The 72,089-nt window shown below is 45.0% G+C and overlaps 1 protein-coding gene across 1 annotated transcript; it reads left to right on the forward strand.

Annotated features, from left to right (window-relative positions):
* The first annotated feature begins 4,304 nt into the window (after window positions 1-4,304).
* Window positions 4,305-38,371, forward strand: ETNPPL (ethanolamine-phosphate phospho-lyase). Its single transcript, XM_078676586.1, has 13 exons — window positions 4,305-4,616; window positions 16,358-16,476; window positions 17,220-17,379; window positions 21,757-21,831; window positions 24,494-24,587; window positions 25,964-26,080; window positions 28,453-28,535; window positions 29,327-29,552; window positions 32,827-32,981; window positions 34,312-34,401; window positions 35,259-35,389; window positions 36,192-36,244; window positions 37,117-38,371. Exons 1-13 carry the CDS (start codon window positions 4,561-4,563, stop codon window positions 37,237-37,239), a joined length of 1,482 nt encoding a protein of 493 aa, XP_078532712.1. The 5' UTR covers window positions 4,305-4,560; the 3' UTR covers window positions 37,240-38,371.
* Window positions 38,372-72,089: the final 33,718 nt, after the last annotated feature.

A 72,089-nucleotide genomic window follows, 5' to 3' on the forward strand; every position in this document is an offset into this window, starting at 1 on the left:
GCAAAATGGTACCTCACGTGTGCACCACCAGTCGACCTTGCTGATTGGTACTCACGAGCTATGCTCACTTATGTCATCATCGGCAACCATTTTGCTAAAACTTATGTGCCCCAAAAAAATGTGATCAAAAGATTTAAAAAAAAAAAAACACACCCCTATGTGTTTTGCGACTACCAAACACAAAACAAGACCCAATACAATAAAAAACTGAAATAAGATGCACAGATTACCAATTTTATTCTTCTCTTGTGCGCTTATTCAGATATTTAAAACCGGTTGCATACATGCAACCCACTTTCTTTTTCAGCAGATATGTTTCATCGCCATTAAATCTTTCTGGCAATTTCGTCAGGGCAGGGTCATTCGTCGCTACTGTTAGACACTCGTGCAATTTTCTTAAAATAACTGTCAAATGACAAAACGAAACAATGGACTGGTTACTTACAAACACGTATTGTCACACCACCCCCTTTAAAGAAGGGTGGAACAAGGGTACATACACATCACTTATTGGATTGGATTGGATTGGATTGGAGTAGGTTTTTATAAAGCGCGATAGTTACCCGCAGGCGTCCTAGCGCTAGTGGATGACAGGAGTGTATAAGGGAAGGGAACTGCATTTATCTACTAAACAGAAACGTCTTCAGCTTTTTCCGGAAGGATAGGAGGTTGAGCTCAGAGCGAAGGGGTAGGGGGAGAGAGTTCCAGAGTCTGGCCGAATTTACAGAGAAAGTTCGACCTCCACACCTCGCTCTTTGAAACCTGGGATTGCTTACTCGGAAGGCATGCATCGATCTAAGCTGTCTGGTGGGATTATATGGGTTGATCAGGTTGTGATTTAAAGCTGCTCCTTTCCTCCAATAGGCACGGTGGGCGATGCACAAGCTTTTGAAATCAATTCTTGCCCTGATAGGTAGCCAGTGGAGATTTTTTAGTTCTACTTCCACCGACTGGCGACGGGAAATTCCTAGGAGGGTACGAGCAGCGCAGTTCTGAATTACCTGGAGTTTTTTTAGGGTAGATTGGGGTGCTCCCAGGTAAAGGGCATTCCCGAAGTCCAGACGGGACAGAATTAGCCCTTGAATCATGATTTGTTTTGCCTTTGGAGGGAGGAGCGGAAGAATCTTGCGGATAAGCCTGAGAATGCCCAGGCAGGTAGCAGAAAGTTTTACTGCTTGTTGGTTGAAAGTAAGTGTTTTGTCCATCCAGATTCCCAGGCTTTTAATGGTGTCCTTGGGTTCAGGAACCGGGCCTAATGAGGATGGCCATATAGAGTCGATGGATTTTGACAGAGAGTTGCCCAATATCATCAGCTCAGTCTTATCTCCGTTTAATTTTAAGTATGACTGGGTCATCCGCGCCTCGGCCGTGACGGATGCAGGATGGGCTGCCTTTCAGCCTCGGTCGGTGGCTAGTACCACGTTTGTGTACACAAGTGAGCAGTTGCTGTCTTTGCGCTCTGTGGGGTGCCCGATTGGCGAGGGTGAAGTGGGGAATTGTTTACGGCTTAACCCCTGTTCGATCTGTGGTTTCTGCTGTGTGGCACGTGAAGCAGGAGCCCCGCACAGCACAGTCCACATGGCAGCGCTTTAACATCCGCACTCCTCCCCCCCCGGAGCCCCGTGTGCCCAGCCCTTATGCCTCCCGTGTGGAGGGAGTGGCCCTTTGCCCTGGGCCAGGCCTGAGAAGGAGCCAGTCCTGAGCCACCCTAGCTGCTTGTACCTGCCCACCGTGAGTGCGCGGCGGTTCGGCGCTCGCTGCAGACATCTGCGATCAGCAGGTCACCGCAGGTCACACTTCAGGATCCATGCAGGACCAATTACCAGCCGTCATCCTTCCGGGGTTGGTCTCTTAAGCACCATCGCTCTGGGCCATAGTAACGCCTGTGGATTCTGGGAGTTATGGTCCTGCTGACTTCGGGTTGACCAATGGATCCACTGAAAGAAAAGCCCGGATCTGGAGCATCCCGCCCTTGCTGACCTGGAGTTACTTTATTGCTTTGCCCCTTAGGGGAGGAGGGCAGTGTGTGTGCGTGTGTGTGGGGAGGGGAGTATCTAACCCAGCTGCAATCCATCTCTCACCCCTGAGTGTGTGAAACTAGCAAAGAAATAACAGACTGCCCGCCGAGACATGATGGACCCTTGGAGCCCGCGGATGCCCAGCATAGGGCAAAACAACCCCGGGCACATGAAGCAGGAGCCCCGCACAGCACACGGCGAGAGTTCACGTGGCAGCGCTTAGACACCCGCATTCTTCCCCTCGGATCCCCGTATGCCCGGCCCTTATGCCTCCCGTATGGAGGGAGTGGCCCTGCGCCCTGGCCCAGGAAGGAGCCACCCTAGCTGCTTGTACCTGCCCACCGTGTGGGCGCAGCGGTTCGGCGCTCGCTGCTGACATCTGCGGTCACCGCAGGTCACACTTCAGGATCCTGGCGGGGCCAACTGCCAGGCTTCATCCTTCCGGGGTTGGTATCTTGAGCACCATCGCTCTGGGCCATAGTAACGCCTGTTGTTCGTAGCACCTAGCAAAAGTGTAATACGAGACGCTTTCCGTGTTAAACACAGTTCACTACCAGAAATACATGGCCACAAAAGGCGACCTATGCTTTTCCCAAAAGGTGGTACTGACAGCCCGGGGGGGTTGAAACATTACCGCCACCTGCTGCTGCTAAGTATCACAGTACTGTGCATTCTGGGAGTTATGGTCCTGCTGACTTCGGGTTGACCAATGGATCCACTGAAAGAAAAGCCTGGATCTGGAGCATCCCGCCCTTGCTGACTTGGAGTTACTTTATTGCTTTGCCCCTCAGGGGAGGAGGGTAGTGTGTGTGTGTGTGTGTGGGGGGGGGGGGTTCTAACCCAGCTGCAATGCATCTCTCACCCCTGAGTGTGTGAAACTAGCTATAAACAATAGACTGCCCGCCGAGACGTGATGGACCCTTGGAGCCGGCGGATGCCCAGCATAGGGCAAAACAACCCCGTTCGCATGAAGCAGGAGCCCCGCACAGCACACGGCGAGAGTCCACATGGCAGCGCTTAGACACCCGCACTCTTCCTCCCGGAGCCCTGAGTGGCCCTGCGGGAGGGGTAGAGTGCTGGTTGGAAAGGTGATTCACTCCGCGAATTACTTCCTACATGTTCATTTTTTTCGAACCTCGGCCCTCCTCCTTCCAGGTGACTCTAATCAGCCGAGGCCGCTGGAGCCCGGCAAACCGTCTCTATGGAAGTTCTGTGCCATATTTGTTCTCTCACCGCGCAAAAACTCCACCTTCCCGAATAGCTTTCACGGGATTAACCGTCCTAACGAGTGTGGTCTGTCCTTAATTGTCCCAGGAAATGGAGGAATGACCACTTCCATGGAGATCGACCCGCCCGCCCCAGCTCCACGAAAAAATGGCAGCAGCATTGCCGAGAAAAAAATAAAAATAAACAACCGCCCACCGCCGCATGACGATCACAAAGGGGCGGGATGAGTAAAAATCGCCAGAACGCCCACGAATCTGCTCCGGCAATGACGGACAGATCTCTCTTCCAATGGCTAGCCTCCATTGGCTGGCTGTTCGAGCAGTAGCGGACCCCCCTCCCCCAGCGCCTTGAGACCCTCTGGGTGAGTAGTGCGCTATATAAATGCTTGATTGATTGATTGATTGATTTATGGAGCTAGCCAATGGAAGAGCAGGCGGGGCAAAGCCCCCGTACTGTTCTAACATAAGATTTCGCCTGTGCGAATACTGCTGCGCAGTGGACGCCAGGCGAAACCTAAAAAAAGAGTGACAAAACCCACAGTCCCTTAACACAGACATTTGTCTGAAACCCTGTTACAAAAAAACAAACCATCACAAACACCGGAACATATTAAAGGTAATTGGATATGTTATTCCATCCACAAATAATAACAGCCCCATATACACAGATGCCTAATTATGAACCTACATATATATATAGACACATATATACACCCAATCGGAGAAGTATCTGTACCCATAGAGAGAAAACAATTGATTGAGGTGCTACACGTACAGTCAGCTGCAGTATAGATACATTTTGGTTAGAGATGATGCTTTGCAAACATTCGAGCAGAAGTTAACTTCTGCAAGAACTAACTAACTAACTAAAGGTGACAGCACAGCGCTGTCTCCGGGCGAGTAACTGTTTGGGGTTTGGCCAAGGAGTGGCAGAGGGGCGGAGCAGCAGACAGGAGCGGGCCTTGTGTAAGAAGAGAGTCATGGCGGGGCGCCAGGGGACACTACCTACCGCGAGAGGAGGGGCTCCGAGCAGAGGACAGTGACACCAGCGGCCGGTGTCGGGTGTCTCCGCCCCCTGTCTGCTGGCAGAGCGCGGCCAGGGAGGGGGCTCGGCTCTGGGTGGGGGCGGTGCCAAGCAGCCTATGGAAAACAGGGCAATGGAAGGATAGCAGGGGGTGTATAAAGAGAGAGCGAGAGCGGTGAAAAGGCACTCCAGCAGAGACAGACAGACCACGGACAGAGCCGAGACCATCTTCCACCCCGGTTCTCCCCATCAGCAAACTTCACCAGCGGCTTCCAGCGTCACAGGTGGCACCATGTGTGAGCCCATGAGCAAGAATGAGAACCTGGCGCTCAGGAAGAAGCACATCGGGTGAGTACCATGCGGCCGCCCCGGCACCACGGCCGGCGTCCACTGAGCGCTATTTATTTATTTTTTTATATATAAATAAATAAACAAACCACGGCAGGCGTCCACTGAGCGAAAATGCGCAGTCAGATGAAATGCGGAGCGAGTTAGGGGTATGCGCTATTTTTTTTTTATATATATATATATAAATAAATAAATAAATAAACCACGGTAGGCGTCCACTGAGCGAAAATGCGCAGTCAGACGAAATGCGGAGCGAGTTAGGGTTATGCGCTATGCGTCTCATTAACAGATTCTAAACTCGAGTCCATTTATTAAGTTCATGTTTCTGACAATTCTGTGACACTTTTCTCCTAATTAATTAAGTTTCACGATAAAAGTTGAGGTAGCACACAGTACTTTACGAAAACAAAAGGGACTAGACGGCTTGGCAGGGCGTTTAATTTCGTTGTCGGGAAATTCAGCTACCAGGTGTCTGTCCTGTGCAAGAAAACAGACAATTTTAGGGCACTTTTTTTTATAACTTTTTGGAAAATAACATAGTACCCAGTGTGTCGTGTGCCCCAGCAAGGAAGGAATGGACTCCCCTGGCAGCTGTTTGAACGGTAAAAGATGGCGATGATTAGGGTTTATTGCCCCTCTCCCCCCAGTCCAGGTGCCCCTGCACCCGGTACACCAGTGGAAATTATGTCACTGGTTTTGGATAAAAGCCATCTTTTTTTTCCCAGCATGTTTCCGTGGCCACAGGATCTGGCTCCGTCCCACGCAGCGCGAAATATTTGCACTTAAAAGCACAATGCGTGCTGCTCTCTATCGACTGGAGAGTCACACAAACAAGGCCCCAGGGGTTCATCTTTTATTTCCATGCACCCTAAACTCACAAAAGAGAGCAAAGTTAAAAAAAAATACAGCCGTGGGGGGCAGACTCGTCTTATTGCTTTTGTGACATAAGTCAGAGCATGTTATGGTCGCTCTGACACTGATATAATATTTCTATATTTGGCTCTTTGCGGAGGGGGAATTCTTTGCTCTGGAACAGGAGGCATTGGCACAGCGCCCAGCGCCACATTTCCACCATTTAATGCTGACAAACACCCGCGCTCGGATTGACCCTGCACTGCCCTCTGTAGAGTTGGAGGTGGAGGGCCCTAGGCCCTCATGTTAGGCGCAGCAATGACCTGACACAGACACCAGATGAGGGTAGTGGGAATCGCCACGAGCACGTGCGCTCGGCCCCTTTTATTGCCAGCGTCATGTGACACCATGACGTCTGTGGTGGGTGGGTGTAAAGTGTAATACAGACACTTGAACACTAGAACGTGTCCATGCTAGGACACTACATCCCTCCCATTTTTTAATTGCAAAGACCCACATTCAGAAATCAACCTGTGGGGAAAATAACACGTATCAGGATGCAGTAAAGCGTTCAGCTGCCGCAGTGTCTTTCAATCCGCCGCTGCTTGTAATCACAGATGGTGTTCAACCTGTTGCGGGTAACATCAGTTCACAGTGGCACCGGTTTGTGGTGCTCGATGGAAACAGTCTGTTGATGACTCTGCGACCAAATTGTCCTCACAGTCCTTCTTTTGTCACTTCCATGGCGACGGGTGCAGTTAGAGTTCTTGTGGTTCGCCGGGGAATGATGCACGATTTCCGGCCTTGGCCTTAGCTTTATTTGTAGTCTGTGTCCTACTTGGCAAAAGGCAGATCCGTTGCAAGGCATCCCTCTCACTAGGATGACCCCTCTCGTCGGTGTTCCCCTGCCACGGGATATCCTTGAGGTCCTCTTCTCGGATTCGCGCTGGGCTGGATGTGTCCACATCAGTTGTTCCTGCGCCGCCGTCAGTGGGGGTATGGAAGAGACGATGTGTCTCACCTCAGATTCCGCAGCCTCGTCCCAAGGTAGCTGTTGGTTTCTGTCTTTGCTTGCGATGTCTTCGCCCTCCCCGGACCTTTCGGATGGGCGTCGGAGGACCGTCTCTCGTCGCGGGGACGGCGTCCCGGAGGCCTCTGCCCCTGGGTCACCACGGCTGGCATGTGTCCAGTGTCCGTGTGACCCCAAAGGTGGATGTCACTAACGGCCTCGCTTGCTCCTCTCCGCAGACCCAGGGTGTGCGGAAACATCGTCTGTCAGCTGGTCTTCTTTGCCACTGGTGTTCTTCCGGCCTCGTGTTCCTCTCACCGTTGTCCTGGCACTGGTCACCTTACTTCTCTTCGGGAGTGAGCGGTCTTCGTCTTCCTGCACTCCTCTCTGTCTTTCCTTAGTTGTTTCTCTGTGAGGACGTTGCTTCGCACTGACTTCTCCTTCTACTCTTAACTGTGGCAACAGGCCACATGGATATGCTTCCTTCTTTTCCACGGTGGCAAACGTGCCACTCAGATCTCTCCTTTTCTTCCTTCCTTTTCACGGTGGCAAACGTGCCACTCAGATCTCTCCTTTTCTTCCTTCCTTTTCACGGTGGCAAACGTGCCACTCAGATCTCACCTTTCTTCCTTCTGCATCGCGACATCACTTGGACCAAACTTGTGTATTCTCTTCTGACCTGGGTCCTCCATGCAGTGCGCGCACCCTGCATGTGTACCCCTGGTCTTGTCCTCGTCGGGGACACTTTCTCCTTCTTCCTCATCAGCCAGAGTTGGTGTCGCGAACCTTCTTTTCTTGATGCTTTCTTTTCTTGATGGTTGTGGGTGACGTTCGGGGGTCCATGTTTGGAGACCTGTTCATGGTTGAACGTCCTGGACCGGTTGGTGGTCCACTTCTGCCGATGCCTGGCAGGTTGCTTTCGGTCGTCCTGTCGGACTTTGCGCCACAACAGTTCCTGGGGGACCCGTTGTGGGTCAGCACTTGATGGGCGATCATTCTGGGGATCGGCCCCTGGGAGGCGCCATGGATCTGTCGCGGGTCGGCACTTGATGGGCGACCGCTCGCGAAGATTGTTCTGGGCGATGGCGCTGCATGCATTCTTCTTTCTGCTTGCGGTGGCTGTGCGTCGCCACGTGGCGCGTTGTTTGCGCACTTACTGTTCAGGGTTCTGGGACGCCTGTGGCGTGACGTTGGGTACTTGCTGCTTTGGCTGTCGTCGGGTACTTGATGCTTTGGACCGTTGGCGGGAGTAGTTGATGATGCGGTGAGCGCCTGTGGCCACAAGGCGTCGCTGCTCTCTCCGTCCTTTGGTCGCGGCAGTCGTTTCCCTGGACGTTCTTTTAGTGCTTGGCAGTCGTTTCCTCCAGACGTCAGTGCTTGGATGCTTTGTGAGGCATTGGTGCCTTTTCCCACGTCGCGTTGGAAGTGGCAGTCGCCGACTCCTTGCTGGTGTGTGTGGGTGTCGCTGGCGCTGTTGCGCAGTTAAATGCTGAGTGAGAGGTTGGATGCTTTCTTGCTGCGGGAGTTTAGACGCTTTCGCTGTCACTTGCGCTGTGGAGAACTTACTTGCTGCGTGAGTTTTCTTGCGTTGTGCAATGCTTGTTTTAGTCTTTGTGGAGGCAGGTGCACTTTTAGCTTTTGGCCACTGGGTGGCGGTGAAGCTGGATTCTTGGTAGCAGCCTGTCTTGTGGGCTTGTCTTCCCTAAGGTGCACTCTACTGTTTCAGTCTCTCAGTGCACAGGGGAAGCTGGAGCTGTTGCTGGGACCCTGGCCTCATGCTGTCTTCCAGGTGAGTCCCTTCCTTGTTTTAGTTTGTTTGTGCAGGGAGTGGGTGGCAGGCTTTCAGTGTCCAACTGGGCAAGTGGTGTGCAGGGAAGACGGCTCAGTGCTTTGCCCAGTTTGGGGTGTGAGCTTCACTTTGGCAGCGCTGGCAGTTTATAGGCATTTTGGCAGCGCTGGCCATTTATAGGCATTTTATTGTCCCGCCGGGGAAACGAGGAGGTGGGGGCACACTCCTGTTGCCGGCGCCTGTCCTGCCTTCACTTTCCTCAGCCCTCCCGGCCCGCGGCAGCTTTCTGCAGTCCTCGCTCGGGCGGGGGGGGGGGGGGGGGGGTGTGCATTGATGCTTCTCGCTCTGGTGGGAGAGCGCGATGCTCCGGTCACTCTTCCCTGAGCGGGGGGCGCCTGAGGCAGACCGCGGGTAGGCTCCGTCGGCTCTGCCCGTGTTGGAAATGCTGATGAGGCTCCGGTCACTGGAGGCAGGCCGCGGGTAGGCTCCGCCGGCTCTGCTTATTTACCGGCTGCTGCAGGCTCCACTTTCCGGTCTCCCGCCGCAGCAGCTTTTCCTCCCACACGCTGCGCGGCGGAGACTTGCAATTTCCCTCGCAGGCCGCGGGTAGGCTCCGCTGGCTCCGCAGTGTTCTTCGTCATTGGGGGTGCAGCCGGCAGGCCGCGGGTGGGCTCCGCTGGCGCTGCAGAGTCTCTCCTTTGTTGTGGGTGCCGCGGGTGGGCTCCGCCGGCGCTGCAGAGTCTCTCCTTTGTTGTGGGTGCCGCGGGTGGGCTCCGCCGGCGCCGCAGAGTCTCCCTTCGGGGTGGGCACTACCGGCGGGCCACGGGTGGGCTCCGCTGGCCCGGATGACGTTGCGAGGGGGGTTGGGAGGCGGTTAGCTACTCCGCTCCCTCCCCCTCGTAGTCTTCGGTGATTGCGGGTCCGGCCGCCCTTGTTTTCACGCGGTCATTAGTCTGTGAGCCCCTGCCGCTTCCAAGCACACACGCGGCGGGGGGCGGGGGACGACTCGGGCAGGCCGCGGGTAGGCTCCGCTGGTCCTGCTTATTCAGTGGCACAGTTTATTGCGGGCACTTCGCCCGTGGGGGCTCACCTTCGGCCGGCAGGCCAGATGCTCCGTCGCGGTCGCGGCGGGTGGGCTCCGCTCGGCCCGTGCACCTCTCCGGTGGGGGTCGGAAGCCTCGCGGCCGTCGCAGGTGGGCTCTGGGCGGTCCGCAGCTGCTGGGTGGCACTCGGTGGTGGCGGTCGACGCGGGTGGGCTCCGGTCGGCTTGCTGTATGGCGCCGACGTGCCTACCAGCCTCACGGCGCGTTGCGCCTCGCCACTGGGGATGCCCTCTAGGCGGGCAGCTCTCTTCCCCTTTTCCTTTTCGATTAGCCGAGGGTAGTGGCACGCATGGGACGCACTACCGGCCTCGTCGCCATTGTAGAGTTGGAGGTGGAGGGCCCTAGGCCCTCATGTTAGGCGCAGCAATGACCTGACACAGACACCAGATGAGGGTAGTGGGAATCGCCACGAGCACGTGCGCTCGGCCCCTTTTATTGCCAGCGTCATGTGACACCATGACGTCTGTGGTGGGTGGGTGTAAAGTGTAATACAGACACTTGAACACTAGAACGTGTCCATGCTAGGACACTACATCCTCTACCGCTACTGTCAGGAAACTGCAGGGCCTGGCATCTCAAAAACATTTGAAGCGCGGCCAAGAAAAACACCGGAGCTTCTTTGTTTCTTCATATTGTTTCCTTGATTTAGTGACGCGTTTAGCGAGGTTGCTGCGGTTTTAAAATTACAGGAAGCGATGATGCCACGTAGCATTTTTTTAAATCGGGCGCAGCCGCACGACAAATACCATCTACTTAATGCACTGAAGGTAACACTTGCTTTTCACGAATATCCCAGAGACATTTAGAATGCGTGTCATATTTCACCAGGACAACAGTACGCGTGTTTGTTTAGCTCTAAATCTAGCATCTTAAAATTGTCTTCCCTATGCCATGCGAGCTCTAGCGCAGCAAAGATGCCATGGGTAAGGTTGCCACCTAGTTGGTATTCTACCGGCACCACCGTATTTTCGACGGAGTACAAAAATAAGAAAAATTACGTCAAACAGCAGCTGTAAATAGAAAGCACTTTTAAATATGTCCCAGAGATGCGCAAACGACCCCTAGCTAATAAAGCAAATAAAGTTGTTACAAATCAATATAAAAGATTGTGTTCCAAGTCCTATTTAGTATCATGCCCTGGCCTTTGCAGACACTTAAAACAACAAGAGGGCGGTATTTTTCTCTCGGGAAGGTGGCCATGGGCATTGGTGCAAAAAAAGGAATTTGTACCCTTTGAAAGTTGTTGGCAGTAAAATACGGCAATTATCAGGTTATAATGGGCCAATCAGGGCCCCGGTGCCACTGCCCCTGCTGCTCATGTGGTAGCTACTGCACCCAAGCAAAGTTGTCCTCTCAGTCCACCTCGTTCAGATGTCACCTTCACCAGAGATCATCCCAATATTTCGTTTCAACAGGTGCGCCCATGACGACGTTTCTTTTTTTTTGCAGTGCCGCCGCAGTTTGCTCGCCTTTTCTTTCATTATTCTTAAATACTGTATTTAATTGATTGTTTTTAAATCATCGAATGTGATGAATTTTAAAATGTAACTTTTATGGTGTTTTAAAAAAAATGCCGAATAAAGTATTTGAACTACTTAAAGAATTTCTCACCAGCATGCGTTTGTGGTTTCTCCTATACATTAACTGTTCTTGCCCTGGCAAGCCAGCCCTGGCAGAGGCGCAACTAGAGCCACATTACGGGGGGGCGTCTGTTTCTCCCATAAAGAGGCAGAGTGGAAATGCAGGGGCTCAAAGAAGATGTGAAAAACAACAAAGACTCATTAACAAGTGAATGGTCTTTTAAAGATCTGTGAAGCACTCGGGTGCGGATGTGTCTGTGCCCGGGAAGCTGTCTCAGCCCGGGCTGCCACACAGGGGGGCGGGGGTTACTGTAGCCCTTTGAGCCCAATGGGCGTTGCGCTCCTGAGCCCTGGCCCTAGAATAGGAGCCAAAAGCAGCCTTGGCAAATGATGTAATAGCGATCCAATATTGTACCGAGTGGGCGTTGAATGTACAGTTTCAGGGCGCCCAAGGATTAGGGGACTCTTTCGCCATCAAGAATTTATCTTTGTTTAATCTGACTCGAACCTCTACTTTTAGAGAACCAGTTTCCAAATACATTGGCTAAGTAGCACCGTTTTACACGCAGTTATGCGAGTAACTTATCAGCATTCCAATATTGTAGGGTCTGCCACTGTACTTTAGTCTTATTTTTCTGAAGTACCAAATAATGGATGTTCCTATAAGAGAATGGTATGTCCCTCTCAATGGGGCTGCTTCCACGACTCTGTTCTGATAATCCCTTAAGCCACCCAGTGCAATAATGTTGTCCTTGTGCCAGATAGGGGCACTGGTGCCCTTGTTCATACCTGCACTTTTAAAGCGCTCTGGTAACTGGCCCTTGTTGATAAAATATAATGACATGAGTAAAAGGTAAAGCGAAAACAAGAGTACAGCTTCAAAAGATCACACTGTTTGATAGTATTTTTTTAAACATTTACATTTGTATTTATCCACATTTATTTTTGGCCATCTTATTGACATTTATCCATAATTATTTAGTGTCCTGAAAATAAGTGGAGTTGTAAATGGTATATTTCTACATTTGTTTAATTGAGGGGCATGCATTCATACTTTTTATAGCATTCATATGTTTTAGCAAACTAAGCAGCCAAATATAACAAAACACTACGCCCGCTGTTGGTCTGAACTTCACGAAAGACAGCATGGAGAGTCACTCACACAAAGCACACCTTTTCTGTATTTTTCCTCTTTTAAAGATAAATACAGAGAGAAAACACATTGTTTTCTGTCTGTATGTATCTGTAAAAATCAGTAGAAATTGAGAACTGGCAGCCTTGATCATAACCAACGCAATCGCTGGAGGGCCAACCCAGCTGTGGCGAGTACTACCCTGAAGCTTGAGTCCAGCTCTGTCTTGCATAGGCACCCATATGCATATTTACTGTACAATTCCATAATCCAAACACTCATCCCAATCAGAAACCTCCCTCCTCGAAGGTACATCTACCTGACCTCACGCTGATGACAGCTCAGCTCTCCAGCAGCGCCTTGTGTGGTTGTAAGGGTGCAGCAGGCAGTGTTTTTACTGCTCTTGATTGAGCTGAGTGGCAAAGCTCTCCCCAAAACCTGAGGCCTTGGCTGAATTTTCCACAGACATGGCGGCCATGAAAGTGGCTGTGGTTAAAAATTGGAAAATTAAGTTGTTAAAAGTAAAGTGTATATACATTTGCTTAACCTGTATCACCTATGAAAGAACACAACAAAGTGCAGATTTCCATGACCCGCTCACGACTTTGTTAGACTATGTCAGAAGGTGGCTATCCCGAGAGATGACATACAGCAAGAGCCTTCCAAACTCAAAAGCCATTGCATGTCTGGGTTTTGACAGTGCCACAGACCTACTGCTAACAACATAAATTCAGTAGATCAGATTCCCTGCTTTCAACTATTTATTTTCTTTGACCAGCCTGTTCAAGCCATTGGCTTGAGACTTTGTCAATCATGTCTTGGTTCCGCACTGTGAGAGTTGGTATCTTTCACCTCATTCTAGTGGCTGTCTGGAAGTATCCTTCCATCTGCACTCCATTGCTTGTATTGAACTACATGAGGAACTATTTTACAAAGCTGGCCAGGACCAAACTGGTGAGTTGGGCATTTTGTAGGCTAGTTTTGGAAGTACCATGGCCGCTGCTGGCGCCTCTCAGTTTATTGCTTGCTAGCACCGTGACAGCATAAGCAAAGAGTGTCTGAAAAGAAAGATAGTGGTGGAAGGAAAGAGAGAGGAAGGGGGACGCTCTGATGGAGTGGGAAAGAGGGGAGGAAAGAGACAGAGAATGGACTTCGGCTACGAACTGCGGGGTGAACTGAGTTCTCGTGACCCCCTGCGGCAGGATTTAGCTGTTTGTCCTCCCTGAACTCGGCGCTATTTCCAGAACGGGCCTGGTTCCGCACCCACCACGGTTCAGGGAAAGAGCGCGCCTCGCAGCCCAGGGCTCGGCTTGTTTACCACAATAATGACAGAGCAGATTCCAGAGAAGGGCCAGGGGCTTTCCGGGCCAACTGTCCCCTTCTGGAACCGGCCTGAGCTGGTTGGAGGCTTCAGAGAACAAACAAACCAGCCAGTTTGTCACGAAGTGTAGAAAGATAATCTTAGTGCCTGTTTAATATTTCTCGTGTAACTGTATACGGTGGTTTCTGAGCGAAGAACTTTCCTGTCTCTTGATGGCTGGGCCCTTTATGAGGCCTACGGGTCACCGGTTGTGACCGGGGCAGTTTATTCTTTCGTCCTCCAGAGGTCGCTGTGACGAGTGCCATTACATTGGGCTGTAACAGCTCTTGTTATTTATAGTGGTTAATGACAGAAGTTTTACGCGCCATATCAAACGAGTTTTTACTATTCTATTGTAAGTGCGCAGTTTTTTGTTGCAAAAGTAACGCGGTATTTGGTTCCTCAAAATGATCTGCCCATACTTTCCTTTAGTTTCCAAAACTAGTTCGAATTTGACTTCTGTTCAGATGATGCTGCATAATTTGCACTGAATTTGTTGCTCTCTATCGGTTGTACTACATTACATGCCATTACCATACATGTCTTTTCCATTGTACGTAAGCGTTGACCTTTACAACGGGTATCATTAAATCTTGGATCTTTAACACACATTTGTGTGTGTGTATATGTTCACTCACACACACACACATATATAAATTTATATACCCATTCGTGAGGAGTTTGTGTATACACACGCACAAATATATTTTATTTACTTTTTTGTGAAAGAACCCCCCCAAAACCACCCTTTTTATAATCCTAACCTCCATTATTTTTCTCTTACCTTCACTTAACCCTAAATTTGCCATTACCCCAACCGCCCCAAAACCCCGAAATTCCCCTTACTTCTTCCCGCCCTAAAACCCTAAAATCACCCTTATCGCCCATTATCTCTACCCACCTCTTAATCCCCAAATCACTCTTACCTCCCTTTCACCCCTATCACAACCCCTAAACAACCTTCCCTCCCTTTACCTCTATGCGCACCTAAACAGCTTTTTTAAATAACATAATATTTGTTATTAAAATAAATACTTGCCTGTGTGACAAAGATACAAATACATGTGTTGCACTTACCTGTGTGGTAAAGAATATGCATGATAAGGTGTGTGGTAAAGGCTGTTTACCTTCTAACGAGCATCCACGACAAAGTGTTAAACTTCCTTGGCAACTTTTACATTTTGTTATAGGGACAATTTAGTAGAATATCGATTCCTGGTACTGATATAAAACATTTTCTTTTATGTGCGAAACTACCAGAATGAAACAACGGCCAAACAACCCAAATACTACAGGATCTGTAATTGTAGGCCCAGGTTTGCACACTGTGACACCTTTACCCCCTTTCTGCAGTCTCCCCATGCTGATAAAACTAAGGCCCAATTCTCAGCCAAAGCTAAATAAGGCAGCTTGGGGTGCCAGATTTCAATTACAAAAGTAGTGAGCAGTGCACTTCATTGCTTACATTTGCCAATAGATTTGAAAGATACTCAAAGCAATTGCTTTGTTTTGTGTTATTTTTTACCCTCGACTTCTCCCCATTGCATTTTTTTGCTCCTCTGTTTGCCTGAAGAGTTAGAGCTACCAGAGGAATCCATATCATGAAGACATCATGTTTAAAGTCTTAGACATCATGTTTACAGTCTTAGGTTGCCCTGTTTAGATCTTACCTACAACAGCTCAATGCGCTGCTTGCGCTCTCACCTTCGAGGGATATTGTATACAACAAGGGGATTGCAGCTCACCCATTGCTTAACATTATTTGACTTCATTGTCACTCTTATTTGCTGCCTTCTAATTGGTCCACATGTGCTGGCTTCTCTTCTTCTTCTTTCGGTTGGAGCATGGACCTGAGTGCTTCAGCTTGATTGCTGTTCTTTCGCTGATTCAGATATGATTGAGGTACTACTTTTATTTTTCTTCCCTGCCACCCTTGATGAGCCTCCTGCCATTTGCAGCTGTGTTTTACTATGTTACACACACTTCAAAGAAGCCCTTTTCTCCTTTGAAATTGAAGTTTATTGTGACAACAGATGTTATTTGCTTTTACTGTGACAACATATGTTATCTGCTTGCAAATGTATTTTAACTAGGACATGGGCGCAATTGCTTTCTGTGTGTGATAAGATTTTTTGCCAAATGTCATGTGTTTTTTTTCTTTTTCACTCATGGGGAGATTAACTGATTTGCTCAGAATCACAGGGGTGTTGTGTTGAGACCTATCAAGCATTGTCAAACCATTAGGTCTCACCTTTGGGACTATTGGCTCTGCCATTGTTTTTTGTTCATGCTGTACGGCATGGGCATTGCTGACTTTGGCAATGGTTTTTAACCATGCTATATAGCGGCGTGGCTGCTGTGAATCATGGCTACAAATAATAATAAAGACTGGGAAGCATCCAGGGTTAATGCACTTTACAAATACATTTAAAAAAGAGCATTAGCCTGGCTGTGTCACAGCACTTTTAAAATTTGTTTTAGCCCCACTGTAAACCATCTGCTGCTGTATTTCATGGCTACAAAACATTGCCAAAGCCAGTAGCTCTCGAAGGTGAGACCTATTTGCTCTGCCAGTGCTTGTTAGACATGGTTGTTGTCTGACCTGTAAATTCAATGTAATCAAATAATGCTAAAGAAGGCTAAAAACTGAACTTGTTTGTCAAAGGAAAGGTCTGCACTGGAAAGTGTTGTTCTGGTGTTATAGAACAATCAGGCATGGATGTACTTAGAGTCGCGGGCCCACACCAGGACGATGTCTTTAGCTAGATTATTTTGCAGGTATGAATGTATATTGGGTAGAGAATTGGCAAGGTTATAGCCCCCTGTTGCATCCATAAACACTGGGCCGTGCTACAAGGAGGGCTGTGAACGTGCATTTGTTTTTTCCTAACCCGCTCCATACCAAATTCTTTCTAGGCCATCCTGCAAAGTGTTCTTTGCAAAGGACCCCATCAAGATCACACGTGCCCAGGGGCAGTACATGTTTGATGAGAACGGGCGACGCTTCCTGGACTGTATTAACAATGTGGCCCATGGTGAGTAGCTTTGTGAGTGACCCTCGGAGAGCCCTAATTGCTATTTAGCCCCATTTGCTGAAAACATGCATGCAATATTTTCACAGAGCCTTTCAGATGAGATTTTAATTGTGAGATCATCTCACTTTTTAAGGTATTTTTAAGTATGTAAATATCATATTTAGAGTTCAAAGTAAATGAAGGGTTTGTGTTATGTTTACTCCCTTTTCTTGTATCTAAGTAGATAAATTAAACAGTTTAATAGGGCAATATTTCTTTAATTCTCATCTCAGGTCTGCTGGCACCATAGCGCTCCTATTGGCAGGACACTGGTATTATTGCAATAATAATAATCAATATTTGTAAGGTGTGAACAAATCACCCCTTAAGGTGTCAAGGCGCTGGGGGCCGTCAGGGAGATTAAGTGAGCTAATGCCCAGAGTCATATGATGCCGAGCCGCCTCCGATGTTAGAACCGTGATCCCCGCGCTCCGGAGTCAGCCGCTGTGGCCGCTGCGCCGCACCTTTCCCCATTGGAACCAACAATGGGGAACTGTGTGCATCCTGTTTGTTCTCCAGAATGATCACCTATTTCTAGAGTGTGGCTACTGATCTTCTACGGAATCTCTTTCATTGTTGCTACCTTCTTTACTACCTCTTTTCCAGGTTTAAATCCACAAGTAAAGAGTACTCCTTACTGAACAGATTTTTTAGTAGTAGCATGTTGTGTCATCTCTAAGTCATGCCTTGTCTTTCTACCTCAGTGGGACACAGCCATCCAGATGTGACCAAGGCCGCCATGAAACAGATGGAACTTCTTAATACAAACTCTCGGTTCCTGCACGACAACCTGGTCCGCTACGCAGAACGACTGACAGCCACTCTCCCAGAGAAACTCTCCGTCTGCTATTTTGTAAACTCTGGGTACGTATCAGAACTTCCTTCTGTGTTCATTAAGGCTGCCACACCCCACATCCCACAAGTCGCCCTCAGCAGCTGGCCAATCTTTTATTAATACCATGTCTTGGATGCTCGCCTTTTGTGTAGAGTTTGCATGCATTCTGGAAGAGCGAGTGAAATTAAGTGATTTTAACATCTTCTTGGACATACAACTGCATTTAAATCTTCACTACATTGGCATCTGCTCCAACAGTCAGTAAAATCCCGCATGTACCTCATTCAGCAATCTTGGGTTATGATCCTTGTAAACAATTTCATAGTTACAAAGCAGTTGAAACGTGTTGCTCCATTTAGCATATGCTACATTTGCCTTCTGTACTTCGATTTTCAACCCAAGAAGTCGCATCATTTAGAATTTTGTTTCCAAAAGAAACTTTCGTCTTGAAGACTGGTAGACGCTGTTATTAAATACATTGTGTAAATATTGTAAAAACAATAACAAGAGTTGACATTAGCCCTTCCGCTGCTTCGAACGTTCCGCGCTGGTGCGGAACGTTCTATTAAGCGGGCGGGGTCGGAACGTTCAACGGACATGCGCAGCACTGCCGAGGTAGTGCACGCGACGTCCGCTGAAGGTTCGCAGCACGGAAGGAGTTAACAGTGCATCAGATTTATTTAGAATTAAGCCAGAACTGGTTGGGGAGCTCCCACATGCTTAAATTTGAGTGGCTGTTAACTTTTCTTCAAAGTACGAGCATTTGGCTACTTTGGCTATATATTCTCATCCAACAAATGCAGCGATTTTAACTTCAGATTGTATTTCATTTGGATGAATAGGTTTAGCTCAGATTTTCCCCCATTTTTGATGTTACATGTTTTTGTTGTAGGTAGGGTCCCTAAGTTCTTACTTTTTTTAATGTACAAATGAAGTACAGCCGCTCCTAACTCTTTAATTCTATCCCAACATTAACAATCTTGCGACAACCTTGCTCTAAATTAGTTTATCCATATTTTTATTGGGCGGTGTGGACTCCCTATACCCCCTTTTTTAAATATTAAGCACACCCTTGAAACCATTCAAAAATATTTTACCCACTTCTATAACAAACACCTAAACCATAAAAACTATCTGTACTATTTCCAGGTCACCCCAAAAACCTAAGAAACACCTGAGGTGTCTCTATGAGGACAGAGTAACGTCGCCCCTTGGCAGAGGGTACAGGAAACTTGAAAAATAAAATGTTAAAAAACAAATGTATTTCCATTTTTTTTTTCATGCTGTCAGCAACCGAGTCGAAGGGTGGGGTTAGCAGTAGGGAAGGAAAAGTGTGCACTTCAGATTAAAATGCACAGGTCACTTTGGCCAGCTGTCGTGCAATAGTCAGTCTGACAAGCACACTTTTAACACTCAAATCCGAGCTGTTATAGACAGTGGGTGGAGAGCAAACACAGGCCCCCATTGCCTGAAGGAGCATTGAACCAGCGCGCTCCAGCCAATCCTGGTCCTTCTCTCATGTTGCCTCAGCATGAGAGCAGTGTCCGGATTGGTTGAGTGGAGTTGGCTGAGGTCTGGGAGCCTGCTGCCTGTGCTGGAGGAGCCACCAACTGCAGACACCAAGAGGCGCAGTGGGTAACAATCTTTATCTTATTATTTTAATTTGATTTTACTCACTGACAGGCACTGTGAGAAACTCACAGTGCCTTCAGCCTCAACTCCAGCGCTCTCAATCGTGGCCCATTATTAACACTGTTTTAAACGGATCACGATTGAGAGCTTTGGCGTTGAGCCTAAGGGCACCGCTGTGTTGTTGTGTTTTTTACCAGTGCCTGTCAGTGAGTTAAATTATCGCCTCACCAGTTTTGTTTACTGCTGGCCACCACTGTATAAATTGTATACAAGATTTTTCGAGGAGAAGATTTAAAGTTTCAGCAAAAGTTTTAAATTGAACGAGAAAATATGGGATTTCTTAAATGTTTTCTCAGTGGAAAAATTGCCTCCTTAAACGGGTAATAGTTCCAAGTAAAATTGCATTTTAGGTCACTGGGGAAGAGTGTGGACACAATGGTTGTGCTCTTTGTATAATTTATTCTTCTGGAAAGCCTAGGGCGTAGGAGGCATACAACAATAATATTTCCCAGCTTAGATCGGTTGCAAGGCTGTCTTGTGCAAACATAGCCAGTTTTCTTTGTGTTTACCATTAAACCACTGCATTGTTATTGTGTTAAGAGAGCAGCTAGTAACCACTGACAGATTTTGACTTTATGTATTTTTTATTTTGCGTAAGACAAACAATTAAATTCTCATGTCGAATCAGATATTTACAAGATGGCAAATGACAGTATATATAATCAAGCAATAACCGCAAACCCAGAAGTAGGCACATATCTGCCATTAAGAAGTCCCACATTTTACTGCAGTTTGTATGCTGGGGCAGGGTAAGCAAAAATCTGATTATTAACCCCATCTGTCCTGGTTCCGGTACATAGCTTGGTTAGATGACGCCAAGAAATGGCTTTAAATTCAGCCAATTCAATTGGTCCCTGTAGGAAAGTGCCCCTTTTTGACATGGCTGCTCCCACATTTTGCCTGGTACATGATGTGATTACGACTGAAAATGCACTCGATTCCTGCTAACCAGGTCCCCAGTGCCAGAGCTCTTTCCCAAAACTGTACAATTGTTCACCCAATTGGCAAAATCTTTAGCACCCTCCGTAAGTCCCTAATAAATGGTACCTAGGTCCTGAGGTCCTAAAGAGGGTCCCTTAGGGTTTCAGCACGAATTGTGCCACCCGGAGAGAACCCTCAATGAGCACATGCAAGGCTGCCATTGCAGGCTGCGTGTCTTGGTGCAGACAAAAGTGAAAACACAACATGTCACACATCCCTTTCATTCCATGTCCCTTACCTCTGCATATTTGTAAGTTTGAGCACTTTTGGACTGCATATCAAGCCACTAGTAAGGTAACCATGGACTCTTTACATGGTATGTCAGATTATTGACATATTACATAACGAGCCAACTTTCTACAGTCCTCATACTCCTTTGCTCACACACTTTTCAAAATGATAAAGAAATGTCTTTGTTATTTGACATAGATGCGTCTAAGAACAGGGACGTTTTAGTATAAGACATGCAACATAAACAGTTGAAAATATGATAGCAAAATGGAATGAATTTTCCAAATGCAATTAGTATTTAATTACAGAAGATTCTTGCTAACTCTTTACTTCCTGTGCCTCTTTCGTTTTAATTCATGCAAGCAATTGTTAAGATGGCTGCCCTTGTACCTAGAGCTGTCACCTCTCTACTCCCTTACTGGGCCCCAAGGTCCACTGCGCTCACATAAGTCTACTTCCAGCATTCTCTTTAATAGCTCCTTTACATCACCAGCTTCGTGGGACACATTTTCTTTCCTCTTCGTCATCATATGTACTTTGTCTGTAGGGGAGGAGCATGTAATTTACTAAACATTTGCAGTGGATAGATGAGAATCGGGGAATGATAGAAACCAGTTTTAGACACCCAGCAAGGCCATTACACCTCCTTCACATACCTTTGCAGAGGAAGGTGTGCAAACTCTGAAGCCTTTTAAGTTTAGAGATGAACTCGGATAGGGAACGGACAGAAAGGGGGAAGGCCTCATCACAAGGATGAGCCGTTTAACTCAAAACACTTGCCGGAGAGTATGTGCACCACTCAAGGGAGGTTGCATTACTATGCCAGCCTCTGATGGTTATAGTCAAGGACACTTGGCGCTGACCTTTAGGGATACCACTGGTATTAAACATTAGTGGAAAGGAAATTATCACATAGTCTGGATATGAAACAGCTCAGCAACTAATCCTTTACTGAAACATTAAACAGTCTCAAGTTACCAATTGTATTGTAAGATATTTCAAAGAGACAGTCATTGCTAGCCAACTTAGCCAACTAATTGGTAAATTATAAAGAGTGCCTCTGTTCTGTCTGTCTAGGTTTGTCTTTATCTTTCCCTTGTACAAAATGCAATATGTAGTTTCAGTTTGGAGCTAAGATCTGCGTATTTTATTAGCCTAGCTTCCTGGGCATGTGACTAGTTAAACTTTAAAGATTAAAACCAAATCCCTTAAACTAACTGGAGAAATTATCAATATAGATGAATCCATGGAATAAAGCCTTGAATTTAGCTTTGGGGAGAAAGCAATGAACTCTGATTAGATGGATTAATCCTCACAACTGGGGAATAAGGGCCTGATTTAATTTTGCAGACTGGTACGCCGTCCCAAATGTGAATATATCCCATTGCATTTGTGACAAAGTACCCATCCACCAATCTCTAAATCAGGCCCTGCAATTGATTTGCCATAGAACTAGCAATGTAATGCACATTTTCTCACTAAATTATATTTTGTATTTTCAGCTCTGAAGCGAATGATCTTGCCTTACGCCTGGCTAGGCAATACACTGGCCATGAGGATGTGATAACCCTTGACCAGTAAGTTGTATGTGGGTAAGGGTGGGCTCCCCAAATGATGAATCCAAAAAAAGCACTGTTTTAAACAGTCCATCTCAAGTTTAATGTTTGCAAAATTGCCAGATAACTAAAAAATGGTGCTACAACCCACATCAGTGAACTTTGGAAATGGAAATAAACCCATCACAAAACCTTAGACCCATTTTCTTCGAACTGCTTCCAGACATCATTTTGCCTTTTTGTTATCGGCTTGGTCCTTCATCCTTGGCTATGAGACTATTCTTTGATATTCAATAAATGTAGGGTAGGGAATAACTTGTGTAATTCCATGTTGCACATTCACATGAAATTACTTAAATATTATGTGAGAAGAGTAATTCTGCTGTTAGCCCTATTTCTTAGTGCAAAAATTCCCTGTTGCTTCAAAAATTGACTTAGGTTCATAATGTAATAAGATAGACCTAAATGTAACAGAATACGAATAGCGAGAGCGAGTAGCCTCTCATGCTTGCTAAATGTGCTATTGGAAGGATTTTCCTCCAACAGGCTTCCGCTTCTAGCGCTAATTTATTAGCGCCAAATGCACCCTTGTGTCCAAAATAGCGCTAAAAGCAGCAGAACACAAATAGCCAGCAGCCGCTTGCACTTCTTAAATGTGCTCTCCCCCGAAAATTACTCTTAATTATGCACGCAGGAGTTACTGCGTAATTATCTGTAATTTCGTGTCAAAGAGTAACGCAAATTACTGAAATTACTGATTACTCTGGCGTAATCAAAATTCTACCAGTTAAATGATGTCTGGAGCACAGTGTGCTGTTAGCTGATACCAATGCATGTAAGGTCACAAAAATCTGACAAAAAAATCAGCTGCTCGGGTTCATTGCGGGCAAACAAATCCTACACACTGCAAACAGTCTTGCTTCTGTCTCTCAATTGTGACTGAACCACCCCTATTCTTAATCTGCATTTGTTAAAAAACCACCAAAACAAAAATAATTATTATAACAATTTATCAGCAGTGCTGGGCACATTTCTTTCAAGGCAAGAAAATGACAGCATGCTTTGAAATAGGGGGCATGCTGTCAGTCCCCCTGCCTGGTCAGTTGAAATCTGATTTAGATGAGACCCAACAAGAAAAATCCCAAACGTTTTTGATGTTCCTCCTACGAGGCAGGGTCATCTTTGTACAGCTCTGCCCCATGTCATCATGAGCTGCAAAAGGGCCTATGATGGGCCACTGTTTGGTTACAAGGTGACTGTGAGGGAGATTCTTCAGCACCAGAGGCAATGTTAGCAACATATCTTTGAAGAGGAATATTAAAACCTACAGTGAAGCGGCACTAAGCCAGCCGGGATGGTGTCTTTAAACCAGTGGCGTAGCAGGGGGGGGGGGGGATCCGCCCCAGGCGGCACGAGTTTTGGGGCGCTCTTACCTGCGGCCGTCACAGGGCTGCAAATGCAAGGACCGCCAAGGGCGGCAATAGGTCTAGCTACGCCACTGCTTTAAACCAGTATGAGGCTGGCCCTACAGATTGTGTTGCAACTGAAGAGCATGGAGAAGGAAACACAAGTGGACACCACATCCATCACAGAAAAATTGACCTATTAAAGTGAACCTAACTTTGTAGCAATGCAGATGAACTCTTGTGGCTTTTCCACCACGTCACCTGCGACCTTTCAGTGGTCATCGTTTTTCAAATGAATGTCCTCGCTGACGTAACCAACTCCTAAACGTAGTCTGGCCATTATTTGGCCTGGGTTCAAAACCTGTTACTCCCTGCCAAAGTCATCCTGTCTGACTGCCGTGCGGCACATGCAAGCCGCACAGTCCATAAATGAAAATAAGTGTTGGAACACCCAATCACAAAAAACTTTGTTTCTTTGTAATTGCCAATTTTACTGTAAAACCACGAGGTGCGCACGACACAAAGAAATTACATTTAGAAAATGGACACCAAGTTGTCCCCTTATGTACAATACCAGTGAAGGGCTATCATGTATTTCTGGAAAATGCAAGAATAAAACCTAACAAGGATATTTACAAATATGTGTTGGAACAGAGAGCATTTGCTACAAAGAAACATCAATAAAGAACACAAAAGTGATCTCTTTAACTCTTTTCCAATCATAAATACAATCCTATTTGTCCTTTTGTCAGTTATGTCACTGTGATAGTTTGCATGCTGGGCTGTCTCTTCTCCTCACAGTGGCATAAGAGTAGTTTGTTGCTGCAAATGATATCTCCATGTACTCAGTTTGTTTAATTTGCTTGCAGTTTCGTATGTGCTTTAAAAAGCATTTTTTGTTTCTGTTTTGACCTATTTTGTTTAGTTTTTACTTGAGATGGTAATTGTACATTCTCGATTTTCAAAAGTTAGAGATATTGAATTTATAATAGGAAGTGGCATATGTTGAAAAACTAGGAAATGTGACATCTGTTCTGTTGGTTTTCATTCATGGCAGCCAAGGTGACAGTAGTAAAATGTTGATCTTTTCAACAAGTTGTGAGTGCCTTTAAACCCGATAGCTCTCCATTTCTTTTTCATTTCATGCCTGCATAAACTACTATATTGAAATCATTGCTACATTTGAAAACCCCTCTATAGTGGCGTCCTACGATGACAGGGTCTTATTTTGAGCGACGAGTTCTTTATTTTTTCTTTTCTTTTCTTTGTACTTTCAGTGCTTACCATGGCCATGTCACCTCTTTGATTGATATCAGCCCGTATAAATTTCTCCAGTTGGGCAAAGAGGCCAAGAAAGATTATGTGCACGTGGTGAGTTTTATTTCTTTCTAGCTGTCTGGTATCATTAGATATTGAATGCTCATCTATGTGAAGATTTGAACTTTTTGGGGGTAATTTGCATTTGATTACTTAATGCCAGCAACCTCACAAAACCTAAAAATGTCCCATTTGCAGAAATGTCCAATTGTGTAGCACAAAACAGTCTGAAAAATATCTAAAAACAAGTTTTCTATAGTTTAAAAATAAATATATTTTGTTAAGCATGAATTGAAAGCCACTTTGAGGGCTTCTTTGACCTGATAGGTAAACACATTCTCAGAAGTCCACACTACTAGCTAATGTTTCTAAGGCTGCAGGGGGAATATAATCCTATTGTTTAATTTGTAAAAAATAAATACGTGCTGGGGCTCCAGGTATTTCTCAGAAGGCCACTGCTGTTGGTGCTACCCACTGACGGCCGGATGCAGATCTTTCATTCACGATATTGATCCTTGTATTGGATTGGGATACTGACCGCATTAGACCAAATGATAAAATATTATTATGCACAACTGCCTCAACGTGGATACCATTGATTAATGCAAAACAAGTTATAAGAAAAGGCCCATATGAAGTTCAATAGAACTTGAACGAAACGTGTTGGCTGTATTCTTTAGTTTAGGAATATTGCAATTTTTAAAGCTGGATTTAAATAAAGGAAGAAGATTTTTGAAAAATGGACTTGAAAACTTGTTGAACTGTTTTTCTGTGGGTACACCATTCCACTTTTTCTTTCTAAGTTGGCACTACCCACTGACCCTGCCAGAGCTGACAAATGTTACAGCTACCTTCTAGGATCACACTTGTACAAGAGTGACATTTTGGAATATTGCAGCTCACCCCAGACCTGAACTCAATTGCTTCGTAATAGTTTGCAAAAGTACTTTTACTTTTTAAGCATCTTTCTGATGTACTCTGCAAAAAAAACTGACAATGCAATCATGTGGGGTACTGCCAAAATTAAGTACCCTATCCAGGAGAGACATCACAATTGAGGTCCATGCTTAGTTTGTGGCAGTGTGTGCTGATGCTTAATTCTAATACCCGGCACAAATTAAGCACTACGAATGTGCATTGTTATGTTTTTCGATGAAGAGATTACCACAGAGATAATGCTTTGCAATTTTGGTGTCCACACAGTGGCAGCCACCTACTATTAGTAGAATGCAAAAGGGAACACCATTTGAAGCTGCTGGCATTCAAGTCTTACCTGAATGAGATAATGTAACTTTGTTGCACAAATATATGCTTTTTGTTTTCTGAGAGTACTAACAGAGTGGTCATACTCTCCTCCTCTTAATGGAATGGCATTTTTCTTGAGATAAAGATGTTTACATTATTATCAAATTGATTCTTGAATTCTGCAGGCTCCTTCACCAGATATCTATCGAGGTAAATACAGGGAGGACCATCCAGATGCTGCCTCCGCTTACGCCGAAGAAGTGCAACGGATCATCGAGGAGGTTCACGGAAAGGATCGCAAGGTTGGTACTGGATAAAACGTCTATATTCCAGGGCAGTCTGGTCACAGCAACCTGCTCCAAGGGGCTTATGGTGTGCACTTCTTTTTATGTGTGGACTTCTTATTTCCATGACAGCAACATACTGAGGTGACAATGTATTTTAACCCCTTTGGTGCTGATGACGGCTCCCAGCCGTCATAAGTTACGGTGGGCGTGTGCTGATGACGGTCGGGAGCTGTCATGACCACGCCCGCGATTGGAATGTGTCGCACAGGCGCAGAATTCTGGCCGCGGCCAGGGGGTTAATGTCATCCCAGTGGAAATTCAGTCTGTTGGGCAGGGATTAGGCCCCAACACTTTTCTCCTCATTGTGGAAGTTGCATTCATTAGGAAGAAAATCCTAATGAACCTAACCTAATCCTAAGAACCTAAAGTGCATTGCCATTAGTGTTTCTGTGGCTTCTGCAGGCTTCATCCCTTATGGGCAATGTGATCACCAAACCAGTGAAGACGCAGTTCAGGCTGTCCTTCACCCCAGTCTCACTGCTGCTGAAAACACTTTCAGCCAGACCGCAAGAACATTTTATATTTCAGGTTACAAGGAACACTCTCACTTTTGATATTCATTTTCCTTCAGAAATGTAGAAAGAACCATTTTCCCCACCCTTCCTTATTGCTTTCTTTTCATGCTTGTGTTATATTCATACCAAGGGCAGATTCAATTAACAGATTCAGGCTGCGCCAATAAGGCCCTCCAGACTGGGAGAGGTACAGATAGCTAACCTCTGCCTTTAGCATTTTTTTTTTCCCTGGAAGGGTTGCTATTTCCAAAGATGATGCTTGCATGAGAAAAAAAAGAAGCACAAATAAAAGAAGTGGGTAGAACTTCAGGGCTACAACACTGCAATATAACCATTTTTGTTTTAGACATGACAGCAGAAGTTGATGCATTTTCCTTCTTAATGGCTTTTTCTCACTTGTTTTTTCCCATTTTTGTGGCATACTGACTCCCATGTCATTTGAACTGCATGTACAAGGTAGATTATTTTAACTCAAAGGAGCGGGGGAAGGCCAAATGAACCCATACGATTGGGCATCACTGCGGACCAGTTCCTTTGGTTTCTAGAGCAGGCCATACTTTTGAAATGAATTCATGAACTTGTAGTGTTAGCATGGGTTTAGTTAATGAAAATGTAATGTTAATTTGGTGAGACGCAAATCACCTTTTTCGTGTGATGGAAATATGCGGCAAACCATGCTTGCAACCTGCAGTTCAAATGGTGTGAGGTTTTTCTGTGCACTGTAATCAGTTTTCTCGTAGTCCAACGGATCAGTAGCCTGTGTTGTTCTCCAAACCAACTACAAACATTTTTACTAATGGACAGTTTTTCCTTTTTTTCCCTCCTTTTGCATATCTTAGGAAAACTGAACCAAAACGTATCGCAGAACCAGTTGTGCTAAAGACTTAACTTTCACCTCCTATGGCGAGCCTCGTGTGTTGCACTATAGTCTGCCTCTTCGAAAATAGTGTACATTGATATTGATAAAGACATTACAACTCATCATTGTTTCCAGGAAGACTGAACGGCCAGCTCACATGGACCTGTTGAAGGCCTAGATAGGGGTGCACAATACCTCTGGGGAGGCATGCAGTTACATAGCAGAGTCTTAAAGATAGCACCCAGGGCTTGCTGACATAGATCTTCCTAACGCCGACCGATGGATCGAGAATGTAAGATGGACACTCAACTGTGTCAGACATAACCTCGAATCTCTCCTCATGTCATATAACCATTGTACACACTTTCCCATCTCTAATGTTCAACTGGCACTGGTTTGTCCATTTTCTTCAATTTGCAGACGACCTGCGGACCGTCTTTTATGACAAAAGTCTGGGTGAAATCTGTTGTTTGCTGCCAGTTGCTGTTCTAAACATGTAATGTTGAAAGCATCATCAAAATCAGCTTTTAGCGCCTACTCTCCTTATTCAAATCGATTTTCGTGTTCTCTTTAGAAGAGAAGACGTCTAGCCGCTGACCATAAGTCACAACCTTTGGAAAAATCATACTAGCTACCTTTAGATCTGTAGCTCACCTTAATAAAAATAATATCGGCCAATAATAACATTTCTGAATGATACCACTTTAAGGGGCTACATGCCCTATTATTTGTAACAAGACTAAGAAAACTTTTATTTGCTGAGGTAAGAAGTATAAAAATAAATGATTCCACATTATCACTCTTAAGAACAATCTTGACTGCTATTCAATTTGCAACCTTAAAGAATCCTCTTGAGTAATGCTAAATGCTAGTTTTGATGGTGCCTTCCGTGTCTTAATACTCAAGATTTGTGTGCATGACTAGGTCCTTAGATGTCATCTTCTTTTACATAGATTGCGGCCTTTATCGCGGAATCCATGCAGAGTTGCGGAGGTCAAGTCATTCCACCAGCAGGTTACTTCCAGAAAGTGGCAGAGTATGTACTTAGTTTGTGCTATGCTGATACATGAAATTATATTTAAGACATAATTTCACTGGTTGTAGTAATATGTTGGCAGCATAAAAGCATTGTGCTGGAGTGCAGGTTGTGAAACTATCTTGGAAGGCTTGCTGTGGTAATGCCCGCGAATGAAAACAGTAAAGTGATGGTACCAGAGTACTCTAGTTAGCATAACATATGAGGCAAATATCATCCTAAAATGTGTTTACAAAAATATTGCCAGTTGATGTTAATAATAGAAAATCTAAGCCCAATGGGATGATATTTTTCTAAATGATACTTAGCACACAGTGGGCTGGTCTACCAACTTGTAAATTCTGGTGGTCTAAAAATGTAGGTGCCAGGAACAATATACTCCTTAATGGGTTACTAGAGAAGTAAATTATAGACAAAATTTGGAGCTACAAGTGGATTTTAATTACTACTGAGTGGTCTAAAATGTTATGTCCCAGGAACAATTTACTCTTTAATGGGTTACTAGAGAAGTAAATTATAGACAAAATTTGGAGAGACCAGTGGATTTTAATTACTGCTGTGCCATGGTGACCTAACTAACAATCTGATGGTGGTTTCAGACGATATGAACGAAATTCTCATTCCATTAAAATATTAAGGTAATAGTAGTATAATTATCTCAAGTAATGTTCTTTAAAAAATAATTCAGTCAATGTATACCAAAGGCTTTGGTAACGTAAATCTCCATTGCTTTAGAGCTGCAATAAGGCTTTTTAGGTGGCATCTTGTTGGAATATATATTTTGCTTTCAGATATGTCCATAGAGCAGGAGGCGTTTTCATAGCAGACGAGGTCCAAGTTGGCTTTGGCCGAGTTGGGAAACATTTCTGGGCCTTCCAGCTTCAAGGAGAAGATTGCTTGCCCGACATTGTCACCATGGGGAAGCCAATTGGCAATGGCCATCCCATGTCCTGCGTGGTAACAACGAGAGAGATTGCTGAAGCCTTCGGGGCCTCTGGACTGGAATATTTCAATACGGTAAGCTACACTTCTGATAAGGCATATGCCATACCTTAGGACCCTTGCATGCATGTGCTCTGGCAATGTGATGTGCTTTTTTTCCGGCCCAGTGCAGTGATTTCTCTTTAAAATAATTTTCCCCATCAAATGTCGTTCTTCAAAAAGTTACTGGTACAAATTTTTCAAATCCAGTCCATTACATCTTTGTTACATTTTTCAACTAGTGCTTCTTAAATACCAAACATACAAAGCAGAAAACGCTTTGATTAATCTTTTTTTGTTGAACATATTATTTTGATTTTTTGAGTCGTATGATAGTGTCTGCAAGAAGGGTATGTAGTTTCTCTGAGACCAAGTGAAAGAGCAGGGAGATACTAAACGTGGGGGTAAGCCATGGGTAGCCCCACACTGAAGAGAGAGGGAGGGGAATTCCCCTTTTTGGAACTAGGGCTCTCACACACCTAGCGAGCTAAGTGTCATGCTTCATCATATGAGCCTGCCCCTCGTCAGCTGGGCGCGGCAATACCCGACGGGCACCCAGTACGGGGCCCTTTGGCGGGATCTTTTTTCCTGCCTTAGGGTGCAGTGGGGGTGCACCTTTTTTGCATCATATGCATGTGCCCTTGACCATTCTGTTTTCAATGCAAGAAATCAAGACATGCTTCCTTCTCGCTGGCCATACAGTAGGTGTGGATACCTAAAGGTGAATGTACACTTCGTAAAAATAGATGTACATGAAGAGAATCAGAATGTGTCAACTGCTAATGACACCCGCCAAATTCAGGAGTATCATTTTTATTTTGAGATGTAAAATTTGTAGTTGCAAAAAATATTGAAACTATAAATTAGTAATGTGTTTATTTGACACTTAGTTCCGCCATATATATTGTCGTTGATAAGCGTCAACAGAAAATCATACTGCAATTAGCCCAATATTACCATATAAAACTAATCTCGGATCAAATATGTAGAAGGTTCCGTAATCAAGTTGGCTGGCTTCTGTTTTGTCGAAAAGGGCACAGCAATTCAAGCTTGCTGAAAGAAAATGTTTAAACAATGATATCAAACCATGACAAACGGTCATCGTACATTAATTGGCTACCGTGCGAGTAAAGAACATATAATATACAAAATATAAATTTCAAGCATTCGTAAAAAGCACTCTAATATAGGAACATGTATGGCAGGGATTCAAAACAAGCCCATCAAGCATCAAATTAACTTCCTGCAAATTCTAGAGTGTTTGAACAGAAGGAAGAGCAGTTGTACAGAGGTGAGCATGAATTGAACTGTTCTTGAACCTAAACTTTTTAGCAGCTAAAAATTAAATATGTTGTCTGCTGGAATAGGGTAAGTAAAGGTTCAGCAAACATTGTGTTATGTCATCTGCTAATATCACCTGTCAGCTCTCACAGCCTATACTTCGGTCGCAGTTCAAATAGACATTAAAGGGCGTGGTCATTGTTTGGGGAACAACATGAATTCCATTAAAGTAAATTGAAATATTCGACATTCTGGTTCCAACTTTCTTTTGGTGCCTTCCAGTAAAATACTGCTCGTATAAATCCACTAACCTAGCCATTGCTTATGAATTTCTATAGCACACCAGTATAACCTTTGATAACAGGGTGCAATGATTCTGTGGAATACGAACCTAAACTATTATCAACACAAGTTTGGAAAAAAATTATTAGTTCCTAAATGCCATGCATCTCAATAAATCGCCTTCTATTTTACCTTTTTTTTTTTTCATTTACCCATCACTTCACCTTTTTTTAAATTTGCTGTGCGGGGGTCACACATTGCCATTCTCTTTAATTGTATTGTGTTTAAGCGTGCAGAATAAAATAACCGACATCCATTAGCGGCCAGTATGGAGAAGAGGGGCAGGGAGACAACAACAAAAAAGGGGGGGGGGGGACAGAAAGAACGTACCTGCTTCCCGCAGCCGGTCTTCTTCTCTTTTCATGGCTCCACTGCAGACACAGGCTCCCAGCCTCCCCTGCGGCCAATCCTGAAGCAGCTCTTATGCATGAGAGCAGCTTCAGGATTGGCCTGAGCACCGAGAATTTGTGCTCCCAGGGAGACTGTGAGCCTGTACTTTGCTGTCTCCAACCCAGCAATGCAGCAAGGTTCGAGAGAGCTTCAGTGCGCATGGCGGTTTGGCCGGGCTTAGACGACAGGCCAAGCCATCATATGCACTGATGGCGGTGCCCACCACTCCCCGTTGGTGCCTATCATCCCCATAGGCCCCGCCCACAAGACTCGGCATGCAAACAAAATAAAACGATAATAAACCAGGGATTATTATCATTTTTTAAATATTTTTTTTAACCCTGCTGGCAGGGGGGCTAATGATCCTCTGCCATAGCGGAGGAGCCGATGCGGCTGACATCCCGACCCACAGTCTTGAAGGTTGGATGTAAAGGTTTATAACTTCCAAATGAAGATACCTTCATTTGAATCCAATAAATGGAGCGCTCATTCTGACATCAAACCGCAATAAAGTCCATTTTTATTTCACTTACACAGCCTTTTGTTCTGTTCGATCTCACTTGAGAAACAGTTGAACATGCAAAATTGATACCTTCAGCCTGCAATAACATTTCTATACTTTTTTGATAAAAACTGCCCTTCTATTTTCTGTACCATCTTTTTTGCTAGTAATATCTTTAATGCCCATGGCAATTTAAGGTATGTGATACAGTCAACAGGGGAAACTGTGGTAAAGCCCTGGCAAACCTACAGGAAGTGACACCACTATATGCACCTATCAGAAACCTTTAATTAGCAACCACTTATTTGATCAACCAACACTCGAAGAGGATAAATCATGGCAGCAGGTACCTGGTAGCCCAAGGCCTTTGAATGTGGAACACCCTCAACCCTAAATTGAGATCTGAACCCAACCACAAACAGTTCCTGCAACCTCTGAAATCTATTTACACTGTCCTTCTACTGAAATCTGCGTAGATGAGAGGTCACTTGTGGAGAATATTCGACACATTTACTCACTTATCTGATTGTAAAAAATGTCTAAATAACTGATAAAAAATAAATTGATAAATAACTCAAACGAGAAATTCTGGTGCCTTGCAAGCAACATCGCTAGACTAGATGTTTCAAAAGACAAGCCACATTAAGAGAATAGTTATACTTTATGTTTAATGCAGTAGTTATACTTTCTGTTTAATACAGTAGTTATACTTTCTGTTTAATACAGCCTATGCAGTCCTTTAAACATAATACTGGAAAACATTTTCTAATCTGTATCTATTTTTTTAATTTTCAGTTTGGCGGGAATCCTGTGTCCTGTGCCATTGGACTGGCGGTGTTGGACATCATTGAGAAAGAAGACCTCCAGGGAAATGCCATCAGAGTGGGGGATTATCTTATTGAGCAGCTGAATGATCAAAGGGAAAAACATCCACTCATAGGAGACATACGGTATGAGCTTAAAAGCAACTGCTTTTATAATATAAACAAGTAAAAAAAAAAGAAACAAAAATCAGAACTTTTAAGGTGTTCTTTCTGAAAGAAGCAGGTTCAGAGTATGGCCTTATGTCCATAAAATACACTGAGCGATCCTACATTACTCCTTCATTTTTGGCCTTTCGTAGGTGGATTGGGTAAAAAAAAGTGAGTGTTCCAAATCCCAAAGGTGTACAGACTCCAATGTAGTAGCTAGTTGCAGCTAGTTCACAGAGCAGCATTTTTTGAACTATCATCCTAGGCAAAAGAGAGCTCAGTGAACTGCATTTGTCTTAACCAGATATAGAAAGATGTATGTATAGTTAATTAAAAAATTAAACTGGACACATGTCTCACGTAGAACATGGCATTTTGCGGTCCAGTATGATTACATCAAAACTCCTTAACAATTTGGATCCACAATCTTAAAACGCAACTATAAATCTTTGGATGTTATTTTGAGTCTATCAAATTGTGAACACCTATTGAGCAACTATTATTCTGTCTCTCTGTGCTGCTAGCTACTGACCAGTTTATACCTCCATGTAGAACCCCTTGCAAATTCAAATGTTTTGTATCGTGCCACCCCAATCTTTTATTGCTACTGAACATATTAGCTTGACTTTATAGTACAGTGTTGTTTTCAGAAACTCTGGCTAATAACAGTGGTATAGGGATAAATATGTAAGGAATACAATGCTTAACCGTGATTTTTAAAATAATTTCCATGTGATTTGTGCCTATTGCATGCACTTTACGTTGCACGTGCATTCAGGTGCGCCTCCTCATATGTTCTTATCCCGCACTTACTTAACGTTATGTTAGTCTAAAATTAGAAAAACGAAAAGATTGCCTTCCTTTCCTTTTCATTATGTCAATAATTAGAATTCATTTGTCTTCCACTCCAGTACGCCTCTAGTAAATACTGCATGGATTGAGGCATTTCTCATGCCTAATTCATCAGGGTGTACATTTGAATCACAAGCATTAGAAGTTCCTTATTACAGGTTTAGAAAATTCTAAACATGGACTACTGTCTTGGCTATACTCTATTTTTTGCATTGTTACTTCCGAATAGTGTATGCACCTAAGGTACAGAAATGTTGCATGCCGACATTTGCCCTCCTGTCTCACACAAGTACATTGCCTGATATCAACCACCATGTACACATACTTTACTACTTTTTCCAAGCACAACTCTATGATGAACCACCCCAGCAAAATGTGCACAATGCTTAATCTTGTCTGCGTGTAAATTTGACTGCGGCACCGCCCTCATTTAAACGGCTGATCTTCTCTTCGACAGAGGCACTGGCCTGTTTGTTGGGGTGGATCTGGTGAAAGACCGGCAGAAGAGGACGCCGGCCACAGCTGAAGCTCAGCATGTCATATACAAGTAAGTGCCTCTCTCTTCTAAAGGGGACCATGACGTAATCAGTACGTTTTCTGTGACATTTTATCAACCATATATAGTTTTCGCGCCTTCAATTAGTCTACCTGGCAGTTTGCATTGTAACCTTGTAAGGTGCGATTTCTATACATTCTGTAGATTCAGACAAACTCTCACTGGTATAAAGCTTCCATTGTGATGTATGTTTTACATGCAAGTTATTGACCGGTGAAAGCATTTATTGTTTAAGTTATGGTCTGTCACACGCAGCCATAAAAAACTGACAACATTGTAAATGGCTAGCAAAGAAGCAGCATTTCAATTCCTTTGTGGTTAGACCCCAGAGATGATTTGGGATACATTAACACCTAGGCCCTCATTCCCCAACAGACTAGAGTGCTACAGGATGATTGCAGCTTGGAATCTGGGAAGCCCCAGTGAATCAGGTTGATATATTTTGAAAACCTCTGCAGTGGGTATCACCTAAGGATGTTGACATGGGTTGAGGTGGTATTTGGCAGTGGCACCAGAAGAGATCATCTCATCTGGTTTAGATGGTAATAGTAAAGTGAGACCCAACTGATCTTCTCTGAAGCACTATGGTAACAGGGCAATGTCAAAGTGATTAGGACAAGTATATTTAAGTCTGTCCAAGACTGTAGCCAGCCAGTGCTTCTGCTTCCAGTCCCACAGATTGTGCCAATGCTAACCACCTACTTATATTCTGACATCGCCTGTTCAGTGTAGCTGGGTTTCTCTTGCTCTTGAAAATTGTATTTTTAAGGGGATCTGAGTGTTTAACTGCATTGTGTCCAGCAAAGTTTTTCCCTGTGCAAAAAGCATTCTCTTGCCTTTCCAAACAGGCTAAAAGAGGAGGGAATCCTTTTGAGTGCAGATGGACCCTACAGAAATATCCTCAAATTCAAACCACCTATGTGCTTCACCAAGGAAGATGTCAAGCACGTGGTCAACAAAATTGATGAGATTCTGCAAGGTGCGTATCAGGATTTATGTCGTAATTTTGCAATTTTTCTGCATTTAGCAGCTGTGGCATTCCTTCCTCCTTAATTCCACATAACCTGTTTTCCATTTTTCTGGGTGAAATCCCTGTGAGATTTTGTTCTTAGCTAGACTTGGTGGCAATAGAGAAGGGCTGCCAAGAGTCGTTAGAGATTGTATATTGTCACAGCCTATTATGTCAATCATCCCAAATGACATCACAGGAGTTACCAATGTCTGACCCATAATCCCACTGATTCACAAACAGCATTATGGCAACTAACTGCAGTGGCATCCGAGGAAGTGACATCCCCAGGTCATTAATGCTAATGACATCACAAAAAGTGATATGGCAGTGTATACATCGAATATAGAAGTAGTTCAATAAAATTAATTTGACCAAAACAGATACAAATACGCCAAATGTCAATAACATTCTTTCCACAATGTTTCTCAATCCATGCCCATAGCTCTCCCATAGCTCATAAGTATCTTGCCCCTAGCAATTCTTGTCACTCACCTTTAACCATATCTAATGTTTTACTCCCAATGCAAAAAAATCTAAGAAATGGGGCATAACGTCCAAAATTGGTTTATTTCTACACCTCACTTGTTTCTTTTTCTCTTCTCTTGCCATAAACTCTGCAGCTCCAAGAAAAATGCTTATGTAGTTTATATCACTGGTGCTGGCACCCTCATGTGTAGGTGTAAAGTATAATATATGCTTCTGTTGCAAGAGAGTCAAGGGTGAAATTTCAGCTTCCAGATTACTAATTTATAAACATTAACTGTTTCAGTTTTGGAAGAGGCAACAGGACTGCAGTCTGAAAGATCAGCTCCTAAAAGAAAGGTGAGAAGCCAATAACTAAAGATGTACCTGTAAACATTGAAATGTAAATAATGCTAAATTAGTTCAGTCAAACGATGTATAACTGTTTTGCATGATGTAGTCAGTAGTAATCTCTTGATTATAAGATGTTTGATCTGGAATCAGCTCAAAGTAATAGTCACATAGAAAGCAGACTCCGTCATTAAGTTGCTGCCCCAGATTTGAATCTACTTCACTGTAGGGATATCAGTTCCAGGGCTGTAACAACCTACAGATCACGTTTAAATCATGACACGCCCTACCTACAGAGCTTTTTTGTTGCACGTCTTGCGCAGTAAGCATCGGTTAAGTCCTAAATTAAAAATCAAACAGATTCATTACAGAGCAAAGTTATCAGAAGTCTCCATGTTCTAGTCCTGGCCTTTCCTTTTACAAATCATTGTTTTCAGATCTTGTAGTCCAGTTGGTTTAATAGAAATGAACCAAAAACTAGACTTCCAGGCTGCATTAGGGTGTTAGGTGAGGTAGTCCAGTTGAGTCAGCTGAAATGAATCAAGACTAAATCTTCCAGAATGCATTAGGCTGCCAGGGGTGTTAGTCCAATTGGTCCAGTTAAATTGAAGCAAGACTACAACTTTCAGAATGCATTATGTTGTTAATAACATTGCCCAGGAATGGAAATGGCATGCAGTGATATGGTAATGCTACAAAAGAGTGGTCTCTGGGAAAAGGCACCGAGTACTGTTAATAGACATAGTACGTGCACGTGGCCATGCGTGCATGTGGGTCCATTTTGAAAACAGTCTGAAAAGATCATGTTTTGAGGCAGATGTTGATGCTCTTGTTTAGCGGCTGTCAAGAAATGTGTTACTCATTGTAATTCCCTCTTGCAGACTTCCAAAGAAGCTTGCCCTGATGGCGAAACTGTGGCCCTTACGAATGGTGCTGCCTGCAGGCAGAAACATGGATTTCACATGGACAGCTATGTAAAGCCTGGCAAAAGGATTAGAACATAACCGGCTGCTGCTTCTTCATAACAAGAATTGCCTGCGGATGATTGAGTGTAACGCTGATGAATGACTTGTGCGCATGAGAGAATGTGATATATATTTTTTTTACTATATTTGATATTTCAATAGAAACTATTGAAAAGTAAATATTTCCATGTTTTAATGGAGGAGTTGATTAAGTAAATCTAGAAAACATCTTCAAATTGTACAGGGATTTCAAAATACCATCTGCATAGGAGCATACTGTATACGCTAAGTGCGCTTCAAATGATATTGCGTAACATAACGCATTGCGTAACATAATTTGATAGGTCTACCTCGCCCATATTGTCTTCCTTTTTGATTTAACTCTCTGCTGCTTTGTGCCTTTTTTTGCCCACTACTTTCTTTAAGAACATAAGAAAATTGCAGCAGCGCAACTATTCTAATAAAGTTCTGAGGGATATTTTAGTGGGTGAATTTATATATTTACAGTGGTTTACACGTTGAGGGCTTCCACATGCTTACATTATAATAGAGAAAGAAGATGGCCACAACAGAGGAGAAACTATGAAAGCTTGGGAGGGTAGTGGAGGGCAGCTGGTACGCAATAATAACATTGGGGGAAGTGCAGGTACTGTGATCTTCTATGATCTTCTATTTACCCCAGGTGATTTTACTGCACTAGAATTTCAACCAGGTCGAGGGTTCAGGTAGCTTCTTGGGAAAGGGAGCATGAGTAAGAGAAAAGAGCTGCAGAAAATATAGTGCCAAGGCTGATGAAGGGTTGATGTGTTGATCAAGAAAGAGCCATGTGAGCAAGCAGGTTGAAGTTTACTAGCAGGAGCAGCGTATGCTAAACAAAGAGAGTAGGCTCTTATCTCGCACACTTTGTTTCTTATTTGTATGCCTTTCTGAAGCCTATTTGTGGTGCATACTTTATGTTCTGTGTTGCACATCAGAGGATTTATTTATTCAATTGCTGCAACTGTATTCAAGGGTGAACATGGTATAGCTAAGGTTTTGACTCTTACTTCCATCACAAGTACAGGGTCACAAAACAGTACTTGTGCTGAGCAGTGATGCTTTGTTTACAGGAGTACAGTGCACTTCATGTATTTAACCTAAAAAGTGCATAATAAATTTACAGTGCATTGAATACAATGACTCCAATTGTTTATTTCGTTTATCTTAATGTGCTTATTCTGTGGTGTAATGAGGGATGGCAAATTATGTTGAGCAAGCAGATCTCTGCAGCGAAGCGGGTTGACCACAGAGCAGTAAAATAATTTGCAACTGTTTGGCGGTGGCCTCAAGACCTGGACAAATTTCCTACTCCTGTTAGGAAGGTAAAGAACCTGGGTGTTGTAGTCGACAACAGGCTTACCTTCGGGGATCAAGTCAATTCGATTTTCTACTCTGCATGCTATATCCTAAAGACACTAAGAACATCTTTTCATATATTCCTTAGGAGCTACAGAAAACAGTGGCACCGGCACTAGTTCTATCTAGAATAGACTACTGCAATGCTCTCTATCTGAATATCCAACAGAGGTTTTTAAACAATATGCTCCATTTCAGCAAAAAAAGTGACAATCCCTAAGTTTAATCGCTTATCCTAGGGTGGCAGATGTTTTGTTACCTTCATGGCCAAATAATGGAACTATCTGCTGCTAAATCTTACATCCCGAACCAATCTCTTATCCTTTACAATTTTTTTTTTCAATTTTTAAAGCTTTATTCGACATCAGTCATAAAAGCATTACCACCTAACACTATACAATAAATACTAAATCTAATACACAGAATTTATAAAATAAGTATTAAACGAAAAAACATCCGTCGAATACATTCACTATTAATTACATTTTTAAGAACCACTCTATCTCATTCTCTCCTGACAAGGTAGTATAAACATAATAACCAGGTTACCTCATGTCGTTTTTCCTAGTAGGGTGCGTGTTCGAATCACCCAGGCCCAGGCTAAGAACTTTGCAACAGCAATTGCATACTGTGGGGAACAGTCAGTTTCCAAAATTCTAAGTGCTGTGGCTTGATTTCGAGTCCCCAAATTAAGGCAAACAGGCCTAATCCATTTGTAGCGCGGCTTGGAATATAAGGGACAGCAAAACAATATGTGGGGGACATGCTCAACTTTGTCCTTACAATGGTAGCAATGTTCATCCCAGGCTATAGACCATTTCTTTTTAAACACATTTACTGGGAGGGTTCCGACTCTGAATTGGAAGTACAGCTTCCTGTTGTGGGGCTTCTCAATCAAATCCCAATACGGTTCATACGAGGGAGCCAGTTTTAAGTCCAGGAAGCACCTCGTCAATGAAGTAATAGATCCATTAGAAAAAGTTCTTAGGTTCACCATCTCCCAGTACATTTGTTTCAGTCTTGCCTTTGGGGGGAATCTAGAAACATCAGTATTACACCATGAATTATCTAGGTTTAGTTGTTGCATTACCCCCCTTAGATCTTTCAACCAGGAAATTTTAGGAAAACAATCAAGTGATACAATGTCAGAGAATGCTAGAGCATAGTGTGCTAGCTCTGGGGTCACCATTAAGTGTCTCCAATACAGTAATGGGCGCAACCTCGCTATATCTGCAATATTTTTACGACCAAGATCATGTTTTAGAGGGATGGTTGGCGTACTTTGTGGTACCCCCACCAGCCCACGAAGAAACTTATTCTCTGCGATCGTCAGGTTTGCCAGGTCACTAAAGCCCCATAACTCTGAACCATAGAGGCTAGCACTTAAGACTTTCATATTGTAGATCTCCAGGGCACACTTTACTGGCTTGGTGAGGGAAGCTCTGTGTTTTAATGATAGTGCTCCCGCTAATTGTCTGAACTTCAATACAGCTGTGTCTATGTGTGACTTCCATTTCAAATTTCCCTGTAATGTTATTCCAAGGTAGGTGAAAGCATCTACCTGTTCAAGGGGGATACCTTTGAAAGTAATAACACCTTTAAACTCTGACTCTGGAACACCCTTCCACTAGCTATAAAATCAACCTCCACGCTGCTACAATTCAGAAAATTAGTGAAGACATGGTTGTTTGATCAATAACCTCTCCTATTATTGAATGCATGATTGGAACTGTAATCGAGTATAATGAGGCACCCATGAGTTTTTAGCGCCAAGACGCCCAAGGGCATAAGTTGCGCTTTATAAATTTTAAAAATAAATAAATAAATAAACACTGTGTGGTGATTCATACACATAAACTTTGTCTTGCTAGTATTCAGTTCTAGACCACGAGTATCACAGAACTCACCAAACAGATTTACCGCTTTTTGGAGGCCACTTGGAGTACGCGATAGTATAAGCGTATCGTCCGCAAACATTAGTACGGGAACATGTGCTCCAGCAATTTTTGGGGCGTCAGAGGGGGAACTCATTAGGAATTCAACTATGCCATTTATGTATATCGAGAACAATGTAGGAGCTAGTACGCACCCTTGCCTCACCCCACGCTCAACGGGGAAAGGCTCGGTCACTTCTCCTTGTTGGCCCCATCTAATTTTGGCGTAATTGTTCTCGTGCAGACGTATCAGCAGAGTAAGGAGTTCTTGACTTATCCCTACATCAATTAAGACCCTCCACAGCTTGTCTCTGGGGACCAAGTCAAAAGCTGACTTTAAGTCCACGAAGACAGCATATAGGGGGCCATTACATAAAGCGACGTTTCTCCAATACAGGGCTAGGAAGTAAAAAACCTGGTCAATGGAACTTGTCAGGGGGCGGAACCCCGCTTGGTATGGTGACAAGATGTTATTTTCCTCAATCCATGCTTGGAGCTTGTTTTGAACCATACGTCCCATCAGTTTCTGAGCTTATCCTTTACAAAATCTCTAAAAACCTGGTCATTCATTAACCAGTAAAGGCTTATTTCCTGAGCTTTGTATTATTGCAGTTCCAAGATGCCTCCGGGTATTCGAGCGATTTATAAGTTGCTATAACATAACACAACAAAACATCCAGTAGACGTCATGGCCTTTTACTCTTCTGCTTTTTCAGCTCTCACTATGCCCTGCCTGTGATAGAATGGATACCCTTTGGATACTGCCCTCTGTGTTGTGCGTAATGCACCTGGGTCGACCAAGTCTGTAAACATTGCCTTTCATCCGAGCATGACAAGGCCTCCTGCAATGCCTGTCGATCCTTCCAGTCGACTCGAGATGTCACGCAGGAACGGTAAAGACACCCCAGACTGCTTCGGCACTCAAGACCTCGAGGAGGAAACATCAACGGGAATCATCGGCCTCTGACAAGGAGGCTTTCTCGTCCAAAGCCAGCTCCGGCTCCAACCTTGAGATCAAAGACCTCCCACCTGCTCAACAGGCCATGAGTACAGTAATCGCTCCTCTTTCCTATCAACACCACTCACACTAGGAGCTTCCACAACGTAAGATTCATTCAGCCACTCTGGACCCACGGAGACAGGCTTCAGGGCGGCAACTGCCTTTGGACTATGGTCCGCACCAACCGTCCACTTCGGATCCCATGCCCAGCTCCTACTCTGCACCGAAGAAGATCTTGAAACCAACCCATTCTGTGCCACACACTCTCGGCTTGGCACCGAACTGACTTTTAGATCCAAAACCGTTGGTGTTGAAACCCAAATTGGTGCTGGCGCTGAAGCATTCAATGCTGACAGAAAAATTGTCTGTTGAGCCAGTTAAACAGGTCCTCTTAAAACTGCAGGATGACCTTGACGCTTGCTGGAGGCATATTGTAATCCAACCCAGACAAATTCTTACACAGCCTTTGGTGTCACACACTCAGCCTTCAAAGAGACAGCTTAGCTTTCAGAAAATCCTGTAACTCCCACCACCACCCAAGCAGTGAATGAAGCAAGACAGGGCCACCAGTCCTCTTCCTGAGCCTGTACTACCTGTTCTTTTACCTTACCACCCAGGCCTCCAGCATGACCAGCCCAATCTGTTCTTTACCTGACCCACTTTCTTTTACTCTACACATTCTGACCTGGGTAAACATGGGGTGGGAGAAACCATATGACATGCCCCTACAAGGAGATCCATAGGATTCCTACTATGTGTATCCTGTAGGGGATATGGCTCCGGACCTCTACCCTGTCCCGCCCTCCCTTCCAGAGGACACTACTTCCTACCACGAGTTCCTAGGTAGGGATGCATCATACCATAGGGTGGACATACACAGGGAGCCCATTGAAGAGGACTTCCTCTTCAAATCTATTTTCTCTGTCCACTGTTCCATGCAGTACCTGCCCATGTTAAAGGGAATTCTCAATCCTGCTCCTGACATTTTCAAGGAGCCAGTTAAGACTTTAGTAACCACCCCCTGAGTTGATAAGAAATATATGGCTTCACCATGGACAACTCCCTCCCGATTTGCTGGCAGTGCATACTGCTTACAAACGGGCCATCGCACAAGGTACCGGCGACGCCCTTCCACCGGATAAAGAAAACAAGCACATAGACGCTGTTGGCAAGCACATCGCAGCGCAGTCCACCAATCATTGGCGCATTGCCAACTCCATCAACCTGCTTTCCAGGTATAACGGGCCCAATGGGATGAGATGGAGGAGCTCCTCCAATGTCTCCCAGAGAAGCACCGTAAGAGAGGGCATGTCCTGGTCTTGGAGGGAAAGGTCATCTCATGCAGCACCATTAGATGTGCCTTAGATGCTTCTGACACAGCTGCCTGTGTCATTACCTCCAGCATGCTCCTCAGGAGACATATTTCTCTCTGTGTCTCCAGCTTCAAGCTGGACGTTTAGCATCTCCTCAACCTGCCCTTTGATGGGGAACATCCCTTTGTGCCCCAGGCTGACGAGATAATGGAGAAGATGAAGAAAGACGCGGAGAAGGCAAAGGTACTTTACCAACACCCACCAGTCGCGGGTCTCTTCACCACTCATCTTATCGTGGGGGCTCCAAAACCAACTGTCCTTTAAGCACACACCAGCGCAGCAAACCTCCACAAGAGTCTACTGTTTCAACAGCAACAAAGGTAGATGCAAAGGTGGTTCCCCCAGAGTAGCAGCCTCAACCAAACAACAACTTGCCACTTCTCTCCCCCAGACCACATAAAATATGTTGGGGGATGGCTTCAGATGTTCTTTCCCACCGGGCAACATGTCCCCTCAGACCGGTGGGTTTTAGACATCATTTAACATGATTCCTGTCTAGAGTTCACTTCTACACCACCCAACATACCACCCTGAAGACACATCCTCTCCCCAGAGCATCAACGGCTGTTTTGGGAAGAGGTTAAATCGAACCTTCTCAAAGGGGCTACAGAGCTTGTGCCACAACACCTACAGGGTTCAGTGGTGTATTCCCTGTACTTCCTCATTCCCAAGAAGAGCAGGTCCCTCAGGCCCATTGTGGATTAGACCACTCAACGAGGGCATGCTGTCAGAACATTTCCATATGGTCACGCTACAGGGTGTAATTCCGCTGCTACAGCAAAATGATGTCATGGCTGCACTCTAACTCAAAGACACTCATTTTAACATCTCAATTCACCCAGCACATATGTGCTACCTCTGGTTTGTGGTAAGTGGCAAAGACTATCATTTCAATGTGCTGCCCTTAGGGGTCACCACCACTCCTCGAGTTTTTACAAAATGCCTCGCAGTAGTTGCCGCACACCTGTGAAAACAGGGCATCCATGTATTCCCATACCTGGGTAATTGGCTGATGAAGAACGCAACACAAAAGCAGTGTCAAGCACATACCCAAGTCACTATAAACCTGCTTCATGAACTGGGCTTTACCATCAACACAGTAAAGTCCCATCTCCAACCCCTACAAATCCCACTCTATTTAGGGGGCATCCTCATTGCAGAGGTCATCAAGGCCTATCCCAGTCTGGCTAGGGTCTAGTCCTTTCATGTGTTGCTCCCTCTTTTTCAGGCAGATCACAAGTCACGGTCAGGATGGTCATGCTCCTTCTCGGCATGATAGCCTACTGCATCGCCATAGTTCCCCATACTAAGTCAGGTTACACATGCACCCACATCTAGAATGCTTAACCCATCAATGGTCTCAGGTGAAGGGCCAATGGGAAGATCTAGGGGCATATTTACAACATAATGGCGAAGCGTGGCTTTAAGCAAACATTGCTACCGCCACTCTTCTCCATTCTGAAAACGCAGGCTAGAACTATATTCACAAGAATGCAGTGAACCCCTGCGTTTCCCCTAGCACTGGCTCTGAGTTCAGCTGCCTAGCACCAACGCAGGCACCCTTGCTCGGGTGTCTGCATGGGGGAAAATGATTGTTTATGTGCAGGAAGCAGGTGCACTACTGAGCCTGTTATGCTGCCAAATGGAAAAGGTTTGTCTGCTACTGCTTCTTAAGCCACATTGACCCCTCAGCAGCTAGCATCCAAATGATTTTTTTGTTACCTACTACACCAACAAACCGGTGGACTAGCCTGAACTTCTGTTAGGCTCCACTTGGCTACTGTAGCTGCCTATCTCCAAAATAGGCAACACATTTCCCTCTTTAGGATACAAGTCATTAAAGATTTTATGGAGGAACTCAAGAGTCATTCCTCAGCGGATCCCCCTGGCCCCTGGGTTGAATCTCAACATCACCCTCACAAGACTCATGGGTCCTCCATGTGAGCCCCTCCAATCATGTCTCCTTTAGTTTCTCCAGCGTAAGGTAGCATTTCAGTCTAGGATTCTAAGGTTTCGTTCCTCAAGCTGACTCAGTTGCAGAAGGGCGCTTCATACCACAGACCATAAGCCTTAATGCACTATGTGGAGAGGACAAAATCCTTTCGGAAATCTCAACAACTTTTTGTTGCTTTTTTTGGACTGCATAAGGGGAAGGTTTTATCAAAATCAGGCACAGCCAGATGAATCGATAAATGTACCAAACCTGTAACGCAAAAGCTAAAAGGGTTTTGCCTGCTCCTCCAAGGGCCTGCTCTGCTAGAAAGAAAGGCAGTGGTGGCCTCTCATTAGAGCGGCGGAGCGCCTCCACCACCACCAACGAAAATGATAATAAAACGGGTTTTAAATCATTTTTATTATCGCTTTATTTTAATCCCCTGGACCGCCTCCAGGACTCTGACCAGTTTTGGGGGCAGGTCCAGGGATGACACTACTAGTGGGGGATTGCTGGGCACTCCATTCACTGCGCATGAGGTGTTTTTGCTGCCCGTCTCAGGTTGGCCAAACTCATGCGCAGTGAAGCTCTTTCGGGCTTGGAGAGGGCAGGTACAGGATCCTAGTCTGTCTGGAAGCGCAAGTTGCCGGTGCTCAGGCCAATCCCCGCGCTGCTTTCATGCAGCGTTGGGATTAACCGCAGTGCATTCTAGGAGCCTGTGCCCAGAATCAGGAGGAGCGCGATGTGGCAGGAGACGGCGGCAGCGTTGGCGTTAAGGTAAGTTTTTATTTTTTTATTTATTGTATTATTTGTCCTCCGATCTTCCTACCCCCACCTCACTCCTCAGGCCCTGGCTGCCCTGCCACTTAGGCAGGGGACAGGCCGCTACTGAAGAAAGGGGCCTCTATGGCCTTCCTGAGAAACATCCCCATAACTGCCATTTGTAAAACAGCTACTTGATCTACACCACACACTTTCACTAAACACTATTGTATGGACGTACTAGCTAGCCAACACGCCATGGTTGGTCAGGCTGTACTTTGTACCCTTTTTCAATCTTCTGCAACACCCACATGCTAGCCACCACATTTGGGAGGGCTGCTTTACAGTCTATGCACAGCATGTGTATCAACAGCCACAGATGCCTCCAGCGGGAAATGTTCCGGTATGTAAGTATCTTATAGTGGTATGTAGTGCAGTAGATTCACATGTGCCCACCCTTCTCTCCAGAGGCCTCAGGCTGTTACAGTTATCATTCCTTCTTATTTTACATGGCCATCTTTCTTTCTCTCTCTCCTGTATCGCTTTGCTCCACCTCCATTGTCACCTGCTGTGCGTAAAAATAATCTAACAATGGAGCCAATGACCAAGCGCAATACAAGCAAGAGGTTGATTCATATTGCCTCGTGTCTCAAGAAGAATTCTTTAAAGAAAAATAACTTGCAAACACCCGGCCCCCAATGCTAGGTGGCTGGAGTATGCACAGCATGTAAACCTACAGCACTACATGCCACAAACAGATGCTTACAGGGTAAGTAACATTTTCCTTGTTCTTTCATAATCGTACTCCACATGCAATTTGTAATCTGTTTTTTCATGGCTATATCTTTAAAAAAAAGTAGAAAATCTAACTTCAATAAACTAGATTTGGGAAAGCCAGAGCTTTTGGTTTTTATCAGAAGGTGAAACAGTGAATGAGCCTACATTATTGCCCTGCTTTTGATTCAGTGCCATTCATGCTTTCATGCAGATGGCTTTTAATATAGTTTCAAGTGCATGTTAAACCTGGAAGACAAAGTGGCTTAGATCAGAGCCTGTGGCACTATTAACATGATTCTCAAACTAGGCAACATATGGTAGAAATATCCACTTTTTCATAACACTGATGCCTTAGAGAAGCATGAAAGGATACAGACATGAAGAGGAAACACACAGTCAAGACCTATGTCCTGAGGTGGTGATGAGAAAGCCTTGGTGGGTTTACATGCTCCACAGCTATAAAATATAACTGTTATGATTTCTAACACATTAAAATTGATATTGTAAAATTAAATGTTTCACACAATTAATTGCTTTACTTCCAATTTTTGTTTGTTTGATATTATGCTAGTTTGTTACAACAAACCTTAAAATTATCCCAACTTGACTCAAACCAATTTGAAATATTGCTTAAATTGCTTAACATACCAATGTGCACTATCTGATTTCAGTGTCTTGTTTTCGAACTGTACAGTCTGTGGTTTCAGGCAATATCAGATCAGTTGCAACCTTTGGCCGATGACCGATGGAGTTGCCCTATGCAACTATTGAGGAGCTTGGCTCTGGTCCCCCCCTTAGCCGTCTCCCACCCATCCGTTCGCCAGACACTGTTTCTTTTCTAGTCGCCCGTTGTGTTTCCCAAACCCTCCCTCTCCTCTTTCCTCCCTTACTCTTTTCTTCCTCTTGTTTTCCCTCCCTCTCTTACCCTAATTCTCTCTCCCATGCCTGCTTTTCCTTTCCCCATACCTAACCCATGCCTTTATACCTCTTGTTTCTGCAGCAATTACGTACCTGAAACTGTTGTAATTATGTAACGTTCTTGAAGCAACTGTACCTCCTTATGATAAGCGCTCTGATACCTCTGGGTTTGTCAGCGCTATATAAAACTTTTTAAAATTAAATAAAAAAATAAAAAATCATCAATCAAGTGTCTTGTAAACCGCGACTACTAACCCGTAAGGGCATCAAGTCGCTGTGGGGGGACGGGGCTGCTGATCTATCGACGGCGCTGTGGTTCAGTCGAAGAGTCAGGTCTTGTGGTCCTTCCTGAATTGAGGCAGTGACGGTGATTGGCAAGATGGTCACAACCTCCTGATTGATAATGCATACCCTTTTACTTTAGCAGGCACCCTAGGGTGGGATGTGACATTCAAATATATTAATGCTAATGTAACAAGCAGTGGTAAATGCACTAGGTTTCGCCTGTGGGAATGAAGAATACGTTAAGAGGTGTGGGAGCAGTGTATGAGTGCAAGTAGAATCAATCAATCAATCTGAACTTGTAGAGCGCACTACTCACCTGTGATGGTCTCAAGGTGCTGAGGGGAGGGGGTGCTGCTACTGCTCGACGAGCCAGGTTTTGAGGAGTCTTCTGAAGGTGATCAGGTCTTGGGTCTGCCGCAGATGGGTGGGGAGGGTGTTCCAGGTCTTGGCGGCGAGGAAGGAGAAGGCTCTGCCACCGGAGGTTGTTCGTTGGATGGGCAGGACAATGGCGAGGGCGAGGCTGGCGGAGCGGAGCTGGCGGACGGGGGTGTAGAAGCTGAGTCTGCTGTTCAGGTAGGCTGGTCCGGTGTTGTGGAGTGCCTTGTGTGCGTGGGTGAGGAGCTTGAAAGTGATCCTCTTGTTGACGGGGAGCCAGTGCAGGTCTCTTAGGTGGGGGGGTGATGTGGCTGTGACTAGGTATGTTGAGGATCAGGCGGGCGGAGGCGTTTTGGAAGCGTTGTAGCCGTCTTAGGTGTTTGCCCGGGATTCCTGCATAGAGTGCGTTGCAGTAGTCCAGTCTGCTGCTGACGAGGGCCTGGGTCACCGTCCTTCTGGTGTCGGTCGGGATCCACTTGTAGATCCTGCGGAGCATGCGGATGGTGTTGTAGCAGGAGGAGGAGATGGAGTTGACCTGCTTCGACATGGAGAGGGAGGAGTCAAGAATGAATCCTAGGTTGCGTGTGTGGTCCGTAGGTATTGGTGCTGTTCCCAGTGAAGTCGGCCACCAGGAGTCGTCCCAGGCAGATGGGGTGGGGCTGAGGATGAGGACATCCGTTTTGCCCGAGTTCAATTTCAAACGACTGCTCCTCATCCACTCGGTGACGGCCTTCATTCCCTCGTGGAGGTTGGTTTTGGCGGTGTGCGGGTCCTTGGTGAGGGAGAGGATGATCTGGGTGTCGTCGGCGTAGGAGATGATGTTCAGGTCATGCTGTCTGGCCACTTGTGCGAGGGGGGCCATGTAGACGTTGAACAGGGTCGGGCTGAGGGATGAGCCTTGGGTTACGCCGCAGATGATGTCTGTGGCTTCGGATCGGAAGGGTGGGAGGCGGACTCTCTGGGTTCTGTCGGAGAGGAAGGACATGGTCCAGTCCAGGGCCTTATTTCGGATTCCGGCTTCTTGGAGGCGTGTCCTTAGTGTGCGGTGGCAGACCGTGTCAAAGGCGGCTGACAGGTCCAGGTGGATGAGGGCTGATGTTTTGCTGTTGTCTAGTTGGCGTCTGATGTCGTCTGTGGCGGCGATGAGGGCTGTCTCGGTGCTGTGGTTCCGTCTGAAACCGGATTGGGATAGGTCTAAGATGTTGTTATCCTCGAGGTGGCGGGTCAGTTGCATGTTGGCGATTTTCTCGATGACCTTTGCCAGGAAAGGGAGCAGGGAGATGGGCCGGAAGTTCTTGGGGTCCTTGGGGTCCGCCTCGGGTTTCTTGAGGAGAGCGTTGATTTTGACATGCTTCCAGCTTTCCGGGAATGTCGCAGTCTCGAAGGAGATGTTGATGACCTTCCGTAGTTGGGGTGCGATGGTTGTGTCTGCTTTGTTGAATACGTGGTGTGGGCAGGGGTCTGTTGGTGAGCCTGAGTGGATGGAGTTCATTACCTTGCGGGTCTCGTCGTCGTTGACGTGGGACCAGGAGGTCAGCTGGTTGGTGCAGGTGGCATTCGGGGTAGGGGCTGTCGTAGTCGGTGCGGTCGAGGTGTTGAAGCTGTCGTGGATGTCAGCGATCTTGCGATGGAAGAAGGTGGTCAGTGAGTCGTACAGATCTTGCGAGGGTGGGATGTCGTTGGTGCCTGCGCTGGGGTTGGAGAGTTCCTTCACTATGCTGAATAGCTCTTTGCTGTCATGTGCGTTGTTGTCTAGGCGGGTTTTGAAGGAAGATCTCTTGGCTGTTCGGATGAGTTGGTGATGTCTGCGGGTGGCGTCCTTGTGGGCTGGTTGTTCGGTGTGCCGTCGTGGAGCCATCTCTTCTCCAGTTTCCGGCATGTGCGTTTGGAGGTCTGGAGCTCTCCGGTGAACCAGGTGGCTTTCTTACTGGAGTGCCTGCTGGAGGGTTTCTTGAGCGGGGCGAGAGTGTTGGCGCAGTCTTTGATCCACTGTCTGAGGTTACGCGTGGCGGTGTCTGGGTCGGTGGGGTCAGTGGGGTCGGTGGGTGGGTTCTGGGCGAGGGTGTGGGTCAGCTGGTCTTCAGTGATTTCGCTCCAGCAGCGGCGAGGCAGCTGTTGGGTGTGGTGGTGCGTGGTTTGTTTCTTGAAGGTGAGTGGATGCAGCGGTGGTCGGTCCAGTGGGGTTCAGTGGTAGGGTTGAAGGCGACGTGGGTGCTTGTGGAGAAGATGGGGTCAAGCATGTTGCCGGTGGCATGGGTGGGTTTGGTGACGAGTTGTCTGAGGCCGAGGTTGGCAAGGTTGTCAATTAGGGTGGCGGTGTTGGTGTCGTTGTTGTTCTCAAGGTGGAAGTTCAGGTCCCCGAGGAGGATATAGTCCGTGGAGGCGAGTGCGTGGGTGTTGGCAAGGTCGGCGATGGTGTCGCTGAACGGAGGCCGGGGCCCGGGGCGTCTGTAGATGAGTGTTCCTCTGAGGGTGGTGTTGGGATCGGTGTGGATCCAGAAGTGCAGGTGTTTGGTGGTGTTGGCGGTGTCGTCTGCGTGGGTGTAGACCTGGAGGGTGGCTTTGTGGGAGATAGCTATGCCTCCTCCAATTCCGTTTGCGTGATCCCTGCGGGTGATTTTGTAGCCGTCCGGGATGGCTATGGCGATGTCGGGTGCCGAGGAGTCGTTCCACCAGGTCTCGGTCAGGAAGGTAACGTCTGGGGCAGAAGTGTCGAGCAGGTCCCAGAGCTCAACAGTGTGTTTGCATGCGGAACTGGTGTTGAGGAGAATGCAGCGAATGTGGTTGGGTGCGGTCCTTGGAGGTTTGGTGGTTCTGTCGCAGGTGAAGTTGCAGGTGTGGCAGGAGAAGGGTCCGTGGGTGTGTTTCGGGGCAGCCTGGAAACAGCGGTGGTCTCAGCTGGTGTTGAGAGCATGGAGGATGTTGGCGTCGTATCGGAGCCTGGTGTCGTGGCGTATGCGGGGTCCAGGGGTTCTGGCGCTGGGCGCGGTCCAGGCGCGGACGGGCGCAGACGGCTTGCCTCTAGGCGCGCCCGCTGCTGAGGCCGCTGTAGGAGAGTAGGGTCTGCATTCCAATGGTCCCCCCAATTTTTTTTTTTTTTTGCTTCACTGGTTTTCGACTTAATGTGGCTGTGGGCCTGCTAATCAGACCCACAGCCCTGCTGTTCTCTCTCTAAATTTCAGACCATGTACTTTAGGTACATCACCAATTGGGATTTGGGTCACTTTTATGAGTCCCTGTACAGTGTAGTATAAGTACCCAGGGCATAGGTGCACCCAGGGCCTACCAGGGGCTGCAGCATATCTTATGCCACCCCTGGCTGATCATCCAAAACTGACACAACTGGCTGATCACTCAGCTGGGGCAAGGTAGTGTAATCACTCCTTGCTTAGGTATAGTATTCCTATACCTACCATTATATAGACACATATGCACCTATAAGTCACTCCTATGGCAGGCCTTAACAATCCTGGAGGCAGAGTGCTTGGTTTTATGTGAGATGGTGCTCTAGCATGAGCTGAGCCTGTCTGCAGCTTTCGGAACCATGTCCTTATAGCTGATCTATGATATAGCAATACCATATACTCTTAAGTGCATTATGAACCTCGCGGTTAAATGCTATCTTTGGTTTGGCTTTATCAAAACATGTCGTGTAAGGTGTCATACGCTTTGGAATACTACCCCCTCGCCAGTTCTGGCGACGGGGGTAGCATTCCTCCCTTCTAGAGGGAGAAGACATGTTACTTCCACTAATCCCGGTTAAAGTTAACCAGAGCCTCAGCATCACAAAATGGATGCTGCTGCCACAGACACAAGTCTGACCTCCTGCTGCCGGGAGTCCTTCCAGCAAGGGAGGCTTGGACAATAGGTTTCCTGTCTTGGGAGGTGCTAGCACCACCCCAGACAGGCTATAGTGTATTGGGGCAGGGAGGGCTGAATGAAATGAGACACTTCCTGGGGCACACAAGGTGTCCCATGCATAGTCCAGTTCAAACCGGTACTGGGGCACTCCAGCCCCAGCTCTGGCGCGAAACTGGACAAAGGGAAAGGGGTGTAACCACCCCCTTCCTGGGTCCCACCCATAGGAGGGACCTAGCAGGTAATCCAGCCCCTAGATTTGGTATATAGGTAGGAGCTGAGTCCCAAGACTTTAGATTTATCCTGATTGAAACTCTGATACGAAACTCTGGACCTTCGACATCCTACTCGACGTAGAAGACTGAACAATCTCCCTTGTGGTCAAGGAGTGACCACCCTGCACAAGCAGGCACCATCAAGCGATCAATGGTTTGCTTTGTCGAAGCTCCTGCTGGAGCCCGAGCACAGAGCCTGACAAGACCCAGACTTCCAGACTTCCTTCAGCCCGATCCACAGCCACAGCAAAGCTGAGACCCGTGGAGGCGACGCGAGACGTGGGACTGGCCATCTTGGAAAGCCAGCAAGTTGCTTTCCGTGCAATTTCTGAGGCACCCTCGAAGTTGTGCATTGGGGATTGAGAAGCCCCAGCCCCGAGCACCAACTGCACCAAAGATCAGCCCTTCACACTCCACGAGTTCTGCGTGGGGCCCTTCTGCATTTCCCTGCTTGACGCGTCTGTCCGGTCACTTGCCCATTGGCTAGTGGCCTCTGTGATGACGAAACCTTCAATTAACATTGCTGATCTGGTTGCTCTAGACTGGCCCTTGCTCCCCTGAAAAGGAGCAGCCCATCAGACCTTGCTGGTCTGATTAAGAATCCATCTTCCCTTTCTGCGTGGGTTGCCTTTGCCAAGGCTTGTTGACTCCAATCCGGAAGCCGACACCGCCAACAGCGAGAACCTTCGTGGGACAGTCTGTATCCAGCTCCTGGTCATCGTCGACACCTCCTGGTCCACGTGGCTGCAGAGACAAGCTTCACAACATCACCTGATTGCTTCGTGACATCGCCTGGTTCCTTCCTGGTTCCATCCTGGTCACTGGCTAGTGACCCAGACTCTGTCCTCTCTGCTTTCAGGTACTCTTCATCCTGGATCCGCCCTTGGATCCATCCGGACACTTCTCTCCTGGTCACCTGCAGCATCTTTCTCCAAGGCTCCGTAGGAGTCAGCGACGAAACCCGACACACTTTGACACCTATGCACCCGCTTATTGTGGGTGAGGTAACGCGAGTATTTCGGTACTCCTGTGGGTATTGACTATCCTAGTGTCCTAGTTTCAAGTAGCTTTTCCCTAGTCAATCCGGAAGTGTCCTAAAAGAACTAGTTTCCATTTCTTTCGTTCCCATTCTAACTCTATGGTAACTTGCGTGCGTGTAAAGACACTGCACGCGTATCCCGTGGGCCTCCTGCTCTCCATCCATTGGTAGTACAGTGTAGCCCCAGTGATTCTCCAGGCCCTAGGCCTTTCCTTTGTTCGTGACGTGGTCCTTATACCACTACTTTAGTATATGGCTCGAAGTGCCCCACGGGCAATACTGTATTTTGTGCAACTTATTGTATTTTAATTAAGTATCTTGTATTGTACTGGTGCCTCTGACCTCATAAAGAGTTCAGAGGATTGTGTTAGAAATAAATACATATATATTTTGATATACAACCTGTGTGGTGTCCTTTCACTTGGTATTAAAGGGATTGCATATGGTAAAACAGCTGGCTTCACATGCCCTCTTGAGTTTAGCCTAAGACTGCTTTGTCCATGCTACCACTAGGATAGCTGGTCTATAAGGTTGACTTTACAACCATCACCATAAGGGTTGTTTGGACTGGTGCAAGGTGCTCACTAGAATAGTGAACATCATATACCAGGCCAACTTCTCACAGCCGCCATTTAAGGCGGGGAGGGAGGGAGGGAGGAGCAGATGGGAGGCGGGAGTGGGGTGGCGAGGGGGCAGGCCCGCAGGGGAGCAGCAGCAGGAAGCGGGAGCAGGGATACAGAAGGAAAAAAGGGGGGGAGGGGGGAGACGGGCAGGGCGCAGGGGCAGTGGCAAAGGAGCACAAAAGTCAACAGTGGGCACAATCAGAGAGGCAAAAACAAAAATACACAATAACACAGGCAGAGAAAACAGTGGAGCACAAACCATTGGGGCACAGCGGTCGGCAGCAGGATCGAACTCGCAGTTCAGCCGCAGCGTAGGGAGAAGTCACAGGCACACCGGTGGAGCTGTGTGGCGTGAGGAGCGACCTGCCCTGTAAGCAGGGTCAGGGGTCGCTCTCACTGCCGCGCAGTGGCCGCCATTTAAGGCGAGGAGGGAGGGTGGGAGCAGTGTATGAGTGAAAGTAGAATGGTGTGAGTGCTCTCTGTGCAGGGTGAGTGGTGCATGAATGAAGGGTGATAAGTTTCCACCTAATTATATCTTGGTTGGCGCATAGTGACTTGTGTATTTTTAGTGCTACGAGGTCAGTCTAACAAAAGACACTGAGAATATGCAAGTAAATATTTTAATCTTGCATTGCAGACCGTACCACACACAGTACGATAGACTGCTACAAAATGCGCACATTTTTTATTTAACTTTCCCTTCAATACTACAGGGGTAGTGAGCACTTTAGAACTACAATTAACAATTAATAACACCCACTTCACAGCTCAGTTGTTAACTCTTTGCACTACCACTCAAAAAGAATACATCTAAGCAGGGCACAAGTCCTAAAAAGCAGAAGTGGGGGGACAAACCTAGTTAATCAGTATGCAAGTGGCATCGCAGCGCGTGGCATCACAGCGTGTGACATCACGGTGCGCGACATCACAGAGCGTAACATCACAGGAACTGGCATCACAAGAAGTGATATCAAATCTTAAGCCCTCACATATATGTTTAGTAGGTATATCATGAGTACATTTGAGCACATTTCGAGTATACTTGCAAACCCTACTGATTTAGGCAGAAGATTCACACTTTTGTACACTACATATAAAACAATGTTACCTTTTGTCAGCGTTAAGCTTTCTATTGTTAACACCAGAACCTGGGCTTCTATGGGAATTGACATGGGCCTATTATCAAGCCCATCCTGCCTATACAAGCGGCGATAATGTATCGCCCTTTCTTGATAATGTGGCCTTAAGGGCCTCATTTATGAGGCAGTGCGTCACTTTTACGCCGCCAATGCGTCACTTTTTGTGACGCACCAGCAGCGTAAAAAATTTGCCTTGTTGCACCATATTTACAAAGTGACGCATCTAGGTAAATGCGTCACTTTGTAACCCCTGCGCTACATTATACCTGCACCAGGTATAATGTATGCAGGGGGGCGTTCTGATGCAAGAAAGGGTCATAGAAGTGACGCCGTGAAATCTATAAGATTTCACTGCGCCACTTCTAGGACGCAAATGTGTCAATTACTTACGCCTACCTCACTGCAGGCGTAAGACTGACGCAGGCCCTTTCACATGGGGCTTGCCCCATGTGAAAGGACACATTGCTGGAGTTGCGTCACTTTTGTGACACACTCCAGCAATGCGTCACTTTTGCACTTACAGATACGTCAGAAATACTGACGTATCTGTAACTCCTTGCGCCATGATGCGTCATACTGTAAATATGACGCATCATTGGTGTCGCAAGGAGGGCTCAATGAAAAGTGACGCATCGCTGTTTTCACGCAGCGATGCGTCACTTTTCATAAATAAGGCCCCAAGAGTGTATGTCTGTGAAATCCATTATTTAGGTTTAAAGCAAATGGGCCACATAAATAATGCAGAAACGGAGAAGATAGGCAGGAGCTCCAGGACCAAGAGCACAGACCCTTGAAGGATGAATTAATGAAAGAAAGGGGCCCTCTGATTCAGCCGCCATCACAAGCCCCTCTGGGTGTTAAAAAAATCCCCAAAAACGTCAAACTCAAGGGAATCTTTGGTTGTGTATGTACGATACCCCATCCCATAAGATCAGTTAGAGAACTAACCGGGGGAACCTTCACTCTTTTCCATTCTTACCCCCCTTTCCTACTTCTGCGCGTGCGCATTATGACAAGGAAACTAAATGGGGGTTGAGAAATCGAGACGGGCGAGCCCCCACCAAAATTAACTCCTGCCCACACTATGTATCACCAGTAAGGAAAAGCTCTGTGCAAATATTTGAATGAGTTGGCGGGATTCCCTAAGGAGGGTGAGAAAAAGTCCTTTCATAAACATGGTACTTTTGATATAGAAAGACTAGGGAACCTGTGGAAGAAATTAAAGGTTCCTAAAAATGAAACAGATGCTGAGGAATAGCTGCTTTTCTTGAGATGGCACGGGGGAGGCCCACAAACAAAGACATCAATCTGAAGTTAGAGGAATGAAATTTATTCAAGAGATGCTCGAATACCAAATAAGCCACCTTAGGGGATGGGTGAGTATTTGTGCTTCGGCTGCTCTAGCTCTTCCCTATTTATTTCCCAGGATCACTGAATCACCCAAAAAGGAGAGAAGGAAAGTGAAGGCCTGTTGGAGGAGGAAATGTTAGACATGTTCCCTATGCCCAGCAGGGATATTGGGGTGCAGCCCCAGAATACAGTGACGAGGAGCACAGGCGACTGGTGAACAAGGAGGTAACGTGCAAATAATTGAGGGCCATGTTATCAAGCAAGGGCGATACATTATCGCCGCTTTTATCGGCAGGAAACTGCCTCTAAAGTGGCCATAATGGGCTTGATAATATGCCCTTGTGAATACCCATAGAAGCCCAGGTTAACACCAGAACCTGGGCTTCTATGGGAATTCACAAGGGCATATTATCAAGCCCATTATCGCCACTTTAGCGGCAGTTTCCTTGCTTGATAATATGGCCCTGAGTGACTGGACAAGATGTTGACTCCATTACCATGAACTGATTTAGAGGGCAAGTGTGAGCTATACCAGCAGGCTGTAAGGTCCTCCGAGAAAGCAGCCCTACTATTTCTAAAGAGAGATTGAGATGAACTGTTGATCGTCTGACTAGGAGACATTTTCCCTGTCCTCATTCTAGTGATGCAAATGATGCAAACCCTTCTTTGTAAGTTCATGATACCCTACTACCCATGAGGAGCTACCCCTACCCAGCACCGGATCATGGGGCAAATTATGAAGCAGGGCGTTAAAAATGATCGCAGTTTTAGCGGCAGAAAACTGGTGCTAAAGCACCGATAATGGGCTTGATAATATGGCCTTGTGAATTCCAATAGAAACCCATGTTCTGGTGTGAACATGGGCTCCCATTAGAATTCTCCAGGGCATATTATCAAGCCCATTATCGCCGCTTTAGTGGCAGTTTTCTGCCTCTAAAACAGCAATAATTTTAACGCCCTGCTTGATAATATGCGCCCATGTTTTATGTTCATTGGATGACTTCTGACCTGCTGAGCATTAGGAAACAATTCCCAAATATTGGAGAAAATCCTTCTAATTTCCGAGTAGAGATGCAAAGTGTGCATAAAGTGCACTGACCCAACTAGGCGGATGTAAATTGGTTGTAGTGGGCGGTGGTGTGAAAGCATTTTTATAATAAGAAAATAATGTATCATTTAGGTGTGTTTAAATTAGAATAACGAGGACTCAACCAAATTGAACTGACCTTCATATTTGTAGAAAGAAAGTTCCCTTTTATTTTAAGTGACCTAGCATTCTCGATGTGCATATATTTCTCTGTGTTCTTTTCCATTTCAGAAAATCAGCAAAAGAGAAGCCCTGTTCGTGGTGTTATTTATTGCATTAATACATTGTATTAATGTGCCTTCCTCACGAGAACGCCATGCTCAGGATGATCCTGTCTATGTAACATTCATATTCCTTTGCTCAAGTCTTTTCTATAGAAAATGTATTAGCTGAACTGTCTATTGTATGCATTTCTGTATTATATAACTGCCATGTCATCTCCTTCATTTCCTAAGCACACCTTTTTATTAATCAAAGCAGGTGTTTACTTCATGTATCTTATTTGTTCTATTTTGAAAAGTGGATTATCAGCAGAGATAAATATGCATCTACTACTGGCAATAAGGCCACTAACACAGTGTAGGGCACAGAATAGGTCCCAGAAAATAATTAATATGCTCAACCCTTGGTAGCTTGGCTACGAGCAGGCAGGCTTAACTTCAGAGACAGGTAAGTAAAGCATTTAATAACATGGGTTCAGTAAATAATTTAGACACAACACCCAATACTAATCCAACACCAGTTTATGAAAATAGGAAATATTTCTATCTTTCAAAGGACACCATATTGAAAAAAAATCTAATGTCTGGAACAGGAGATGGGAATTTTCAAAGATTTAGCGCCTATTGGGACCTCTGGACGTGCTAGAATGGGACAAAGTCAAAGTTTCAGGCCGACTATGATGGAGCCCTACGCGGCTACCCCGCACGGTAGGCCTTGGTCAAATTTTTTAAGTTCTGACTTTGAAACTTTTCTGGAGGTTTTCTTGCTGGAGTCCCTCAAGGCGCTCCACCAGTCCGGATTCGGTGAGAGTTCGCAGGCTTGCCTTTCAACAAACTCCCTGTCAAACTATGGAAGTCTGACCTTCGGAGCTTTCCAGCAGGATGAACCAGAGATCCAGGCCAGCTATTGGTTGAAGGTGGACCGCTTGATTTTCGATGTTGGAGCTGGTCAAGTCTTTTCCCTTCAGACTTAGAAACCTTTACAGAGTTTTTTCTCCAGTGGTCCCTCAATGCTCCTCACCAGGCAGATTTGGTGAAGTTTCACCAGCTTCGCTTTTGACTAGCTCCCAGTCAAACTCTGGAAGTCGGACCTCCGGAGCTTTTCAGTGGAACGAACCTGGAGGGCAGGCCGACTCGTGGTTGATGGTTGTCAGCTTGGGTGGCCAGGTAGAGTCAGTTCACTTATGGTGTTTTTTCCCAAAGTTCTCCAAAGTTCTGGAACGTTTTCCTGAAGTTCCTCCAAGGGTCCCAGAGTGCCCAAAACGTACTCCAAGGATCTGGAAGCTCCAAAAGGGTCCTTGAAAGTTTGGGACTTCAGTTCCCACAATCCACTTGGACAAAACCCTTACAGATCCACCAGACACACTCCAGGCTGAGGATTGTTAGTGGTGATGGTCCAGGTGAGCTCTGTTAACCTGTAGATTGCATGGAGTCCACTCTTTATTCTTCTTGAAGCAAGGTAGGTCCACAGGGATGTAGTTCCAGATTGTGCAGCAGCCGCAGTCATTCAGAGTGCATGGTTTGGTTGGTGCAAATGAAACTTCCAGCATGGACCCTTCTTCTTCTCTTTGTTTCAAGCAGCAGATCTAAGAGGCTCTGCCCCTCTCAGATACGTATTCAGTGTTCTCTGGGTCAAGCTTGAGGGCACTCAACACCCCAGAGAATTACCATTTCCTTTAAAGTGTATCACTATGGTCTTCCAGAAAGCACTATTCTTCCAAAATTCAATATGGCTGACATCTCAACAGAGAGGCAAGAGCTAGTTAAATCAACCCCCAGAATGGCTCATCTCCATAGTCGCCTCACCCTGGCAAATGCACATTACTTCCTTAAGCCTGCCATGTGGCTGGGTTCAGAGGCGATGGGTGTAGATGTACCTGGCTTCTCCTGCCTGTCCCCTCCTTCCTCTGAAACTCTTGGTTTACGACCCTCCCACTTGCTCTGGCATTCCTGAGTAGCAGAACCCTCTCTTCCCAGAATGGCTCCTCACCCCGAGTGCCACATATCACTTCATTGAAGCAGCCTGCCTAATCCACTTAGCTCTGACCAATCTGAGCAGACCTCTAGAAGGCTGCATTTTGGCTTACAGACAAGAAAGTCTTATAACCTATTTTCTGTATGTTTTAGGATGAATTCAACAACATCATGTTGTTGGATTTATCAATACCATTCTCCCAAGTCCTTGAATTATATTTTCTGCAAAGCCAAGCTATGGTTAATAATTGATAACGTATTGCCATGATAATCTATGTGGCTGGGGATCTACAATGGAGAAAATGAACTAGGCGATTTCTCCAACACCAGGGCTTATAAAATGTCTTATAAGGACCCTGCCTCTATCTATAGGACCCTTCACCCCTGGAATACCTAGGGAGACTTTAGGGGAGCTGAATATGTAAATATAATGTAGATCCTCACTCGACAGTGCTCCTAGAACACAAGTCGATTTTGGGAAGCACTTTACTACAATGGGGGAAGTGAAATATGCACTTTCTCGACACCCAGGGCATATAAAACCTATTTTATAAGGGCCCTCTCATAAGTACCTGACCCTCCACCCCTGGGACACCTAGGGGAGACGGTGGTACCTAATATGCCATTATAGTGTAGTGAAATATTTTTTAAGTGCCCCAAACACCAAAGTAGAGTTTGGACACAATTTACATTTAAAAGCAGTCCTGCAACATAGGACTGCTTTTAAACTGACCTTAGGCTATCTGCAGGGCACACACACAAGAGCAGAAAGGGCTAGTGGCCTGTAAACTGCCATGCCCCATTATATACTAGGGACTTAAAGGCAGTGTTAATCCATTTGCCCTATTATGTACTAGGACCTTATAGGGTAGGTCAGTAATAAAGGTACACTAACAAGTAGCGTACCCTAGAGTGTGTAGGTGTTTTCGCTGTATCCTAAGTGTGTTTTCGCCATGGTACTGGTCCTGGGCCTGCCTAGGAGAGCCAATGGCACTCTCAGAGTCAGAAATCAGCTTCTAGTGCTCTCAAATGGGCACACAGTGGGGGGACACTGCAAACAGGTCCTGATTTCCAACAATGTATCTTGTGTATTTGAATAATGGCTGGTTTACGTGAATCTATCTTCATTAATCCAGCCGTTTTAAGTCATGTCAGACCACACTGAGTGTGTGGCTTTCTTTGCCTAAAACACTATGAAAGATCATGTTTTGGAAGGCGTATCAGACTTTTCTTGCTTTCCTAACTGTGCAGACTCTATGTCAGTCTCTCAGTTGATTATTTTATAATTTCCTCTGCTTTTTAAACAGAACAGACTCTGCTTTAGTATGTCATTTGATTTATACTGAGAGCTTTTTGCTTATTTGATTTGGAGGCAGACTCTATGTCGGTCCTCTTGCTGAACTATATTTTGGTTCTGGCTTATATTTGCTTTAAAGTTTGACCTCATAATAATTCTCTTGCATTATTTTATTTTGATTGCTGATTCTTCATGATTTAAGGAGCAACCTTTTGCCCTTCTGCAATGACCTTCATTTTGAATAAACCCTTATGGTTTTGATTCAAATTCTTATCTTGTGGGGGTTTCAATTATTGGCCTATGGCTGTGTCTTACGAAGACTTAAACAGTCCCAATCCTATGTCTTGACCCTCTTAATTGTTTTAATTAGAGCATCAATAGTAGTGCCAAGTGAAGTGAGAGATAGGTTGCTGGAAAGGTTGGCATGAACAGGGTTGGCTCTTGGATGTGGCGCTGAGCAGTGCACGTGATGCATTGATGAGCGTTTAGGCAGAAGACTTACTTGAGTCAGTTATTGAATTTTAAACAAAATAAGGAAGAATCACATGTGGACTATCTAGACAGACTAAGGATGTTTTTAAAACATATTCAGCCCCCTTGAGGGAAATGGCTAAGGAATCTGTAGGTGCTGCTTTTGTGCAGGGATTGTTGCTGAAAGTGAGGGGACAGCTTATAACCATAAATATCAATTCAGCAAAACCCCTGGGGTAATGGAGAGGACCGACACACTCTTTGTGACCTTAGTGACATCACAGGAAGTGACATCATGTTACTTTTGACCCTGAATCCCAAGTATGCCACATGACCATTATCCTGATGCAATCATAATAATTGACATCACTGAGGCTAATCTATATCTCAAAGAGAACAAGTATTGTTAAATCACAAGAAGATGCAAAAAAAGAGTTTAAAAAAACATCAGGGGTCAGGCCCACTAGTAATAATTCATAGGGACTCAGAAGTGCAAAGGACCGATGTTGCTGGTTTGATTTACTCCCTTTTATTGTTTTTTAAGTTTTGACATCATCACCTGTAAGAAACTCTTACACCCGTAGAGCACCGAAGTGATGGTTCTGCTCAGAAAAATATTTATTCAGATATTCACAGCAATGGTCCGTGACAACATTTTTGCAAAGTCTTTTTTTTTTATTTGTTTGAATTAATTTATTTTGTATTATACAGAGAGTACATTCCACTTAAAGTGCAATCTCTCAGAGGAATATACAGAAAATAAAGTGTTCATTAGAACACCATTAATCTTCTGTGCTTGGTACTGGTTTTGCCAACTAGGAGGCCAGAGGAAGCAAAAGTAGTGTATGAGGCCACAAGAGGCAAGCCATGGGTTGCAACTACGACACCTGGCGACCCCTAAATGATGTCCATGCTTAAGACCATTTGTATTGGATGGCAAACAAAGAAGTTAGCAAAGTTAATAGCAGTTGCTAATCACTGTGGGACATCTCAGGAAGAAAGAAAGATAATTCAGAATCAAAATTGATGACTTTGAAATTGCAAAATATGCAGCTCGGGTGAAGGTTCAGTACATGGGTGGCCCTCAAAGAGTGGAACAGAGGGTGAGGCAAGGGGAGGACTGGGAGAGGAAGGGAAAATGGTGTAGGATAGGGAGAAGCCCCATGGAGTCGGGAGGTCTTGTTTTGCAAGTGGCCATCTTGGCCATCGGAAACAAGACTGCCTCACATGGGGTCGATCTTTCAGATCCACCCATGTTTCACCAAACCTCACAGAAAGCCTACTCTAAATTTTAGGACATCCTAAGAAGACCTGGCTGTGTCATCATGAACATTTTAATTCCTGTAGATTGAAAGAAGTCTTACTGTAGATTGTGTTATTAGTTGTAAATGCACCACCTACCTTATAGACACAAGTGCTAGCCACTCTGCCTTTTAAGCTTTAGAGTTTCCCTCTTTACCTCTCTGGGGCACGCCCATAGCTGGAGTCAGTATTTCTAACCACCTGGCTCATTATCACATCTCAGACCTGGCTCGGTCACCCTGGGACCCATTACTGAAACCAATCCTTTTGTTAAGTCCTACCTTACCTGCAAACAGGGCCAGCTCTAGGGAGATGAGATCAGTGCCACCACACAGGATGCCGAGTTCAGGATGCACTGTGTTGTCACAAATATAGTGGATTTAAAAACACCTGCTGCAGCGTTCCTTGCCTCCAGCAATTTCCAGGCAACAATAAAAATGTCGATAAAACTGGTGATTAATGGACCTGCTGAGGAAGGATTGAGTTTTGTCTAGCGGTAGTTTTGACTCAAAGTAGTGCAAAGGGTTAATATGCCTGCTGCAAAGAGCGTGCATCATGCAGATCATGGAAGTGCATATAATGTAAATGGTTCAGTACGTTACAGTTTATGTCAGAGAGATCCTTTTATTACTTGCACTTTATAAGTCCTAATGTAGAACAGTGAGCTATTAAAAGTGTCACCAAAGAGCTGCTTGGAAACTGCAAGGTATCGGTTAAAGCCTGATTTCTTCCCCAATCTTTCATCATCCTAATGTTGCAAAAAGGGTTACTTTGGCAGAAATCAAGGGTAAACATCACTTACAACAAAACTTTTACAACGCACTACCATTACAACGCGGTCATTACAATGCAAACTATTACAACGCATTGCGCTGGGGGGCGCTCTAGGATAGGCAATACGTTTAATTTACTATCCAACACCTTCCCTAGTGTCCACGGGGACTGGAGTTGGAATAGTAAATTAAACTATTCACTATCCAGCACCCAAAAGCGCCATGCGTTGTAATGGTATGCAATGTAAAAAACGCGTTGTAAAGGCAGGCGTTGTAATAGCCTGCGTTGTAACGTCATACATCCAAATCAAGTCTTATTAGGAAACACAGCCCCAACCATGGTGGTACATTTTAAATTCTGAGTTTGTGCTTCTTCTGATCGAGCACTTAAACTATATCCAGTATGAATGGCATGTGACTCCTATACCTTGAAGTCCTCTTTCTTATGTTACATTTTTTATAAACTGATTTACACACATGTGATTCATTGTCTCTGTGTGATGTAAACTGTTAGGACACGCTACACTGGATGAGTAGCTCTATTAAACAACAGAACAGAAAAGCATGTGAGAGAGTGGGTTTGGAGACCTGAGGGTCACTGTTAAAGGGTGTTAAGTGAGGTAATTAACAGAGAAGGATGTCAAGGGGGTCGCTAACAAACACTCTCGCACTGGGCACCACAAGTGCTAAAGCCGACTCTGCCTGCAGATATATTGGGGAGGGACATATTGTGCAAGTTAAAGTGCACTGTGCTCTGTACTCTGGATGGAGTTAACCTCAATATACCTCAGCAACAAGAATACTAAATTGCCATCACCATATAAGCAAAAGTGAGTTATCCTCTTATTTAGTCAAATTACTTCCCCAGGTTCCTCCCACCGTGTGCTCCACCGATGCCAATAATGTGGGGTTCATCTTTTCACATGGAACCCTTAAACATCACAGTCCGTCCCCAGAAGAAGCTACCCAGAATACCTCAGTACCCTATGAAACCACCCCATGATAGTTGATTTGTGAAAACAAGGGGTTCTAGTATCTATTGTCAGCCAATTTTATATCCCAGTTTTACTGATACGCAAGGTGGGCAAGGGCCCTGTCTACAGATGTGGTCAAGATGTTTGCGTAATCAATAATGTGGCTAACCCTAGCTTTCCTTGCTTCCCAATTCTGCAACAATTCTTTCCAGTATCCCCAATAATGCCCAATTGTTCACTGTGGTTAACCTCTGTACTGCCCTCGTCTCCATCCCTATACCTGAGGAAAGTCAGTACCTTTTCACTTTCTCAATCCGAGGAGCCCAGCTTTCATGGAGGAGACTCCCACAAGGGGTTAGGATGTCTCCATCTATCTTTTCCCAATCTCTAAAGAAAAATCCAGAAATATTGGTCTTACATCGGGGTTCTCTTGTCCAGTACGTGGAAGATTATTGCCAGCTTCTGATACCCTAGAGCATTGCAAGGTGACTCAATCTAGCTTCTCATCAAATTGGCTAAGAAGGACATGAGGCTTCAAAGAAAAGGCTGAAGTTTTGCATCCCCTGGGTACAGTATCTTAGTCACAATATCTATGCTGGAGACTGCCACTTGTCAATGGATCAAATTGAAGGGGGAACAGCGTTTACAACGCAACTTTTACCACGCACTACCTTTACCACGCAACTTTTACAACGCAAGTCGTTACAACGACTTGCGCTGGGGGGCGCTGTAGGATAGGGAATAGTTTAATTTACTATCCAAAACCTTCCCTACTATCCACGGGGACTGGAGTTGGAATAGTAAATTAAACTATTCACCATCCAGCGCCCCCCAACGCAAGTCGTTGTGACGACTTGTGTTGTAAAAGTTGCATGGTAAAGGCATGCATTGTAAAAGCATGCGTAGTAACGACATACATCCAATTTAAGCCATTCATAAGTTACCTGTCCCTTGAACGTCTCCCCAGTACGTACCTTCTGGGTATGGCCGGATATTGGAGACAAAGGATTCTGGGTTAAGCCGTTATGGGTAAGCCCTTACAAGATTATGGGTGAATAATTACCAACCAAACCCTTGCAGTGGTCTAGCAAAGCTGAAAACATGTAGGTAAAATTGAAACACGCTCTAACTTCCGCACATGCTTTCGGTCTGCTTGATTATGATAAACCGTTTACACTATATTGTAATGAACACACTAGATTTGTACTTGGGGTGTTGGTCAAGGATCTTTGTGATCAGAAGAAAGCTGCAGCTTCCTCCCCCACCACCCTGGATACCGTTGCAACAGGGCTACCACCCAGTTCCCCAGTTGAGGTTTTGCAGAATGTTGTGTAGAGCTCCCCTTTGACTGTAGCAGTACCACAAGCTGTAGTTATCCTCCTCCTGACCACTAAGACTCAGGCCCTTCCTATTGTCCAATTGTCCTGATACGAGATTCTGTTACTGCCTGCCTCTCATATTGCACTTGTCTGCTTTGTCACTTTTTAACTTGCATTTCTGATGCCCACTATTGAAGACGGAGAGCTTCATGACTGCCTGCTGATCACTGCCCATGTCAGTAAGCCTTGTGTAGATTTAATTGGTATCGCCCTCACCAATTGCAAACTGATTTATTTTTGTAGGTGGATCTAGTCTCCAAAACCAAAAAAGGGGTATTAGTTGCAGGACATGCAATGTGTTCCGTGTACCAGATAACAGACAGCTGTTGTTTGCTCAATCTAAAATTTGTCCAAGTAGCCAAGCTCGTCCCCTTGACTCAAGCAAGTATTTTAGATAAAGAAAAGAGTGTTACTGTGTACATAGACTCAAAGAATGTGTTTGGAGTGACGCATGACTTTGGACTCCTTTGAATGCAAAGAGGGTTTCTTACTTCTGTGGGTATACCTATTAAGAACGGGCAGCATGTAGATAACTTTCTGAATGCATTGCAACTATGTAAGCAGGTGGCGGTGGTCAGATGTGCTGTCCATCAGCATCCCCATGATTATGTGTCCAAAGGAAAGTCCTTGGCTGAATCCGCCTCTCAAACACTGGTTTATCTGAAGCTTCTGATGTTGCCAGGTATGGTTTACAATCTGATTTCATTCCAGTGCCTTCTCTAAATAATTTGTTTCTGCTGCAGAATCAGGCTTAAGAAAGTGATGAGCAGTATTGGACCAAAAAAAGTGTAAAAGGGACCCTCACAGGGAGTGGTGATACAACACTGGGCATGCGGTTGAACTAGAAGACTACTCCACAGTCTTGCACGGTTGTATCACTGAGCTATCCATGTTGGTTAGGATGGCATGATACTTGCTGCAGAAATCCACTGGCATGCTCTCTTTTCTTTTATAGTCCAAAATAATTACCACTCCTATGCCACTTGTCAGTCCTATAATGCTGGTAAAGGGATCAAGACAATACCCGCTGCCATTAGGGGTCTATGTTTTCAGGGTGGGTGGAAGCCTATTCATGTGCCAAAGCTTATGCCCTCAGAATTGCAAGAAGTCTAAATCCAAATTGGATCTCAAGTGACTGTGTGACACATTTAATTTCAACAGTTCTTAGAGAAATCTGCAAAGCTTGTAGGATAGACCAGCAGTTCCATTATGCATACCACCCAGAGTTTCAAGAAAATGAGGAATGAAATTCTCTAAAATAAGATAGCTAGGATTTCCTCTGAAATGCTCCAATGCTCCACCTCTAGGCGCATGGTCTCTTAGAGCCATACCCATGCAACCAAGTAAGCTGAACCATCACAAGGTAGTGATGGGCCATCCCATGATGAGGTTTAATGCATTGCCCAACAAGGGAGTATCATCCTCACTATGCACTCTGTGATAATGTTTAGTTTACTTGCTTAAAAGGATGACCATGAATGTTCTTCAGAGTAGTAATCAATAGACATCGTCAGTGTAATCAATTCTTGATTTCATTTATCAATATTTAAATGGTCAATTTTACAGTCTTAATCCATCACAATATAACATATATGTTCTTAAATGCTCAGGTATCCATACCATGATATTACCACAGTCTCTTCTGCTAAGGTAGACCTACAACTGAATAATAATGCAGTTTTGCAATATTGCAGAAAGCTTATAAGTTGCCTCTACAGTTTCTGTTCTCACGTTCAAGCCTCCTTACCTCAGTGGCCACCTGAATTCTGCCATACACTCTAACCTGGAGACTTAATTTACTTGATAGTCCACCAGAGGTAGACTACTCTTTAAACACAATGGTGATGCCCATATCAATCCCTTCTCATCATCAGAACTGCTGTTAAATGCAGAGGCCAGGGAACTTAGGTCTATTTCTATCAGTGCAAGGGAGCTATACCACCTAGAGACACCAGCCCTTTCTTATCTGCTTCTGGACTTATACCTGGTCCCTTGTCTTCCAGCGAAGCTCCTTCTGCAGCTGCACCATCACCTGCCTAGGCGTGTCAAGGTATCTAGAGTTACCCTCTCTGTCTGCCGCCCCACAACTGCGCCCCACACATCTCATCATTACCACCTCCATCTGAAGTGAGCAGCATGCTTGCTGTTCTGGCCTGCTAACTTTGCTGCTGCCTTGAGCATCAGGCTATTGGTTGGATACATTATTGAGGTGGAAGGAGGAGTGTCAGAACATCCAAAGTGTTCCAAACCTGTCCTTGGATGGAGCTGCTACTCTGTGTATACCATGTGCTGCTGTTTAAGCCATACAGACAAACTACTAACTTTTCTATAGAAGGATCTGCATGCATGTGCCTGTTGATGTGGGGGTATTGTACTCGCAAAACTATGGTCTTACAGAATAGAATAGCCTTAGATTACCTCCTAGCATCAAAGGGTTGTTTGATCATTTTTTTTAGCAAATTAATGTTTCACAAAGCTTAGTAATTCATCACGAAAGGGGCTAGTCCAAAGCTAAATTTACATACGAGTAAATCTAAATGTGCAAATTACTCTTACACTTTTAACTTACTTTACTACTTTGTGTCATTTAGCATTTATGAGTGTGAGTGTAAAGTTACTTAAAAGTGTAGACTTTCATGTTCCCAGCCCCAGAAATAGGGGATTGAGTAATTGAAAACTTTATGTACGACTGTATAACTACTAATAATACTGACTTCAACTCTGTATTTGACATTCTGCACTGTAGTGTAGTTCCTATTATCCCAATAGGCTCTGCGCATTGGAATAATACCTTCAATAGTATAGACCTAGGACGGAGGTTAACTAGGTCTTCTACTGACGATATTAGACTTAAAGTTTTGGGTTTGCCAGCTAGCTCAGAGTTCACTAGAAACTTTCTCGAATAGGCAAGGAGGAGTTTAACCTCCCTGGATAGACAAGAAGGGATTTAGTTTCTGACAACCATAGAACATGACAACTTTGCTCTCCCCTAATCAAGAGTGTATCTCTAGAGTCGTGTGAAAACAAAAGACAACTTATTTAACTCAGTCAGTTCAGTGCATTCTTAGTTTCACCAGATTGTAGAGAAAAGGAAGAGACGGGAGTGTTCAATAAAAGATGTTATTTATTGATCAGTCTCTTTTCTCGTACAAGAGAAATGAATCGATATTATTGCAATACTTATGGTTAAGTAAAGTGCATACAATAAAAGCAGAAGTATAAAATAATACTGTAAAAGCATTGATATGGTTTCTAAGCCATATGATATTTAAAATTGATAAAATAGATACATACATATATACATTTGACTAATCGTACTCAACTGGTGCTTCTAACCACGCCTACCCCAGTGTACCTGACCTAAGCCTAATACGTGGGCGGGAGTAGATAAGTAGCAGTTTAAGTTAAGTTTGTTTTGCCAAGTGACTGACTCAAGAATTCTCTGCAAGGGGTTATTCAGTTCTGTACCTGAGATCTAGAATGGTTGAGGGCTGGTATCTCTCGTCTCTGGTCTTGATATTCCAGCTGCCTGCGAGGGCCGCTTGGAAGCGCCGGAGCTGGATTTCTCGGCAGGAGAAAAGCAGCGTCTCGTTCTCAGCGCGTCAGGAAGGCGGGGCAGCGCCAGCGGGGTCCGCTCTGTGCTGGCCTCTTCGGCAAGTCTCGCTGCTCCGATCTCGTCACAACCGCGTGTGTTTGCTTAAGGCAATGTCGGTAATATTTATACCTGTAAGGTGCCGAGATTGACGTAAGGATGGACATAGATACGTCAATAAGGATGTCATACGAACTGGTCGTTAGCACATTCTTTACTGAAGTTCTCTGTGAAATCAAAACAATGGCCGTAGGGATTTTCCCAGGTTGTCATAGGTTTGATTTGTTTTGAGCACTCCGTATGCCTTATCAGGGGCTGGAGGAATAGCGTTTGTCTAATTAGATGGCATGCGTTATGACCTAATCAGATAACACATTTCTGTGCCGTGGTGTGGCTTAATCAGATAACGGTTTTTGCACCGTGGGATGGCTGCTAGTTAATTATTAACCAGAACAGGGTCAGGAATAGGGGGATCGATACAGAACCTATAGGAATACATTACACGCACTCCACGCAGGCTATGTCCATATTTACAAGATCTAGGCATAGTAACTATACAGTAGTGTATGTGTATACCGTACCACCCCAAAATACATTTATATGCATTTCGAAATTATGTAATATACGAGAAAAAAATAATCATATGCACCATATGCACTCAAGCAGTAGAGAAATGCTAAATTAATCACGCATATTCATACATCATTATTAATAAAATGTGAAAAATAACACATGAAATGGCTCTTAATACAGAAGAAAAAATGCGAGACCATTTCATCACAAAATAAATATCCATGAACATGTCAGAGGGCAGCTAATGTCTCTAAAGTTCCTAAAATAGAAATTCAGTTCTCTAAGAATAGTTTCTACTTTAAGCAGAAGATGAGTGCCCCGAAAAATTGTAAAAAAATATTTTGGGGATTGTGAAAAAATCTGCTGTCCATGCTGGAGAGAAAAATTGTTCATGTTACTTTATCATTAAAGTTGAAGGCCAAATTCAGGGTGATGGGAACGCCGTGTGCTAGCTTGCTCAAAAGTCATTATTTCTGCTCTGGTGAGAACATCATATTATTTAGACTGTCGAAAAAGCTGTCAACAGCTTCCTGTGAGAGTTCCACTAACTCGGAAAAAGATGTTACCATGCATTCATGAGCATGATTGCCTCCATTGATGTTTTGATCAGCATAGCTGACAGAAGGTCGTACCTGATCGATGCTGCTTTCATCTTGAACTTCACTACCCTTCAATCGTAGTGGTGAAGTCTCCACGAATGCCGTCATCAGAATTGGTAGCCGCTGGGGACAGCACAATGCATGAGCCGTGACCGGACCCAACAAAGTTTCTGCATCCATTGGCGCATCCGATTGTAGCGTCAGACAGGTGTCCAACACGCATTCTTCTCCGCATAGCAAGCAGCTTAATACAGGTAAAACACAGCTTTGCCACATTGGTCTAAATGAAAGAAACCAAGTCATGTTCAGGTCTCTAAGCCGGGATAGTCCCAATATTTTAGATATCCGGTCCCGGTATCCAATGGCTAGGATTGTTTCTTCCCTTGTCGCAGGTGTTTTGTCTGTGACACGGTTTGCCATAGCGAAATAACAGGATCAAAAATAGGATTCCTGCCACTAGTCCCAAAAGGAGAGGAAGTCCACCAAAGATGGAATGGACGAACTCCGGAAAAATACCCAGAATGGCTTTAAATGGTGTTAAAGCCACCGAAAACACTGTCTTAAATACATTTGAGACTCCACTGGTATCAGAAATATTTAAGATTTCGTTCAGGATTTCCGCGAAATGTATGGGGGAATTAGTTGATAACAATGAATGAATCTCTGCCGTTGTCCTTGCAACTTGGAGATCATACGTTTCTTTTGATGACGTGAGCCTGGTCGGCGTCTGAAGGAGCACTGTTTTCATTCTGCTTAAAGTATCAATTCGAATAGAAGCAATTTTCAAATTCGGCCATAACCTTGCCTCCCTGTCTGGCATTGCGCTGGGGAACAATACTCGTTCACAGCACATGACCTTCGCAGTCGTAGTTATGAGATAAGGTATTCCGGGCACCAAACTACAACATCTGCGGTCTACAGTTATAATGTAACTCCCGTTCGATAGTCTCCTAAAGAATGGTTCTATTTGTGTCGCAGGTGTGCCTAGCTGGTGACATGAAAGGTTATTTGAGGACCCTTCACAGGCTCCGTGTAAACTAATACCATTACACAGAAGTGTACCGCTTAGTGACATCGCACAATTATTGCCACTAAGAAACACTTTCCGGCCTTTATTACTGACACATGCATGTGAATAGGGCAAGTTCCATGTTGACCTAATGTACCCTTTACCCAATTTTTCGTACATGCCAGCCTGTATATATTTTTGGCAGTATTGAAACCTGAAAGTAGATATTGGAATATTAATTATCCCATGTATTATCCATTCACTGACAGCTCGTTCTGACATTGTCAATGGTAATCACTCGAGTTTCTCAATGCTCAGGATTGTATAATCAGCACCCTTCTGTGCCATACTGATTTATTTATCAGTAAGGTTAAAGATATTGAATAGTGACGTCGTGTTGATTAAACGCCAAGGCACATAGCCTGAATGCAGATTTTGTAACGTCCAGCCAAGCTGTACAATAGAACGCAATTGGGCTGACGGTGTTGTAACAACAGTAAGTCTTGCGATATTATGTCGATTGCTGAAGACACAATGCTGTCCAAAGAGTATATTCTGGAGGACAGAGTCATTAACCCATTGTCCACTACAGAAAGTGATTT

Source organism: Lissotriton helveticus, chromosome 2_1, assembly GCF_964261635.1.
Source record: "Lissotriton helveticus chromosome 2_1, aLisHel1.1, whole genome shotgun sequence".
Lineage (NCBI taxonomy): Eukaryota > Metazoa > Chordata > Amphibia > Caudata > Salamandridae > Lissotriton > Lissotriton helveticus.

What these genes read in the sequence shown, in the direction of transcription:
- ETNPPL (XM_078676586.1), top strand. Translation starts at nt 4,561, where the DNA reads ATGTGTGAGCCCATGAGCAAGAATGAGAACCTGGCGCTCAGGAAGAAG. An exon ending in TGCTATTTTGTAAACTCTGG is followed by an intron (nt 17,380 to 21,756) that starts GTACGTATCAGA and finishes TTGTATTTTCAG; the next exon opens with CTCTGAAGCGAATGATCTTG. An exon ending in GACTGGAATATTTCAATACG is followed by an intron (nt 29,553 to 32,826) that starts GTAAGCTACACT and finishes TTTAATTTTCAG; the next exon opens with TTTGGCGGGAATCCTGTGTC.